We start from the raw sequence: 72,089 nt of genomic DNA on the forward strand, positions 1-72,089 counted from the left end.
AAAATGACCATGCAGACTGAAATCACACAAAACAATCTTAATAATCAATAGGAAAACTTATAATTGTTTCACGATCTTTAAAAAGTTTTTTCAAAACATTAAAACTTTTCTAGGAAAATGGAAATGAAAAAAGGTAAAGTAGTTATGTAGCACACTGTAATTTAAAGTATTAGAAATACTGAGAATTAAAGTGTTCTATTTCTTTGTAAGAAACTTATCAAAGGTATTTTGAACAGTACTCGCCTTATCAGGCAACAATGATACAGAGTGAGAATCTTTTCTAAGCTTTGCAGAATTATCATACTCATTTCTAAGTTTCAATCAGCTTTCAGTATTTTATCCTTTGAGCTTTTAATGTCATGAAATAGCTCTGAGAGTTTCTGTTTCTTTTTCACAATTCTGGGAAACTTCTTGATGTCATCTTCATTTCTGGGACATCTTCATTTCTTTCGTCACAACTACTTTCCTCATTTATGTCAAGAAGTTCACGTAAACCACAGTGTCAATATTCCCACAGTCGGCTATTTCTTCCATAATTTCACTTAAACTTGATTTGAATGTCACTTTTAGTTTCTTTGTTGTGCTTTCATCTTTGTTGGCCAAGTCCCTGTTTCAATTATCCATTTTTGTAAAATGTCACGTGGGTTTATCACTGAGCAACAAGGAGGAAGTACAACTAGACTTTGCTTTGTGCACAGGAACTGAGTAACAAGCAAAGTGGCTGATCACCAAGAGACTTCCAAAGAAGTGGCGTGACTGGTCACTGATCATGGTGAGCATCTATTATTATGTGGTGATTTGTGGACTAAAGAGCTGGCAGTACTTTATGCAAATCCAGTTAATATTTAACACACGTAATGTCATGTTATTTAACTAAACCATGGTAACTGAAGTTCATGTATATCAGAACCATGCAAAGCGAGGACTACTTGTATTTCTATTTGGAAACAGATAAAGCCATTTCTTGATACCCCAGTTCTAATTAGATGTCACCACTGTCAGTCATCTGACAAGCAGTGATCGGGCTATGTCCATGGAATATGACTATGGACAAACTTCTCTGTCCATACCGAAGAAGGGGGATGTCTTCAAATGAAACCTAATCAGAATAAAGCTGGAAAACCAGTGGAGGCTACATGTAATCACTTACTTAATATCATAAAGAGACTTTGTTGAAAAACCCTTTTGTCTAACTTCTGTGTACTGGAGTTTTGATTCTTTTACTCACTACCTTACTTAAACACAAACAGAAACAATTAATTGCCTTAGAACTGCTGAAGAAAGAGAGATCTCTCCTGCTCTCTGGCCAGGGACCTCTACAACACAACCCAAGTTAAGCCATATACAGTAAAAGCCCTCTCATTCCAGGATTTCAGAACCAATAATGAGTGGGGTGAATCAGAGACAAAGCAAAATAAGGTGTGAGAGTGTGTATACACAAATACTTTAGACATTTTATTTTGACTTAACACACAAAAATATGTTCATGTGTCAATCTTTTGAAATAGAGCTAATATGAGTCCACCAATTAGAGTCATCTTTTATAAATCATATCCTTAATGTATGTCTGCAATTTGCACAATCTCCAATTTTGAGGGTTTTTTAAAGTGATACAAAAATGCAAAAACTTGCAAGGCAACCTAAGTGCAAAATCTTCCCAGATGTTTACCAAATTCCTCCCAATCTCTTATAGCTGACCAACCCACACAAACTCAATAGCAAATTTTTTAGTTAACACTCCTAAGTCAGCATTCAACTTAGGTTTCAAACATATCATTCTTTTTGCAATAAATTTTCATCGGTTTATGTCGTTTTCATGAAATTACATAATTACAGTAATAAGAACAACTTGCCTAACAGCTTTGGGAACAAATCCAGCAACTCTTAGTAGCCTTACAACTCCACGAGTGTGAACACGGGCCCTCTGGGCTGCTGCATGCTGACAGGTAGTGGAGAATACCCATTAATCATGGAGGCTAATGAAGATAGCAGCTCCTATGTACACAAGCTACTTAGAAATCAATGAAGATATGCGGTGCCTACATTTTCTAATTCTTTTCTAGAAGACTCACCAGGTAAGGATGAAAGAATTTCTATATCTACTTGCTGGGTCTCTGGATTGTGGCTTAATATTTTTCCTTCCTTTCAAAAATAAAAGTCCAAGTCAAAAAACAACATGTAAAACATTATGAATACACTGAAAAACTACTGAATTGTACACTTTAAAATGGTTAAAATGGTGAATTTTGTTATGTGAATTTTATTTTAATTTCAATAAAAAAATTTTTTTTTAAATAAATCAGTATGTAGGGAAAATGAAATTCCCACACATCAAGCCAGTATTTCCCCTGGTCTAAATTTCTCCAGGGTCAGGAACCACACAACTAGGGCCAGCCCCTACAGCCCAAAGCCTGCTCATTATTCAAACTAGCCAATCCTAAACTGTTTCCCCAACCCTCCCCAGGAGACCCCAACAAAGGCTCTGGCCTAGGCTTTCTCCCCACTCCCACTTTGGCCTCCTGCCCACACCCAGGTGCTTTCCCCCACTGTGCTGCACGGCTTGCATTCCCCGTTCTTGGAAAATGTAAGCAACAAATTCCTCTTAATAGCACTGGCTTCTCCGTGCCATCTCTCAGTCACCTTCATAAATTAAAATCCCAAGGGTACAAATGCAACAGGGTCAGGGGCTACAGTCTCTGAAGAGATTAGACTTTTGAATAGGCTTAACGAGTAAAGCCAGTGATCAAGCCAGTAACAACAGTATTTGTGGTTAAAGCAAAAAAGTAGGGCCAATTTTCTCTCTCAAAATGGTTTTGAAAGCAATTCCAAAAAATTCTAAAACCACCAGGAAATAAAGTAAGCCAACAGTTTTCCAAGGTAATAACTATGATGGCCAACATCCATTTAATGTGAGTTTTTTAAAATTAGTATCATCTGGAATCACAATTGATATGTGGGACATATCAATTCCACATTTATATATATATCACAGGACTAAATTAGTTATTTATGGTAGGGTGATAAAACATCCTGGTTTGCCCAAGGTAGGTCCATTTATATTTCCTTCCTACATAATTATGAATTGAATATTAATCCTTTTCACTTACGAGTATTCTGATTTAGAGGATAAATTATATGATCACCTATATTAAGGGGCTCAGAAGATGAAAAATATAATAAAACACCAATTACCCAGCACCAACCCACCTAATCCCTTAGTGAACTGAATCTTCTTCTAGTCTGCTTTTAAGGAAAGGTTATTACCAAGATTTTAAAAGTTTTCCAAGATATCAACTTAGATTAAATCAGATTTCCTTTTACTTTACATTAACATTATTATTACCTTTAAAATGGACTTATAGTCTATACATTACATCAAAATATGAAAGTATGCGTTTTAACGAGATTTTCAACAAAATTCAGAACGGATGAAAAGAGAAGGAAACATGTGATTCTGTAATTCCACTGAGTCAAACTTTTACTGAACTATGATGAAGTTCAGATGCCAATATGATATCCCATACAGATATTAAGTGAATAAATTCCAAGGGTAATATTAGAGAATTATCTGTGGTTAACTGATAATCCAACAGAAACCGTATTAGACCATAATAACCAGTACTAATTCACAAATATATAAAATAGATTCCTATAATGAAAATAATCAAAGTTTTTTGGCTGAGAGCTGTTTATTATTTTCTTTCAAAGGTTAAGATCATGGGGGGAGGGGCACACAAATAAATTTGTGTGTCAAAGCTGATTAGGAAAAAATGACAGAAAAAAATTAAATTCATCATTCTCATTCTATAGTCTTTCCATATGTAAGGAAAATAACACTGAGAGACTTCACAGTGATACTGTTAACAGTTTATGTTTTGGGTTTTTTTTTTTCTACTTTATGCCATTATTTAGTCAAAAAAATCTACATTATCCATAATAGCAGTATTAAATGACTTCAGCTTCTTTAATATACTGATTATTTTTAAATAAAAAGCCTTACCTTGTAGTCAGAGACATCAGGAGAATAATCGGATGTTAGTTCCAAAAGCTAAAAAAGAAGAAAAAGTCCACAAATATGCAAGCCCTGTGGCTCCCCTCCCCTGCCTCTGAGAAAACATGCAGAGCCTGATCATGAACCTGTGGCAACACAGGGGTTCCGGTGGAAAAGGTTTCTTTGTTTTTGTTTTTCTTTGGTGGGGAAGGGTTGGTGATATGTATAGCCTTCTTTTAGTGTGGACTTGCTATGTTCCAGACACCAGCCTAAGCCATTTTTATTCATTCAGAAAACAATTACAGGGCACCTACTATATGCTAGGCACTAAAACACAAAAGAGATGATGCAGGTGTGTGTCTGCGTGCATGTATGTGCATGTGTAGTGCCAATGAGTAAGTTTATTTGGAGAGGGAATCATCTTTTTGTTGTAATTGTTGTTTTAAGTATACCTTAAATGCAATCTTTTCTCCAACTTGGGGGGCAGCTGCTAACAGCGGTAACAGGCTGTAGTCCTTGTGTCTCTCTACTGGATTCTGAAAAACAGTATTAGTCATGTGATTTTGTTACTGGTGGGAAAATGTGAATCCATGACATCAGCTCTAAACACAATACGTGGGAAAATGGATAGTGGAAAACTCTCAATAAGAACTACTTGCCTGGATAATTGTAGATGAGTTTGTTAGTGTTTCATTTAAATGCTGCTGCTTCAGATATTCAGCATTTTTATTTAAACCGTAGGGAACAGCAAGCCCTCGTCCTCGACCTCTCCCCCGCATGCCCCGACCCCTAGCTCCCTTCCAAGAAAGAAGGTCCTCTCCTCTACCCCAACCCCTTCCCAAACTGGTGGGGAGAGTCACATTGGGAGGAGGACCGGGCGCCTGTCTGCCACCATTTGAGTCGGAGTGCTTCCAACCGGTAGCGTTTGGAGTCTGCGATGATGGCCCTGGACCTGGACAACCTTTTCCTGCAAAGAGGCCTATTGCGCTTAAGAAACCCGCAGCCTGCTCTGGAGTGCTCTTTGACACCACAGGCTGGTCATCTGACTCTGAACTGGAGTCTGAACTAGAAGACGATGTTCTGGTTATCTTGTCCTCCATGGGGGTAGAGTTAAAGCCAGTTTTTGTAGCCGCTTTGTTTGCGATTGTGTTTTTCATAGAGGGTCCTTCCTTTGATAACGCAGTTGATATTTTCTCTGTGGAATTTCTGACCTCCACGATGACATTGCTAAGACCATCACTGGTTGATTCATGATCAGACTCAGACTCTGAGGAGGAACTGGGACTACCTTTTGTATGAATGTCCACACCACCTTTCCTTTTGGCTTTGACAAGGCTGTTTCTAGGAGGAGAAGCTTTGGGAGGACTACACTTCTGGACAATCCACTCTTTCACTGGCTGTGCTTTAGAAGACTTGGGATTCTTTGTCTGTTTTTTGTAGTCACATTTCTCCTTTTTCTTTGGTGCTTTTCTTTTGGTCTCTTCGTCATCATCATCTGCTATACCGTGTGTGGCTTTGTTTCTCCTCTTGTTTTTTTTCCTTGCATTCTGATTTGTGATAGGTTTTGGTTCTCCGTCCAAGACATTCTCATTATTGTTCTCTTGTCTCTTCCAATGTTTCTTTGAGTTTTTGTAACCTAGTTCGGTTTCTTCATCCTCCTCCAGCTTAAATGACCGCTTCTTTGCTTTTCTAGGTAAGAAATGAGTACCGTCACCATTACTGACTATTACAGGATTCTCAGCGACTTCTCTCTCTTCTAATTTAACTCTATCAAAAGAATAAGAGAGAAAACTAGAGTGAGTAACTATGTCTCCAGGATGTAGTTATATATACGGAGATGACTGCAAACTGTCACTGCCATCGATCAATGAAAAAATGTCAATCATTTAAGGATAAAAGACTCTTTTTGACAAAATGACTTATGTGGCATCACTTATGGTAAACTTTAAAATGACTAGTTTTATTTATTGAATACTTACTGCATCCCAAACATTTTTTATACATTGTCTCTAAGCACCACCATGAAGTAGGTAATTATCATTTTTTAAAAAATTACAAAATTACAGTTGAGAAAAGTTGCCCAAGATGTAGCAGAAATGGGATTCAAACCTCAGTCTAACTTCACAATCTTTCCACTCTATTACACTACCAACCCCAAGTTTCTATCTTTGTTTTTAAATGTGGGCTGCTTTTTTAAAAATCAGATTTTATTTTTATTTTGTTTAAATTTAGGAAAATATTGAACAATTTATGTTTTCTGGGGTAATGACAGTCATCGTAATTCCATGACGTTTCGTGATTATTAATTTTATGTGTCAACTAGGCCATGAAGCACACAGATATTTGGTTAAACATGGTTCTGGGTGCATCCTGCGAATATTTCTGGATGAGATTAACATTTGAATCAGTACACTGAGTAAAGCAGATCACCCTTCTCAAAGAGAGTCGGCCTCACTGAAGGCCTGAATAGAATAAAAGACTGAGCGAGGGAGAATTCACGCTCTCTGCCTAAGCGTCTCTGAGCTAAAACATGGGTCTTCTCCTGCCTTAGCACTCGGACTAGGACAAGAACTTACACTATCAATTCTCCTGGTTCTCAGGCCTTGGAACTTGGACTGGAACTATATCATTAGATCTCCCAAGTCTCCAGCTTGCTGACTGCAGATTGGGGACCTCTCAGCTCCCATAATCTCATGAGTGAGCCAACTCCTTATAATAAATCTCATACCTATATCTGTGTCTCTATCATTTCCAATTGCTTCCGTTTCTCTGGAGAATCCTAATTCAGACTCCATACAAAATTATTTCACTATGAGAAAGGAATTCTGTTACTCCATGAACTGTCAACAGCTAATTTTAATACATGTAGCCCGATGACAAAAAGCTGAGTGTCCCTGATGTCAAGCACATAGTGGGTGCTTAAAAATCCCACTAAAAACACACATTATACTTTCAATATATTTACATCCAGATATATATTTCATCAAGTTTTATTTAGTGACAGGGAAAGATATAGACAATCATATTTGAAAATAAAGTACAACTGGCGAATAAGAAGATATATTATACGCATTAATTTTTTTTAAGGTCTAGTAATCCTGTGGATTTATCTCAATGTGGTAGTTGAAAAAATCCTCAATTATCCTTCAGGATACAGAAATACACAGACACATATAAATCAAGGTAAAATAGAAGCTACAGATATCAGGAGTGGGATAAAGAAAGAAATAAAGCTCTGAAAGATCAGGGATTTAAATTACAAAAACACATTACTCTCGTCAGCATCAAGCAGCAAGGAAGTATTCCTTAAACTGGCAAAAGCTAGCTTGGCATCCTGTGAATCTAAGAACTGCTGGGGAACTTCCAACGCATCAGATTATTCCTTGTTATTCCTGATCAATGTTTTTACTTGTAGCAATATTCTGATTCAAGTTTCAACTCTGAGACAACCAACTAGGACTAAACTTTCCATGAACTTTGAAAATGGCTGCAAGACTTTCTGTTCAGTCACTGTGGTTTATTAAAATCACTGGAACGTGACGCATGCTGTATCAAGTATATGCAGGACCCCTGCCTTCTAGAGGAGCCTGCAGCTCTGCCGTGCTTTCAAAAGCAGCCCTTGGCATCATCTGACCCATTTTGAAGACAATGGTACGAAGGTATAATTTGTGATTGCTGCAACCCCACTATCTGCTCTTCCTGAAGAGAATAATTTCAGTTTTGGAACATATTAAGCTTGAGAGACAAAATGCCATCCAGAGAACCAGAAATGGTTCACCTGGATCTGCTTAATTACCATTCTCAACATCCTTCATTTCTCTACTTGGATCACAGACAACATATGTAGATGTCCTTTTACAGAGAGACGTGAATTATCTGTGTAATTAGTCATGAAAGAGATTTAATTCCAAGACATTTTTTAAAACAGACTTTCCACTGTTCATTCAAACTCTTGGTAGGACAAATTGGATAGTATTATCAAAACGCAAGGTATTCCCTTTAAATCTGCAATTTGTAGGATTCTATCATACAGAAATATAGACATGCCCATCTGCCCTGCCTGATATCCCCTACTCACTGTCTGCTAAGGCCAAATGGATGGTCTAGGTTCAAATCTGCCACTTTAATTAAACTTTAAAAATATTCTCTGTAAAAATGGGACTATTAATAATAATTATAGCATTCGAAGAGCTATATGTGTGTCTAGAGCAGTGCTGGGCTCAGAGCAAGAGCTATCCAAACATTAGCTCTAATTTTTATTAATCCAATGAATACTAGTCCTCTGAGGACAGAAGTTGGTGGGTTTTTAATGTCATGTCCCATCAAATGCAGGTGAAATTCAATATAGAGGGTGAAAGGATAGAACTGCACCCTCTTTGGGTCCCATCTGTTCCCTGAAGCCTCCCTCCTGTCTGACTGCTGCTGCATTATCACCTTCAGAGAGGTCAAGCTGCTTGTCCAAGGGCACACAGTTAATGAGCTAAGATTCGATTGCAGGGCCCTGAACTCTTAATCACTCTGCTCTCTTACCTTTCACACAATATTGAATAAAAGTAACTCATATATCACTGGCACTAATACAAACCTGTACAACTTTTCTGGAGACCAATTTAACCAAAGAGCACCTCTTCTAGGACTCTATCCTTCTGAATCACTGCCCAAGTACACAAAGAGACACAAGAACGTTCACCACAGCAGAATGTAATAGTGAAAAACAGAAAATAGCGGCCATGGTCCCAATGTTTGTGTCCTCCCAAAATTCACACATTGAAATCCTAACCCCCAATGTGATGGTGTTAGGAGATGGGGCCTTTGGGAGGTAATTAGATCACGAGAGTGGAACCCTCACAAATGGGATTGTTACTCATAAGACCCCACAGAGCTCCCTAGTTCCCTTTTACAACTTAAGGATACAGTGAGACAGTGTCATCTATGAACCAGAAAGTGAGCCCAAGTCTGCTGGCACCCTGATCTTGGACTCTCAACCTCTAGAACTGTGAGAAATAAATTTCTGTTGTTTATAAGCTACCCAGTTTACAGTATTTTGTTATAGCAGCTGAAACGAGCTAAGATAACAACCTAAAATGTCCATTAATAAGGGGCTGGTTAAATAAATTAATATGGTCATACAAAAGAACACTGTGTGGCACTTAAAAAGAATGATGTGTATCATATACCGTATACACCAAAATGAAAGTTACCCACACTGTTAGGTAAAAAAGTGAGGTGCAGGACATATATATATTACATGTGTATTGGAAAAGTATAAGTATATATGTTTGCATATGTGTGGAAAGGATTTGGAAAGGTATAACCTGAACTTAAATGAGGATATTTCTAGAAAATGAAGTATGGAAAAAGTATGTGAGAAGAGAAATAAGGAACTTTTTACCTTTAACTATTTTGAAGTATAATTTTTTTTAACAACAGGCTTTTTGTTTGTTTGTTTATAAATGAATGGAAGGAACTACAGATATTCCAGAATGAAAGCCGCCCAGGCCTAACTTCCATTGGTGTCTGTTTACCCATGGGCATTAGACAAACATGCTTCTCAGTATGAGAAAGAATAGCTCTCAGTATTTTATATCCTAAAATCCATGACCACACTGTGAAACAATATTTAGCATCAAGACACCTAGCTCTGGACAAGGATCAGCAGCTTTGACAGCAAGTATCTTCACTGGCACTCAAGGTTTCAGGAAACCAAACTGCTCTCCTCCTGATTCAGACACTGTCTTCTTAATTCCCACTGCCATCCCTCACAGCCATGTCAGAGGGGCTTGACTGGCTGTCCAAAGAGCTACTCCTGACAGCAATATAAAATGAGAACCGATCTCTAATATTTATTTGAGTAATAAATGCCACAGAACTTCAAAAGAATGGAGGAGGAAGGAACACACTTTGTTTCCTCACGAAATGACTCAATAGAAATCGCCGCTCCATCTAGTCATTCTCCAAAACCAGTTGCTATGGCCAGGCCTCTGTGAAGCTCTCTTCAGGGAATGTTATGGGCTAAACTGTGTCCCCTTCAAAATTGAAAGCCTAACCCCTAGTACCTCAGAATGTGATTAAAAGATAGGGCCTTTGAAGAGGCGATAAAATTAAGATGAAGCCATTAGAGTGAGCCTTAATCCAATCTGACTGGCATCTTTATAAGAGAAGAAATTTGGACACACAAAGAGACACCAGGAATGCCTGAACATAAAAGGACCGGTCGTGTGAGGGCACAATGAGAAAGGATCTATCTGCAAGCCAAGGAGTGAGACCTCAGAAAAAAAGAAACACACACACACACACACACACACATACACACAGAAAAAAAACCCCGAAATTTGCTAAAACCTCAATCTTAGACTTCTAGCCCCCAGAAATGTGAGAAATAAATTTGTTGTTTAAGCTACCCTATCTGTGGTATTTTGTTACAGCAGCCTCAGCCAACTAATAACAGGGGCTCCAAGTAAATGGGAGCACTTTCTCCTCCCAGGAAGAGCTGGAGACCCACCTTCAGGAGCTTACTGTCAGCAGCCTGGGAGCAGAGGAAATGAGCATCTGGGGGCTTAGGAGAATGGGCTGTGAGGAGAGGGCCACAACATACAAGTGTGAAAATGCCCCTCAAACCTCTTAAGTTATTTCTTAAGATTCCCACAACCTCGCTCCACCTTTCCTCATTAGACTTCTGTCAGGACTCCCAGCAATCCTAACAGAATCCTTTTGCTGGTCAGACTCATTTCTTTACCAAGTCAGGCTAGCTTTTGCCTCCACAACTAGCCCAGGCTATCCAATATTTCCTACCCGTCCTTCACGGTACTGATAAAATTCCCTGACTGTTTGTGTTCCATGATTATCTCTCCTTCTCAACCATCTTCAGCACTTAGCAGCAAAGCCCAGTATAATTATCCAGTTTAACTGCCTCTGGGGACATAAAACCACAAAAACATACAAAACTTTTCCAAACTCAATTTTTCCCGATGGTCTACCCCATTTACCACTGAAGCCAGCCACAGAGATAATTCTTGCCATATGAAACTGTGCAAATATTTGAAATATTTAGGAGGAATTCTGTGGGCTGTTGTGCTGTATTTATTTCTTATAATAGCTTTCATGGTTTGCTTTTGATATCGTTAAAGTCATTATAAATAGTATGATTCCCAGATGATTCATGAATTGAAGTATAACTACCAACAATTTAATTCATTAGCAGGAGATAGTTCAGAAAGTATAACTAGCAACAATTTAATTCATTAGCAGGAGATAGTTCAGAAAGTAAACAGGAGAGGATGCAGTCCTTACATGTATGATACTATTTAAATAGTCCCTGAATTGCAGAGAGAATGAAGATCTATTTCACAGTGAATAAAAAAGAGAAAAGAAAAAAAAATCTTTTTGAAATTTGGACTAGTTCAAATTGTCATTAGAAAAAGGTAACGTTATGAATAAATCATAGTGTTCCTGATTTTAAGAAAGAGAAAGATGCAGACAACTCAAAGATGGAATAATTGTTCCAAATTGAATTCCCTGATGTTCTGAAAAAATCTTATGAATCTGACAAGCTCTGGAGAAAGGAATAATCAACAAAGGACAAGCAAGAGAAAGTAGCCTGGTTCACAACTCCAGGATTTTTTCACTACAGCTGAAACTTTAAAAAGAAGCCGTGACTAAATCAGTCCAAGATATGAATCCGAACTGAATTGATCATCGTAACATTTTATTGAAACCAATCAATCACACGTGGGCAATTCATACCGCCATTGCTCCTCGATATTCATCTCAGTATCGTTTCTCTAAATTTCCAAAGCATATTTAAAACTATTTTGTTTCCCAATTCACGACCAAACACCTACTTAGGTGGACCACAAACTCCCCAGGTGAGACACAGAGTGACAGGCATAAGTCTCAGGGGATAAAGCCGGAATACAGAGGTTGGACAAGCTGCACTTTAAGAAGGAAACGTGAATGTTCGGGGGGCGAGGGCGGGGGTCTCCCGCACCTGACCCTGAGAGTCGCCAGCGGAGGGTCGGGTCTCAGGCACATTTGCATCATGGGTAGGTTAACACACTGCCAGGCTAAGTGAGCGCTTGCTAAATCAAGGCTGAGAGAAACACGGGTCCTGCCCGTACACCAGATCAGGGTTTTTCCAAGTTTATTGCACTAACCACCTGTATCAGAAGCATCTGGGGAAGGATACTCGTTACAATGAAGATTCCTGAGCCTCATACCCGACTAGACTAATCAGAATCGCAGGGGGTCATGAACGTGCAGGTTCGGAGTTCCGCCACCCCATCCCCACCACCCTCACTCATCCCCTGCCCATTCGCTACCTCCAGAAGGCTGAGGCGCCCCTGGGCGTGCGCAGGCGCGTCCCTGGCCCACCGCCCACCCCGCCACCCCCACGCCAGCCCCGCGCGCACCTGAGGCAATCGTTGTCCCGTACTAGGCGCGCGCTCTCGCCGGGGGGCAAGAGCCCCCCCTCTAAGTAGAGGCCGAGGAGGGCCCCAGAACTGAAGCCGAAGCGCTGGCGGATAAGACTAATGAGGTCTGTGACCACTCGGCATCTGTTCAAGTCGACCAGAAGCCAGAAGTCCGTGCAGTGCGGGGTGGCTGGCGGCGGGTAATCAAATTGAAGCCGTAGCCTAACAGTTTCGGAGGCTGCCATCTTGCTAGATCCTCAACGGAAGCCGAGAGACACCACAGTGCTACCGAGAGGTGTGCTCGGGCGGCCCGCCCCCTGGAGCCTTTTAACGTCTGCCACCTATTGGTGGCGAGTGGCTACTACAGGCTTCGTCATATCAGGAACGCGGAGCGGGATTGATTCAATTCAATTCTATTCACCCCAGGGCTAGGGAAGAAGATGTATAAATGAAATGTCTTTATTCTTTTCCTATTGAGCACTATGTAGGGTTCGAATTTAGGCAACTCTTTGGATGAACAAGCACTTCTTAGTGGTATATAAGACATTAGCTTATATATATAAAAGAATTACAAAAAACAGTAACTCCTAATACATTTAGTTGACAAAAGTTTTCATCATAAGGAGTTGCAAAAGATGTCATTCCTAATCTGTTGTAAATATTGACATTTAAAAAATTAGCCACTCCCTTAAATGTACCCGGTGGAATTTAAATACCTTAGCAGTTTAATACCTACTACCATCCACATTAAAATATAAAAATAAGCCCTCTCATTAACCTCTGGGTAAGTAAATCAAAAATTTTATATCATTCCAGTTTCCATTCCATTTCTCACAAAATATATTAACTCCTTCAGTTTTCATAACAAAGATATGAATTATAAATCCTTATTATTCCCATTTTGGAGATTGAAAAAAACAAAGTTCAGAAAGGTTAAATAACTTCCTCAAGATCACTAGCCCAGTAAGTGGTTGATACCTTGCAGTCAGTAGATACATTGAAAAAAAAATTTTTAAGTTTTATTTTTCCGTGACCCTAATGCTCTAGGTCTTCCAACTGCATTATCGTTGCTATTATTAGTCAAAATAGCACAAAATATCACACACTTTGGTACATAATTATTACACAGGGAAAAGAAAATGGACATGAAACATATCTATTAATAAAATAAATGGAGCTGTGTGTTTGTTTTTTAATTAATCCATGTATCTTTGGATAAATATTGCTAAGTAAGACAGGGCTCTACATCAATTCTGGACCCAGTTTTTGTTTCTATAGATGTAAAGTCCTGAGAAAATTTGTTCATTCACATAAGTAGATAAGAATGGAGGACATATTACTGGCAATGTCAGTCAATTCCTTAAAGTTACATGCTCAAATCACCTGGAAATCTTTCTTTAAAAATTATTTTCAGTACTCTGTCGGCCAAGAAATCAGTTAGGTTTAATAATATTGTAAACAAAGAATTGGGAAAAATCTGACTTTCAAAAAAGAGTGTTTACCCAGTCACTAGAGTTCTTCACTTTCTCAGTACCTGGGGAGGCCCTGTTAAGACTTACGTGATTATTATACCACTGACTCTTACATTTAGAGGTGGCTAGTTCATGGAGCTAAAATTAGATGAAACTGGGGTAAAAATGACAATTGCACAAAAATGGGGATTGTGATCAAAGGGCTATATATAAGTGAAGGATGGATAGGGAAATGAAAACTTGTGAACTAATATATAGATTTATTAGCAATTCAACCTAATAGTTGAAAGTGTTACCATAAGGCTCAGAAGGTCCACCTGCCTGCACACTCAAGCCAAATAAGATATGAGCAGGAGTATGCATCAAAGAAAGTAAAGGTTTATTTAAGAAGTTTGCACCAAGTATGGAGACACAGTCCATCTAGTGCTCTAGAAAACCTGGCTCCTGATCACCTCTAGTGGCTAGATTATATGAAAGAAAAATTGTTGATCATGATTACTATAGAAGCTGGGGCTGGGACCTCTACTGATTGGTCGGGGCTAAGGCAGGAAGCAATTGATCATAGCTTCAGATCTCGATGTCAGTCACGGCGTTGTTTGGTCAGTCCGTGGGGTCATTCTGGTTTGATGAGTCTGTAGCTGAACCGTAACTGAGGACAAGGCGTTATCTTTGTTCTATTAAAACCTTATCCTAGTTTGAGGTTTAGTTATTGTATCATGGTCATGGTTGTTAAATCCCGAAGCTTTATTCTTAAATGAATTTGATGCTGACCAGAACCTAATGTTCTAAGGGCTTAATGATTAAAAGGAGTGGACATACAGTATATGTACAGGTAGAAGGATCTGGAGGAAAGAATGGAAGAGAGTCATAGTTCTATCAGGCTAAAAAAAAGCTAGCTTGTATTAAAACAAAATGCATGCTGAAGAAATGAAGTTTATGTGCAGTTATGAAATGAATTATGTTTATAAATATACAATTGACTGAATTGAAAGAGCATATGAACATCTAAAAAAGTAGAATTAATCCCAATAAAATGAGGCTGCTTCCTCAAGTTCTGGACATTCGTGGATTTTACATATCAAGGATTGCTGTTATGTGCATTATTTGCAGTAGAATCCACTACATTTTCCCCTAAAGTTAATTTAAATTTAATAATATCCGGGAGAAACAAATAAACCAGTGAAGTAGGTGTCAGTGAAGCTATGTAGATGGGGCTAGGGGTGGGGAAGAGATGCATTTCTTTTGAGAGTACAGAAACAGGCACATGCTCAGGCAATCAGCTTTAGGAAGGCAAGTGAAAGAAAGAGATGTGGAACTTGGTTGTCTTAAAACCATTCATGCCAGTCTACCCTTCTAAAGTGTTTGAGTACTCTTCAAGATATGTTTACCCCCAGTCTGAAGACTGATGCTCTACAATATGGAAAGTTACCTAAGCAGTGGATGGTTTCTAAGTACTTACCTGGCTATTCTAGTTTCCTTCCCTAGAGGAAGGTAAAATACCACCAATTTCCCCTAGGTGGGGCCCTCCAGTGAGGACAAAAGATTACATCTGAACTATAAATCGAAGAGTTAGATCTCATCTAAGATCTAATCTTAGATCTATTCTGATTAAGTCAGATCTAATCTAACAGCCAAAGTGCTAACATTATTTTAATAAAGCTGGGTAGTAGGTACACAATTCTATGTGCTTGTCTGTATCTTGCAATATTAATGATTATAAAAATTTCTAGAAAGGATCTGTTTTTTGTCAAATGATGCTTTAGAGACCTCTAGTGGGTCAAAATGATGCTTTAGAGACCTCTAGTGGGTCATTTGGCAACATTTGTCTAAATTATAAAAGCAGGTACCTCTGTCCTAGCAATTCCATATCTAGGCATTTATCCTACAGACAAACTAACACATATGTGCAGACTCCTGATCAGTGTTTATTAAAACATTGTAATAGCAAGTGACGAGAAAGAAACAAAATGCCTATCAGTAGAGATTTAATTGAATAAATTAGTGTACATCCATACAATTGCTATTTAGAATTCCACTGCATGAATATATCATAATTTATTCAATTAAATCTTCATCAAGGTAGTTTGAAATACACTGCTATGGAAAGGTGCCTAGGATATAAGAGAAAAAGAAAAGAGCAGAGCAGTATATACTGTAGGCTTCTATTTGCTTTCTTTTCTTAATTAAACTTTTTAATATGAGTTCATTGTAGATGTACACTGTTCTGCAAGTTCAGGGTACTGAAGCTTGGAGTACATGGTTCTGGCAGCTGGAAGAACATGCAAGCAGCTGTGGGCAGATGCGACATGGCTTTATTCAGGCATAGCAAGACACAGCAAGGCACAGGCACAGCTCCAGTTCCCCCCTCCAGCCTGCACAGGCGGGGTTGTTCTTATAACAAGGTGCATAATAGTGGCTTAAAGCCAGGTGCTGTAATCAGTCACAATCTACAGGTTGTATAAGCCTCTGTATCTAAGGTTACATAGGATGCCATAGCTAAGGCTGCCCGGGAACTGCACGGCTTGCTGGAAGGGAGCCTGACTGCATCCATTTTCTTTGTCACTCCCCTCACCCAACAACATGCAGTTGTAGAAAATCATACAGAGAGATCCCAGGTGCCCTTTCTCCAATTTCCCCCAGTGATAACCAAGATATTGACACCAATATAGTCATAATACAGAACAAATCCATCATGACAACGATCTTTCTTATTGCTCTGTTATAACCACCCACAATGTTTTCTTTCCATCTCCATAATGTTGTCATTTGAAGAATGTTATATGTGTTAAAGAGAAAAACCACAGGCCCCAAATGGCATCACTGTGCTAAAAGCCCGTGATACCAAACCTAAATGTAATGTTTTGTTCAAGCACCGGTAAGGTAAACTGTCACATGGGCCCTCTCTAGCCACACCCCGTCCACCCACCCACCCATAGGAAAAAGAGGCAGTCAGCAAGATAAAAAGCCTTCTTGTTCTTTTCCCCCAATGAAAAGATGTCCTGGCCCAAAAATAATCTTTCCTTTTCTTTTCTTAATAGCTTCCTTGCCTCACCTTTCTTCCTATAAAAAACCTTCCATTCTTGTAGCACTGTGGTAGTTGCTGAGTGGGATGCTGCCTGATTCATGAGTCCTTTAATAAACCCAATTAGATCTCCAGCTTTACTCGATTGAATTTTGTTTTTTTCATAGACTTGGTGGCTGTGGAGGAACTGAGGTGAACTTCTGATGGCATTCAGGGACAACGGGAAACACAGGTGCGGCATGCGAGAACCCCATTTTGAGTTCACTTTCTTGCCACATCTGAGGGCCATTGGTAAGTTCCTCTTGGTTTGAGCTCTGCTCCAGTTGCATTCAAGCTCCCAACTAATTGACAGGTCAGCTTGATTTGGTAGATGGTTCTGCCTGAAGCCTAATTGAGCCAGCAAAATGTTCTGCCTGGAGCCAAGCCCCTATCCTTTTAATCTCCATTCCCAAGATGCAGTAACATCTTTGGGTTACTACCAAATTTTTGAGTGAAAACCCCAAGCCCTTGATTCTATTCCTAGATTCCATGCTGGGAACTGCTGGTGGTTAAGTCTGCGATTTTCTATTTGTTTGAGATCTTTCCCCAGATTCCACACTGGGCACTGATGGTGGCAGCTGCAGGTCTCCATTGTGCTTGGAATTGGTCTGCAGTTCTCACCTGTCAGGGTGTGCTGTGCAATCCTTTCCCCCAGTCTAAGGTTCCGCAGAAATTGGTGGTGGTGTGTACAGGGCCTTCTTTGAATCAGGGCACTGTACCGTCTCTTGTCTTCTTTGGTATAAATAAAGGCTAATCGCTAATGGGAACTTCAGAAGAAAATGCCACAAATAATGGTGGGTACAGGACGAGCATTTCAAGTTTGTTAAAGCTCCACATCTCAAGCTCCAAGAAACCCAAAGTTTAGTTAAAAGAGGTGGGATATTTCATATCCAAAGAATTTATGTTTAAATTCTTTGTTGCAGATATCTAACGAGACAGCAAAGTTTTACTAAAATCAACCTAGAATTATAATGGCCATTACGAAGAACGTTCCAATTAGATAAGATCATTTAAGAAGTGCATTTAAAAGCAAGGCCTCACAAATCAAACAGAGTGGAATACTTATTTTAATTGGCATACAGAAACATGCAAAAGACTTCAAGATTTCAAAATAGCTTTATTAAAAGACTCACTACATATCAGGGCGATCACTTTGTAAGTCATATAAATGTCTAATCACTATGTCGTACAACTGAAATTAATATATGTCAACAGTAAATTTAAAAAATAATAAAGACTCACTACAAAAGGCTAATAAAAAAATTAATCATAAGAAGTGCCTAAAACAAAAGATGATGGGACTAACATAACCCCTTCTGCTCACCTCTCTTCTTTAATTTGAGTACTCTAGTAATCCTTTCTGAATTATTTTCACACGACTGAAAACAAAAGCCTGCCAAGGTAATGGCCTTAGAGACACTTCCTTATCTATCTTCAGAGAAGGTCCCCTTAAGGACTCCTCCTAGAGTTGATGGAATTTCTGGTTAACTACTACATTATTCCCTTAAACGACCCAGGGGAAATTAAAATTAAAGTTAATGAAAAAAACCTTGCCAAATTCTAGTAAATATTGGAGGTACACACTCCACTTTAAATCTCACTCAGAACCTGCAACCAAATCCAGACCCATTGGTTATTGATGCTTTTTCTTCCAGAGATAACTATTGCTTTCTTTTTACATCCTAAGAACTTGGCTTGGTTTTCTGCTTGCCTGGGACATGCGAGCTGTTAGTTATTTTTCTTGGTTAGTCTTGTGAGTGACTCTGGATTTTGGGAAGATGTTATTGAACAGAAAGAGTTACTCCACCTGGTGCTAGCAGAGCCAAGCACTAAACACCAAAAATTGTAGTGGAGAGAGATTGGCTATTTTATTATGAATGGCACCACCCAGGAGAACAGGAAGCTAATGCTCAAAAGCTGGAACTCCCCAATGGTGTGTAGGTTACAGATTATAAGGGGCAAAATCACAAGACACTGTGGGGTGGGGTAGGAGGGTCAGTGTTGTGCTGGGAGCTGATTGGTCAGAGGTGAAGTGGGTAATAAATCATTTCTTCAGGTTTTCAGGACAGGTCGGAGGTCTGTTCTGATTTCCTTCTCTCAGATTTCACAGGGAAGTACCCAGGGGGGTCATTCCACTTTAGGACTCAAGAGCTGAAACATAACCTAGATTAAGATGTTATCTTTAGCCTGCCAGAGGTCCCGCTTATGACCATTAGTCAGGTCTGGGCTATTGTTTTCAGTTGCCTTAGGGGTTGTTGATTATGGGGGTGGTGGGGGGAGAAGCTAGGTATCTGAATACATATATTTAGAAACAGAGATGATTTCTAGAGCTAGGCTAAATTTAATCAATCATAAGGACCCTTGTTTCAAAGGTAGTAAACTTTGCACCCTGTTGGGTCCATGGGGTTGTTTATATTGCCAGAAATATCTACTATTTATCCCAGCTGAAACCTGTCAAGATATTTGAAAGGATTTAATAACTGTGATCAGAAATTTGGCCAAATTGGTAGCTGGTATTCAAAGCCTGACAATATTTTTTAGGCCTTCTCCCCTACCAAGGCTGCATGGGAAAGAAAAACATTCCCATGAGGGGAATGGGTGTGTCAGTCCTTTGAAATATTTTGGCAGCAACCAAATTCTTTGACGAATTAAAAACAACTGTCTTTGTTTTATAAATTTAGTCTTACAGGACCAGAGGTATGGCTCCAGAAACTATACAAAGTCCATCAATCCTTTTTACCAACTCCCAAACCTTCCTTATTTATCTCAAATGGCTTATAAAAGTTGGCCTTGAGAAACCAGTCCTTGGAGGAACTTGTGCTCCTTCCCTAGGACTTTGAGATATAAGTGTAATATGTACTTCAGGAGGGTAACTCTTATCAGGAGGAGAACAAAAGAAGGAAAGTTCATTTAAAATTTAGGTGAGGAGGCAGCTTCATAGTGTAGTGGTTAGCACGTCTGTTTTACATGCAAAAGGTTCACGCCCCAGGTGGAGCCACGGAGCCACAGGCCGGGACCCAGGTGCATGCTGCACAGGTGCACACCTTGAGTGTGTGGGAGGGGACACCTCACCTTCAGAGATCCATTTCTTGGGAGGAAACGGCAACATCGGTGGGTCGGGGGTGGAGGTGGTGGGAGGGGAATTAAAGAGCGGGAAAAAAAATTTAGGTAAATGAAAAATCATATGTATTCTTCACAAATATTGGTAACTATAATGCCTCTGTTTGCATCTGTCACTATGTCTCCATGTGTGCCTATATATGTATATTGTAGATATGTGATATTTTTATACTTCTGTGTGGTATTGTCAAGATTAATTTGTAAAAGAGTTCTATTTAACTGGGTTGAAGGTCAAGTGTTTGTAAAGATGCTATTTCAAAACTCTTAGAAACATAGAGACTAACCCAAATATTTTTTTCAAGTTCATGTGATCGAAGATAATCAATCGTTAGTAAATAAAAACTAGTTTAAGTTTGTTAGTTTAATTAAAGTGGACATATTCTTAGGGTTAGCAGTGTTAACCATAATGCTTTTATTCTACCTAAGTTAACTAAAAGTCAAATAAGTCTATGGCCATGCTACCCTGAACAAGCCCGATCCCTTCTTATCTCGGAAACTAAGCAGGGTCAGGCCTGGTTAGTACTTGGATAGGAGACCACCTAGGAAGACCAGGTGCTGTAGGCATAAAAAATAAAAAAATAAAGGATTGTAAATTGACAAGATCCTTGCAATCTGTGAGGTCAACCAAGCGTTGCCTCGCAAAAAAAAAAAAAAAAAAAAAATCAAATAAGTCATATTATCTGGGTCACAAAATTTGTCTGCAGGGAAAAACAACTTGTGATGATAACTGATTTGTATCTAATGTCTAATGAAGGTTTTATGGGTAATCAATCTAAACACAAATGTTAAGAACTAGTAAATTAAATAGATATAAGAGAAAAGGTTTTTAGGTGAACTTTTTAGCAATATTTTTGTTATGATGTGTGTAGTTAAAAATAATTTCCAAATCTTTTTGGTAACCTGAAATCTTAAAGTTTTGCTAAATTAAGTTAGAGGATAGAAAGTCATTAAATATCTAGATCATTTCCAAACAAGATAAAACACAGAAACATTAATTACTGAATACAGGTTTATCTACTTTTGGCTCCTTATTACAGAGGAACTAAAGATATTTGGGTCTATTAGGAAACATGTCTTGTGCCATGCTGAGAATTTTACTTTAAGAAAACACGATTCCAAAAATTAGAAAAAGTATTTATAAATTTGCCAAGTTACAGAATGCTAATTTATAAGCCAATTCATAATTGCTTCTTAGTTTTCACTAGAAATTAGGAAATTAAGGATTTTAATTAATATATGTAATTTAGCTACTAGAAATAATAAGGGAAATAACTCTGTATGTAAGGAAAATAGGATGTTTTTTGTTTAAAAAGGTATGAGGTATGGAGATACATTTTTGTTAAGGGAAATGAGAATTATTTTATCTAAACTAGAACTTCCGGTTATGAAGGACGAACTAAATGTATATAAAAAGTTGAAAAGAGAATTTTACCTTGTGTAGTGAAGTTGGCTAAAAAATTGAATTGTTATTATGAGTTTAAAAATAAGCTTTTATATCAATAGTGTACTTATGCTTAAGTAAACTAAAACTTGATTTTCTTCCACCTGCTAAAAGAACAAAGTTTTCTCTGACTATTGGTCTGTACCAGATAAGATATAGTGAAAAGTTTTCTGTCTGGAGAGTAAAGATTTTGAGTCTTATCAACTGTGCTTCACAATGATAGCTTGAAAGTGAGTTTTCTTAATGTTAAAGGAACTAAGTTTTGCTCAGAACTACATAATCTTCTGTATTTGCCTTTGAAGTATTATTTCATAATAATTTCTGATCCTAGTCAAGTGTCCAAACTTTTAATATTTTTGACGAACTTCCCAAAGTTAAATTTTTTTTTTTTAACAAAAGTCTTTTTGACCCCAAAATAACTTTGAAGTTTCCTAAAGGAAAATGTCTCTCTCTGTATGAAAAGCGATATGCTGAATTAATTAGGCTTATTTGATATGTTAAATTACACGGGAAGCATTGTCAAATGAGAAGCAACATTAAGCCTTCTTTATATGTATAGGTATATGTGTATGTATAGGTACATGTTATAAGTGTTCCAGAAAATGTGTGAAATTTCTGGACCGTAACCTTTGTGGCAGTTACCATTCTTGGGTCTATGAATGATTTAGATGGCTGGTATACAGCTGGCCAATACCTCTTGGGTTATCTAACTGTGTCCTTAACTATTCTAGAAAGGACCTACCAGGAGGCATTCACAATTCTCTTTGACAAATTTCCTACTTCCCTGGTTAGGAGTGAGTCCAAATGAGGCTATAATCAGAACCCTCTCCTTAACTGTTGAAGATATTGCAAGAATCTGCTGTTGAAGCAATAATTGCCCAATGAAAATCCTTAGACTCTGGCCAAAGTTGATCTTGACGGTAGAATAGCCCTTGATCATCTCTAGCTGAGCAAGTTGTCTGTGCTGTGGCCAACACCAACTACTGTACCTGGATTGACACTTCTGGGAAAGTTGAAGCTAAGTGACATAAAATCATTGATCAAGCCACTTGGCTTCAAAGGGTGACTCCAATGAGCTGTTTCTTATCAGTTTGGGTCTTGGAAACTATGGCTCTGAAATGTACTCCATATTGAGAATTTTCATGCTTAGAGTTATAATAATCTCCCTGGCTAGTCGTATTCTTTCAAAATCTTTAATGTATGTTTACAGCTGCTAATTACCAAATAAATGATCTCCTTAACACTAGAATGCTAGTTATAAAAAGAACAATGGGACTGATCAATTTAAGGATTATGAAAATGAAGTTGTGGCCTGTGAATATCACGGATATTAAATAAAACATCATGACCTGTGAAATCCCACAGAGGATCAGAAAAAGCCACAAGAACTACAGAGCAGAAGCTGACAGTGGCATTAGGGCTTAATTTTTGATCACTTGTGTCAGGCTGAGTTTGATCAAAACTGGGGAATTGTTTAAAAAACAGACATAATAGGCTCAAAATGAAGTCATTTGTCCCCAGACAGCAAACTAAGACCTAACTGTAGTTTTCAGCCTATTCCAGGAATGTGACCTTTAAATGGTCAATCTCAAATTTCCTGAGGCAATCAACATGACTAAACCCCTGCCATCCCTCTGTCTGGGCTACCCTCACTCCTAAGAATGATTTCTAGTTTATTTCCTTCTCTTACATGTTCCTGTCCTCACTCAGCTTTATCAAACACATTTGTATCTTGCCTCTTCCTTGGCCTGGGACTTGTTTATGAGTCTTAGACTGCTATCAGCCTATTTGAGTTTCGGCACAGTAGTTAGTTGCTGAGGTGATTAGCCCTGAAGAAGAGGAAGGACACCTTCATTGCACCAAAGTAACAAAATCGAGGCACACATATCTGGTCATGCGATTGTCTGCCCAACCCTCTTGCCTGGATTTATGTCATCTGCAATGAATCTTAAATTGCTAGCATGCCAGCAGTTGAGCTGAAGATCCTGCATTCTGATCTAAATTGAACCAAGTCACCTGATACTTTATCCTTCATCCATTCCTCCTTTACTTGTAGCTCCCTGTATATGCTAAGGCCTCTCAGACCCTGCACACAATAAAAGAATAATTTATCCCAAACTTGGAAAAAGGCAAAATGATGCCTGCTTGGCTTTCTGATATCACGGTGGAGCATTTCCCAACAAGCTTGTGTGGCTCTCAGATGATACTCTCAAATACAACTTTGGGGTCAGGATCTGTTTGGGCAACCATCCAGGACAGCCTGATCCTCAAGTTCACAGAGTTCACAGTTAGCAAGGAAGATAAAATTAAAATAAATAACCTCATAGATCATTATTTTAAAACAATTATGAGCATCAGGAAGGAGAAGTACAGGATGCAACTGAGGCCACTAAGAGGTCCTAGTCTTAACCTAGTCTACAATCTTAGACAAGGCTACCTTGTGAAAGGACATGTAAACTGACAGGTTCAATAGTAACTAGCCAGGTGCAGGGGGTAGAAAAATGTGAGAGAACATTCTATGCAGGCAGAACAGCGCATGTGAGTGCAGAGGGAACGTGATGTGAAGACAGCCGTGTAACGCCAAGGATCCCCGGCAAGCACCTGCACTGAGAAGTCACTGCAACGGCCTTTAACGAGCCCCAACTCATCTCCATCAGCTTTTCAAACTCTTCCTAAAATAAACATATAATTAGAAAAAATTAAATAATTTTTGCAAACAAATTTTTGGAATAAGTTCCCAATTTCTTCCAATCCTGTAGCCTCTCCTAAAGCTCTATTATATTTTTGATCTGCCCCCAAGAGGACAGGTTTACCTCACAGAAATGCAAGCAAGTTCAAAATGAAGCACAAGCATCACCTTTTAAGAAATGTTCTATAGCCATTTCCCTATGAGAGAAATTTCCATTGGCTCTTCAGCCTTGATTCTTTGGCTGGTCTTTCTCTCTGCACAGCCCCTATTCTTTTCATCTATCTCTATTCTTTCTTTCTAGGAGCAAAACAAATTCTCATACTGTGCAGTATAGTTTAGCAATTCTTTGTTACCTTAGCTGATGCCCTACCTTCTTGGCTCCCATCTAAGCTCAAGGAACCAATTAGTATTTTTCTCAAAGACCATTCCAATCCTTAAGAGGAACTTTGCTCTTAAGATAATAAGCTTTCACCTGGTTTCCAGATGTGTGTGTGTGTGTGTGTGTGTGTGTGTGTGTGTGTGTGTGTGTTCCCAGGATTATAAACTGTAATGAGAAAAGGGAAATTGTGTTTGCCCTAATGAAAGACCATCTAGAGTTGAAGACTAGATTATAATGCAGATTATTGGGCACTTAACAGCTTGTCACACTTACACCACACTTGTCAACGCTTATAACCACCATAAGTGATACATCATTTGATGATTCTTGTGTCACAAGAGCATTTTGGGGGTTCCCTAACTTCGTTAGCTTTTGCTTATATAGTCAAAGACTTCCACCCTGGAAATAATATTGGCTTAGAAAATAGATGGAATAATATGAGTTTTATGTGCATTATGGAATTTTATGCATTCTGGGATCACCCAAGTTAAGCTTAAACCAGAACCTGGTTGCATATTTCTTTTCTCTGGCCCAAATCTCAGTACCCTCTCTCTTCACCGCGGAACTTCTTATAAAAGCATCTGTCCATTTAGGAGGGGCAGGGCGAGAAGGATAGGGAGGGGGACAGGAAAGGGAGAGGCCTTGTCACATGTACTCTTTCTGTTTTGTTTTTTATCATGCGCACCTTTGAAACACAGTATTTAGAAGTAACCTGACCATTATACAGCCTCTGCATAGTCTTGTTTCCCAGCTCTGTGAGATGAGTCATTCAGTAAACTTTAAGATAAAAATGACCTTTAGACACACAAGAAAACATCTCTGCCATCCTTTCTCTCTCCTCCTCTTCCAAAACCTGCAATTCCCTCTTTAAAACGACTGTTGTAAAGTTAATATTAACAACACAGAATAATGCTGATGACGAATTATCAGGAGAAGGAAAAAATAGAACAAAAATTTTTATTATTATATTTTAAAAGATGACATAAAAGACTAGAGAACAAATATAACAAATGTCAACAATGGTTATGTAGGATCTAACATTTTATCTCAAATTTCCAAAATGTCCACAATATATGTAACCTTATAAACTGGCCCTCCAGTTTCAAGGACCAGCTGGTCCAAGCTTCATCTGATTTGGGGTAGGCTTTTTGTTGCAGAAGAGGAGATGGGCTGGGCAGAAAGGACGGTCTCCGTAGTTACTTCTCTGCTGTGTCTCCTTCTGGTCGCATAACCCAAGTCAAATAAATGCATAAAATGCCTCTTCCTCTTTGCCCCTTCCTTTAAACTGCGAAGAGCGACGTGGTGGGGCAGACAGAATATTCCCCGAGCACTGTTGTGTGGGTTCTGGTTGGCCCGCCCGGCAGAGGGCGCCCGGGACACCGCCAGTCTCCTCGCCCGCCCAGGCCCAGGCCCCGCCTCCGCCCCCGCCCCGGTTGCGTAAGGCCCCGCCCGCCGCCGTCACGTGGCGGGGTCCGGGGTCCAGCCTGTAGCTGATGCTGCAGCGCCGTATTCGTCATGGAGCTGGCGCCGCGAAACTGTCGGTTTCCGCCGCCGTTGCTGCTGCTGCTGCTGCTTCTGGGCCTGAGCACTGGTAAGTTCCGGCAAAAGATGTATCAGTGACCGGTGCCTCCTTCTCTCTCCAGGGATGAGAGTCTGTTAAGTGAGTTTGTGCTTTTTAAAGCAAATCTCTTTTCCCTTGTGTCTACCTCGCATAATTATATTGCTTTTGAACTTCACAGTTTTGTTTTGCTTTATTTTTAATACAAAGTGCATTTTCTGCCTTTTCTAGCTCTGGGTGGTCTGGTGCTCCTTTTTTCCCTAGGTAGAAGCAGTTGTGCAAAATGTATGATTTGGAGAAATTGCTGATCGATGAGGTTTACACGGTCTTAAGATGACCTCCCATTTCCTGCCATCTTTGGCTGCCAAATGGGCTTATGAGTTCCTCATATTTTGAGCTGAAACATGCGGCCCAAAAGACTCTGAAAAATCCTACCATGAATGGGATGTTCCATTGAAAGAAAGCCTTTTTCTCTCCACTTGATCAGAACAGACAAGATGTCTCCCCTCACCGAGGTCCTTCTTAGCAAAAACAAATTCATGTTTAATTGGATGACTTGCAAATTGATTTTCAGTTCTTTATTTCAGCAAAATGTCTACTGGTCTGAATCAAGTACTGAGAATTCGAACTGGCCACAAACTTGCCTTGTGATCTTAGGCGGGTTGATTAACTGCTGTTTTCTCTTGTGCAAAATGGGGAACATCTGGCCCTCCAGTTTGTGTCTGGGAAATGTTGTCAAATATTTGCCCCCCAAATTTTAACAGTGGTCACTGCCAGGGAATGGAGGAGTGCCAGGGGTTAGGTCAAAAAGGTCCCAAGCCTTATGTGTCATTTTCGAGTGGACTGAACTCTTGCGTTACTTGTATATTGAATCTTACAGACACATCTGTAATAATCTAGCCGTTGTGTTTTTCTCTTCAAGCTACTTTTTGGTGTTCTTAATCTTTGTCCTTATCAGTTACAAACAGCATTGTCTCCTCATCTACTCCCTTCTCTTCTTCTTGAGACCAGTTTTTGTTCTTTTACTTGCTGCAGGCACTTGAGGTTTATGAAAGGAGGAAGTAGAAAGCAGAAAACTCCAGTCACTAAGGATCAACCCTAAATCACCTTTTAACATTGGCCTTCTTTTCCCACAGAGTGGTATTTTAAAAAGAGATACTGTAACTTGAAACTCATTACTTTAGCAAAGGTGACATAGAAAATGTATTTAACCTGCCCTTTCCTGATACATATTTTGTAGGTGCTAGAAAAGTTAATTAAGGAAATTGGAGTTTGGGGATTAAAAGAGAAACACACACACACAGCTTCTTTTTTTTTTTTTCCCAAATTGCCTTCCACAAAAGTTGTACCGGTGTGCATTCTTGCCAGCAGTGCTGGATACAGAGAATATTTTGAGGGCTCCTTGATGGAGGAGGGTTGGGGGGATGGCAAAAAAGGGCAAAGGGATTAAGAAAGAGGAATAGATAGTTACAAAATAGACATGGAGATATAAAAGTGTAGCATAGGGAAAATAGTTAACGATGTTGTAATAAATATGTAAAAGGGAAGAGGGGTAGTAGATTTAGTGGAGTGATCACTTTGTGAGTTATATAGATCTCTAATCACTATGCTGTACAACTGAAACTAATATATTATTGTATGCCAACTATAATTGAAAACTCATTGAATTGTGCAATGTAAATACAAGCAACTAATTGTATATTCCAATAAAGCTAGAGAGAAAAAAAAACAATTTCTTTATAATTGTTTCCTCATCCAAAGGTCAGAAAAGCATTCAACTATATTTTCATATTTTTAATACTTAAATTTTAAAATTGAAATACTTGACCCACTTCAAATTTATTTTGGTTTATAGTATTGAGAGAGGACTTACATTTCTATTTTTTTCCCTTCAAAAAAGTTAACGGTTGCCCCAGCATAATACAGTGAATAATCTTGGCCCCAGTAATTTGTGATGCTTCTTTAATCATATATTAAATAAGATATAAAACCCAGCATGTTTCATTTTGAGATTTTTCTCTTCTCAAAAATGTAAATCTTTCTCTTTTTTAAAATAGAATTGTAAAAGTGTGTCATACTAATTGTTAAAAATCCAACCTTACAGGAAGAAGGTGTAGAGGAAAAAGTGGAAGTCTCCTATTAAGTTTGGTTTATTTTTTTTTTATAACTGAGATTTTTTTCCCCCTTATTTTCACAATATCTTGGAGTGAGTAAATTGCCTAAAATATAAACAAATCATCTCTAGCCTAGCATGGCCATCTCTATTGGGCTTGGAATTTACCTGGATGTTACATATTCTTCAGGAAAATCAAATTTTGCTACTCTTTCAGGAGCCATTGTCAACTGGCCCACAGAGGAGGGCAAGGAAGTATGGGATTATGTGACTGTCCGGAAGGATGCCCACATGTTCTGGTGGCTCTATTATGCCACCAACCCCTGCAAGAACTTCTCAGAACTGCCTCTGGTTATGTGGCTTCAGGTAAAAGTGGCTTTGCTGCCTGGCCAGGTTTGAGGCCAGGTTTTCCCCACTTAACATTTTGCTTGCTCCTAAGGGCTCACAGCTCTGACAGCAGTGGTAAAGGGCTGGTCCAGTCCAGCAGCCAGCCAGGCGTCTCTTAGGCGTGGGGGTTCAGCATCTCTTTTGAGGCAGGCAAAGGCAGTGTGTATACCAAGGAGGCCAAATCAGAGTGAGGGGTTCTAGCCTTTTGCTGTTTTGTTGTTGTGGTTGTTGTTTGTTTGCTTTTTGTTTGTTGAATCCAGGCAGTGACAGGAACCTTTACCTGAAGTTCCTGAAGACATTATTTGACTGTATGCTTACAGAAAATGTTTTGGAAGGTTCCAAAGCAAAGACTGAAGTACCCTGACCAGCCCTTCCTCTCCCTCTCTTCCCAGTCCTTCCCTAGACCCTAAGTTCTTGCCTCCAGAAAAACTGATCTTTTGAAAGGATCAGCATCTTGTATCTTAGTATTAAATGTTGGGCCCTGTCCTTCTCCCTAGATGTGTTTGCATTTTGATCTTGGGTTCCGCTTGTAGGAGGAAGGCATGGAAGGGTAAAAAGGTATTTGGAGGCAGGCAGAGGATCCTTCCTTGCATTCCTAAAATATCTGGGCAGAGATGGTCCACACCCACTTGGAAGACCAATCTCTAGGGAGGGATTGAGGAGCATGGTCTTGCTTCAGCCTCTGGAGATTGTTGACCTGGCCCAGCTGGGGCTCCAGGTTTGCTCATCAGTAAATAGGGCGCCCTGGTACTCACTTGGCATGGGATGTAGGTGTCACTTCCTGCAAAAATGTCAGTATTCATAAGCAGACTCTCTGAACCCCAGGCTTTGCCTCCGCATGCCCAGTCCATGCGGACTTTCTGGTGAGATAGAGGGAAGGTGAGCAGTTTGCCAGGAGGGGCCTCTCAGGATTATCAGGGCAGCTGCTTTGATGAGCTAAAAGTGAGATGCAGCCAAGGGTGAAGATATGAAAATGCCTCAGAAGAAGAACCCATACACATAGTCAGGGAACTTCTGTCCGCCCTGGGCAGCAAGGTTCTTGGGGAAAGCCCTGCAGTGGATAAGCCCAGGCCTGCCAGTGGGACACCTGGGTTCTCGATGCCACTTAGAAGTATGGCAAGACATTTCCCTTTTCTGGGCATTGGCTTTCTGGAGATTTTGCTATAACTTTTTATTAGTTAGCCGAACTTTTCCAGCCCCATGTGAAAGCCAAAGCAGAAGAAAGCAGAAGTGCTGAGACCTCTTGGTCACATGCTGCCCTCAGGTGCTATTTGGAGTTTTAGGAATACAGTTTGAAAACTACTGAATTCTAGAAGTTGCAGACCTTCTTTTTAGTTGATTGCAGAGCAGGATGGTTGTTTTATTTGAGTAAGTTGCCAACGTTTAAAAATCAGATGTAGCAACTTGGGGCCTGAACTCACTATCCCAAAGCTGAGTGGTGCTGGTCCCTTTCAGACAGGTCAGGGACTATAGGACAGAGGGGCGTCCTTCGCTGGCACCTGATTCCTCTACGGTGCATGGTCCAGTTTGTGACCTTTGATTAGGATAACTCTTTGAGCTGAGATGCTATTTCAAGGTTTTCAACTGGCCAACTAACCTGTTCTTCATTTCCCCAGAGGCCCAACGTAGAAGAAAAAAAGATTATGATTAAGGAAGAAATAATTACTACTTTAATTCAAAGGAGCTCTGTTTTAACAGCCTCCCGAGGAAACAAACACACTGACTTCTCTGGGCAAGTCTTTGAGAATCCAGGTCACGTGGCTGAGTAGAGTAGTGAGCTATTTTAGTTACACTTTCAAGCCATTTCAGCATGTTATTTGGCTCACTGACACATTTACCATATTTCAGAGTCACTAGATTGTCCCCAGCCATGACAGCACCCCATCCCAAAGTTCTAGAGAGAAAAAGATTGTGTAGTAGGTTGTTCTCAAATAGAACAGAATTATCCTCCAGCCAGCTTCTTGTTGCCCTTGGCTGGGAGTGGGGTGGTCATCTGCTGCCACAAATCGGAGTGGGGAAATGGGCAGTATCCTTTTATTGGAGGGCCTAGGCTTGTCTTCTCACCTCTGCTGATAATGCTGTCCTCATAGCCTGCTGGGCTCAGCAGGCCAACTAGGTTTTGTCCAGAAAAGCACTGGACCATCTTTTCCTCTGACCATCTCCTGAAGGACCTCCTCCCCTCTCAGCCGTCAGAACCCACAGAATCTCTTGCTTCTCACTTGTCCCTGGATGCTACAGTATCCAGTGCTGCCTGCCCTGGGACTTCTGCATTTGCTACATTGTATCCAGGGATCGACTTAAACTATTCCTCATTCTGGGTCCCTTGTTACTTAAGGACTCTGAGGAGAGTCTCTCACCTTCTGAAGAGAGAGTGGTGTGGTGGAGAGCCACAAGTCCCCAGATCCAGTCCTGGCAGAGCCCCTAATTTCCACATCCCTTCCCTGGGCCTATTGCTTATCTTTGAGGGAAGGGTGGGACAAGATGTTTTGAAGGTCCGTGAGCCCCACGGCAGGCCAGGGTTCAAGTTTGTAGAATCAGAAGTAGGAAAGTTCCCTCTGGGGGCTCTTAGCCCAGGTCTATTCCTTTCAGAAAGACTTCAGCAGTTGCCAGGGGGCTCAGTTAGTGCGGAAGTCCCTGGTTCACCAGATAAATTGTGCCTTAGTGCAGGGTTAAGGCTGCCATCACTAAATCGTAAATCACTTATAGTGAATATGGCCGTCATAATGACTCAGATTTAAACTTAACATTTTCTCTGGATTGATTTTTGTTTCTTTTCTATTCCACAGGGTGGTCCAGGTGGATCCAGCACTGGATTTGGAAACTTTGAGGAGATTGGGCCCCTTGACAGTGATCTCAAACCACGGAGAACCACCTGGGTACGGTGAGGGTGGCCCCTCCGAGGCTGAGCCCCGCTACGCTTTGCTTTTCCCCCGCGGTCTCTCTTGCCTTTGGTGCCCTTTATCTCCACTTGTCTGCAGAAACCTACTCTCGCGGACACCTTGTCACTACCCACATTTTAGCTGTCTGTGCACCTTGACCCCCTGTGGCCACAACCGCTCATCCTTTCCCTTCTCTCCTCCCTTCCTTCTCGACTTCTTCAAGACTTCAAGCCCCTTGTCCTCCGCCCTTTTGATGTCTCTCTGGTGTCTGTCTCTACCCCTCTTCTCCATTCCTAGCCGCGCTTTCTCCCCTAACCCCTCTCCGGTCAGCACCCGTACCCAGCACCCACCCGCTGGCCCCCTTTTCCCTTCTCCCTCTACAGCCCTGCCACATCCAACCTTGGGTCGGTTCCATCCTACTTGCTTGGCCCCTGCCCCTAGGCTGCCAAAGACTAGAGGGCAAAACCACGCTGTCAATAAGGTGGAGCTGTTGCGGGCTTTGCTCCAGGCTCGTGGCCACGCTTTGCTCCCCGCCTGACAGCAGTGCTGTGTCTGTTCTCCACTGTCCTCGGGGCTCCTGTTCCGGCCTTCCTCGCTCATTGGAAGCTAACCTGCCTCCCTGCCTCACCGAGAAAACAGAAGCCATCACTCATCCTCGCCGATAAATGTGTTTACCTTTCCGCCCCGCTTACTATCTTCCTGCACGTCTCAAAACAACAAGTGAGGCTCCTCCCTGCTGAGGTCACTTTCCCCAAGACCGCTTCAGCGGCTAGTACCGTCTTTATATCTCTACGTCCTTTCTAGTCTGTCTTTTCCCTGGGGGTGCAAATATACACAGGTCTTTCCCAACTGAAAAACAAATTCTCCTTCAACTACACGAGTCTCTCCAGCTACTACTCCCCTTTCTTACAAGAATGATTTGTATTTCCTGTTGCTGACATTCACCCAGAGCCAATCATCCTGAGTGCTGCAGCATTGATCCTGAGAGCCGGGGGCTAAAGGTGGACGACAGTGGGTGCTAGACAACCTAGCGCATTAACCCTCGGGTGCAGTGCATGTATTATTTTATCTGTGGCCAAGACAAGTTTGGGAAGCACTGCTCTAAATCACTGCAGTCACTCCCTATCACTCGATTAAAGCTCTTATCCCCGAGAGTATGCTGGCTTCCCAATTCTAAGTCCTTTGGGTCCTTCTTGGCGTTTATTTTCATTGGACTTCTTTGCAGCACTGTTGGCCATACCCGTGTCTTAGATGTTGCTATTTCCCAGCACTCTGTCCTTGGTAACTCTCACTTCTCTGTGTTTTTCGGGCAGCCCCGTCTTCCCAAACTCCTCTAATGACAATGTAGAAGGTATTGACTCCCCAGTCAGTATCTCTAGCTGAGGACTTTCTCTTTTGCCCCAGAACTATTTCGCTACTTGCCTCTTGGATATCTCCATGTGGATATCCCTCATGCATATTTGACAAACCGTGTGCATTATTCTGTGTCCTATACCAGATCCTCTATTCTCCAGCAAAACCAGCCAACTTCCTGGTTCCCCTGTCATGGTAAATGGTACCTCCATCCACTCAGGTGCCCGAGGTGCCTGACCAGAAACCAGAGAACCACCCTCATCTTTCCCTGCTTCCCACCTACCTCATCCAATCACTCTTACCTAAAAACGAATTCTGAAAAACAGCCTTATTGAAATATGATTCATATACTATACAATGGACCCGTTTAAAGTGTACAATTCAATGGCTTTTAGTATATTTAGTTTTACAATCAATTTCAGAACATTCTCATTACCCTTCCTCCCTAAAAACGTCATACCCCTTAGCCATTACCCTCCAAACCTTCCTCAGGCAACCGCTAATCTACCTTCTGTCTATGTAGATTTGCCTATTTGGGACATTTTATAACAATGGAATCATACAATATGTGGCCTTTGGTATTTCACTTAGCATAATGTTCACTAGGTTCATCCAGGTAGCACTTTTTATATCCAGGTAGCACTCCATTCCTTTTTAAGGCTGAGTAATATTCCATTGTATGGATCTACCACATTTTGTGTATTCATTCATCTGCTGATGGACGCTCGGATTGTTTCTGCCTTTTTGCTATTGTGAATAGTGCAGGGAACATATGGTGTACATGTATTTGAGCTCTTATATACAATTTTGGGGGAGTATATACCTGAGTGGAATTGCTGGGTCATATGGTAGTGCTATGTTTAATACTCAAATGTTAATATTCTTCATTCCTTTTCTATCCCCACTAGTGGCTGCTTTCAAAACGTCCCCCACCTCCATCCACTTTCCACATGCTGCTTGAGTGAAATGCTCCAATGCAAGTCACTCCTCAGTTTAACATCTTTCAGTTACCCCAAAAGATCAGATCCAGATTCTGGGGCATAAGCTGGCATCTGCTTAACCTCCAGCCACGTCTCCCAACATCTATCCATGTGCATTCTACCTTCAGGCCTTTGCAAGGGCAGTTTCCTTGGCTCAAACTTCATTCCTTCGGCCACCCATTCACACCAAGCTCATCGTATTCACATGTACTATTCTTTGAGACAATGCAGGATTACCTCTTCCTTAAGGTCACCTCAAATCCTTTGATTCTCTTGTCTGTCTCCATACCGGTCTTCCTTAAGTGCATTTTACTTACTCTTGCCTTAAGGTCTTTGCACTTGCTGTTCCTTCAGCCTGGAACATTCCTGTGCTTACTTCCGACTGAAGTATCACTTTTCATTTCCAGTAGCAGAGTGCCCCACTGGCTTGTCCCCAAGCCTCCCAGAACTAAGAGGGTAATATGACTGGGGCAGGAGCCTGAATGAGGAGTGAGGAGACCCGGATCTTAGTCCTGATGCTGCCGTTACATGTCCAACTTTGTGACCTGGACAAATCCTGGGCCCTTTCTGGGCTTTCATTTCCTGATTAGTAAAGGATCTGGCTGGATTGTGTCATCACTAAAGATCCTTCTAGATGTAAAATTCTCTAACTCTAAGCCTCTTTGGAGAAAGTATTAGAATAAATTCTTTTCTTGTGTTCAGGGAAGCCAGGCCAATGTAGAAACTGAATTCGTCTTGAAGAAAACTGACGTGCAGTATTCAGATCTTGGATGTACTCTCACCGCTCAGATTGACACTGCATGGTTCTACCTGCACTAACATATTACATTTAGTACATCTGTACCAGGTGGAAAGTGATGGCTTAGATGCTCTAATCCCCACATATATGTTCATCTTTCCTTCTTGCCTTTTCTTTTGTTTGCTGAAGTAGTCTTTGTTCCTGTCCCTTATTTTTAAAATCCCTTTCGGCAACAGGATCATAAGCACATGGATATCCTCACGTGTGGTTTTTGTTGAGCTCATACAAGATGATCAAAAGATAATTGGTGACTGACTGACCATAACATTTGATTTTCCTCTGTGGAATATAGCTCCAGTCTGCGAGTCTCCTGTTTGTGGATAACCCTGTGGGCACTGGGTTCAGTTATGTGGACAAGGATGACGCATATGCCAAAGACCTTGCTACTGTGGCATCAGACATGATGGTTCTCCTGAAGACCTTTTTTGATTGCCACAAAGAATTCCAGGTGAGCAAAGACTCAGGGATAGCTAAGCAAGGAGCTAGCAGTAGTAACACTGCATCCACCAGAATAACTTCTATAAGAGTTCAGTGGCCAGCTGATTTCAGAGAAAACTTTTTACTCCCAAGATTAGGTTGTGGACTTTTGTTTATGTCATTTAAGTGGTTCTTGGCTTGAAAGAATAACTGGGAGCTAGTATTCCAATCAGACATAATAATCAGATATGGGGAGGAGAAAAGACAAAGAACAGCAGATTTACCTGGCCATTACATGCAGTAGAAATTTGAAATTAATTTGTGTGGCATTCAGGATATTTAGTTCTTTGTAAATTCCTTTTCTTGCTAGACGATTCCATTCTACATTTTCTCAGAGTCCTACGGAGGAAAAATGGCTGCTGGCATTGCTCTAGAACTCCATAAGGTAAGAAGAAAGATGACTTTGTTGTTTGGGTTTCAAACAGAAACTGATTATGTTACTTTTTATACTCACTTGATATTGACTATACTTTGCATAGGGCCTTAAACATGTAGAGTAAGAGCAAGTCTATAGTAATAAGCATGAAAAGTTTCAAAAAGAACAGTGAAGGTTACCCTACCAGATATCAAATAAGGTATAAAGCTACAGTGAGTAATAAGATGGCATTTCACATCATTGGGAGAACAGATAGAATATTTAATTAATGGTATGGAGACAAATGGCTATCACTTTGGAAAATGAAAAAGTTGAATTCTTGCCTTGCATGAAATATCAATTCTAGATAAATTAAAAATCTAAACATAAAAATCAAAAGTATAAAAGAACCTGAATATATAGGAAAAAATGTTTATAATCTTGGGTAGGAAAGCTTTCTTTTATAAGATGAAACACCCAAAAGCCAAAAAGAGTAAGTTTGACATATTTAGACCACACACAAATTTAAAACTTCTTAGAGTTCCGTTAACAATTTCAAAAGATATAAATAGATATCCTTTGAAATTATATATACTATACATATACAAATATATATATACAAATGTATGATAGAAAAAAGTATTAACATCAATAAATTAATAAAAATTGGACAATATCCTAGTAGAAAATTAGCAAAAAATATGGAGAAGCTATTTATAGAAGACATGCAGTCTGTGAACATATGAAAAATGTTCAATATTTATTAGTCATTCAAATATATAAAATTTGAAAATATTTAAAAGATTGGTAACACCCAGTTTTGGTAAGAAGTGAGGAAAATAAGTACTCTCATGCACTTTTGGTAGAAATGGAAATTGGTAAATCATTTTAAAAGGGCAATTTGGCAGTATCTATCAATTTGTAAAGCGTATATGACTTTTGACCCAATAATTTCACTTTCAGGAATCTGTCCTATGGGAATACTTATACATATGTGTGTGTCAGAGGATGTTTATAATGTTCATAAATTGAAAACGTTACTTATAATGTTCATAAATTGAAAACGCTCGATGGCTATTCCTAAAGGATTCCTTAAATAAAATAGGTGTATCTTTCCACGACGGAACACTTTGCACCCATCAGAAAAATGGATAGGTCGATATATGTGCACATGTGTATATATATATGCTTGCAAAAGCAAAGCAAGGGGTTGGAAGGATACATAGCACGTTAACTGTGGTTAACTAGTGAGTGAGAGGGTGTAAGTGGGGCCAAGGTGAAAGGTTTTCCACATTTTCTCTTTCTGTGTTTAAATTTTTTACAGTGAGCTTGTATAGGTTTTCTTTTTTTAATATTTATTAATTCTTATGTTAAAAATGAACTTTTAAATAAGCAGCATGTGTGCACAATAGAAAATTAGAAAATGCGGCAAGCACAAATTGAAAAATTAAAATCTTACCTTCTCACCAGAGATTGCCACTGTTAACACCTTGGTGTATAACCTTCGAATCTTGTTCTGTACTTTTATGAATAAATAATTGTTTAGCCAATATGAGATCATGTTATACATAATGTTTACAGTGTGCTTTCTTCAATCGCTAGCACTCATCTTCCCATTTCAGTAAACTTTCATCTCAAATATTCAGGCTTCTTTGATGATCCCAACATGTCCTTTATAGTCGATTTGTCTAATTCCTAATCCAGATCCTTGAATTACATCTGGCTGTGATGTCCCCAAAGTCTGTTTTCATCTAGCACAGTCCCTTTTTTTGTAAAGAAACCAGACTATTTACCTTGCAGAATGTCCCATTTTCTGGGTTTGTCTGGTAACATCTTCATGGTGTTATTTATGTTTGTTCCTCTCTTTACTGTGTTTTCCACAAAATTGGAGGTTATGTCTAAAGGCCTTATGCATTCAAGGTAAAAGTGTTGGATAGAATATATCATAATAGGTCAGGTTTCAGGAAACTATGGCTCATAAGTCAAATCTTAGCCTACCACCTGTTTGTCCATGATCCATGAGCTAAGACTGGTTTTTACATTTTCAAGTAGCGGTGGAGGTGGTGGTGGTGGTGGGGATTAAAAGAAGAATTAAAAGAAGAATGACATATGAATATTAAAGAAATCCCAGATTTCAATGTCCACAAAGTTTTATAACAACTCTCATTTATTTACATATTGCCTCTGGCTGCTTTAGTAACACAGTGGCAAGCTTGCATAATTGCAACAGACCATTTGGTCTACAAAGCATAAAATGTTTACTATCTGGCCCTTCATAGAAAAAAACTGCCAACCTCTAATATAGGTAATGTTGTGCACATCACTTTGCTTCCAATTAGAAGGCACATAATGTCTAAACCTAGTCTGTTCCCTCCATTGAACTCCTATGCCCTCCCCCTGGAGAAAAAGTTATTTGAGTGGTGTTATTTTCACACCTTATGGATGTCCAGTTCTTAATCCGTCTTTCACCTAATGGCTTCACCATCAATTTTTAATTCTCACATAAGTCAGTGATTTCATTAGTGGTTTCGAAATGATGTTTTTCCTCTATCGTTTTGCTCACATCTATTAGCGGATATTCTTCTATAACATGGAATTTTTCCCTCATCGTCTGGAACTATTGAGTTAACTTGATATAAGTTCCTAATGGAAAAGCCAGATAAATGCATAATTCTTTCTTTTTAATTATCAGTGTTCAAAGTCAAGATAGATCTCTGAATAGCTATACATTCACATAATTCAAAATTCAAAAAATGCGAAAGGTACATTGTAACAAGTCTCTCTTGCCTCTGTCCCCCTACCCTAAGGGAACCTCTGTTATTAGTTTCTTCTGTATCTTTTTACAGGCATGAAATAGTGATATTTACAGGCATGAAATAGTGATATTTCATGCCTGTAAAAGTCAATTCATATATATTATTTTTCCCATTTTTATACAAATGATAGTATATATTACATACTATTCTATATGTCTCTTTTTAAATTTAACAGTATATCTTGGAGGTCTTTTCATATCAGGCCATAAAAAGCATTCTCATTGTTTTTTTAAGTTGTATCATGTACTGGTAGAAATCACCATAATTCATTTAGACCATCCTATGATATTCAGATTATTTCTAATTTTCTATGACTATATTACTGTTAAATGAAAAAAAGGAACAGAGGGACATGAGCTCCTAGTCCTAAGACATGATCGCATCCTTGAGGACCTCCTGAGGAGTCCTCCCAGCCCTTCAGTGACTGTGGAGTGGACAGTGAGGATTGTACCCAAGGAGCTTGCTGAGCACCTTGAGAAATCGGACCTTGGGGCGGGGGGAGGGGTGGCAGTGTCCCTTCTAACAAAGATAGGGGTTGCACCAGACACATCCTGCCCACACCTTTGTGAAAACAGTAGAGAGAAACTCAGCAGTCCTACTCTTTGCAAATAGCAGGAAAGCTACACTTTGCAAATGGCAGGAAAGAGTTACTCTTGCTCTCTGGTTGGTATCTGAGGTCTTCAGAGACCCCCGGGAATCATGGGAAAGGTGGGCAGTTTTCTGTGCTCAGGAAAGGCAGTGTATAAAGGCTGGGCTCCCTCCTACCCAGGAAGGGATGGAGGCCCTGGGTCTCCTTGACAAGGATGTTTCTTGGCTCCTCCCCTTTCAGGCCATTCAGCAAGGGAGCATCAAGTGCAACTTTTCTGGGGTTGCTTTGGGTGACTCCTGGATCTCCCCTGTTGGTAAGTACAGAATTTTCAGATATTTCTCTCCTTCCTTTTCCCATCCTTCTCTGGGACTTTGAGCTATGTTATCCTGATCAAAGAACAAGGCAATGGAATTTTCTGGGTCCTTGGAGAAGTTAACACTGAAAGTTTTTGCCCCTGGGCCATCCAAGATATTTGGGGATGAGAACTCATTTACACAGCACCTACCTTGGGCTACTATGAGCCCACCCGAATTCTCTTATTTGATTTTCATAACAAAAGAATCAAATTTTACAGTCGAATACATTCTAAAGACTCACAGAGGTGATAGAATTTACCCTCTGACATACAGAATGAATGAGCTGGTCAGCATTCAAACCCAAGTCTGTCTGTCGTCTTGTCCTCTCCACCACCCGGATGCTAGCATGAGCATTTGGGATGAAATTCCCATCTGTTGCTCATGTCGATGACGAGACAGGGTTACCATCAGGTCCTGCAACTCTAGAGGTTCACAGTTTCATAATCTGAGCACCCTTGTTGGGAGTACAGATACAAGTTGTTTACGTTGCAGACATCCGGGGTGTGGTTTCAGATATCTGAAATAGTCATCTTGGTGGGGTTAACTCTAACACCGGATTCTAAATCTCAGCACTATTGACATTTTGACTCATGTAATCCTTTGTTGTGGGGTGCTGTCCTATGCATTGTAGAATGTTGGCAGCATCTCTGCCCTTGAGATGCCAGTATTTCCATACCAGGATGACAACCAAAAATATCTCAAGACATTACCAAATGCCCTCCAGGGGATGATATCACCCCCAGCTGAGAACTACTGCTCTGACCTAACAAAAGGTGACCTTTCCCAGAGAAAAGCAAACTGTAAAGTTAGAAATCAGAAGTGCAGTTGGCTGTGGAGGAAGGAAGGGGAATAAGCTGGAATGTGGGACGTGAGGGAACTTTCCAGGCTCTCTGTGCTTTATAGCTTGATTGAAGTGATCATTATATGGGTATAAATGTATTTATCAAAACTCTTCTAATCTACTTTTATGACTTGCGATGTGTGATTATGCCTCAGTTTTTAAAAATACAATTTGTAAAAAGTAATATTTCCCCCCTACAAGAGAGGGATTTGGCTTGTTACCGAGCCAGGTTCCCTAATGATTTCAGGATATGCTGCTGCTACTTGGATGGTTGTTTCTTGCCCTCATTCTTGGCATCTCCAGGGTAGGACTGAAATGGCATAACTGAGAGCTCTGAGTCATCATTGAGAGAAGGGGTGCTACTTGTTTGTCCTTCCTGGATGGACTTCCTAGGACATCGTAAAGCTGCAGATGGCTTGATCAGAGGCGTGAGGATCCAGCAGGTTTCTAGCTAGATGCCTCACTCGGAATTATAGCACTGGCCTTCACACTTCCTCCTGGGGCCTCATCACAGGTTCATAACAACAATAAGCACTTTGCATGTGTTAACTTCATTTACTCTTACAACAGCTCTATGGGATGGGTGTCGTGATTGTCCCGATTTTAGAGATGGTGTAACTGAGACTCAGAGGTTAAGCAGTTTTTTTAGAGTCACACAGCCAAAGCCAGGACTCACATCCGGGCAGCAGGCATGGAAATCCATGCACTTAACCATTATACTACACTGCCTCCAGAAGACCAGTAAGTTTAAGCTCATGACTTTGTATATGCTATTCATCTGGTCCAAATCTTTTTCACTTTACCATGACCCACTTCCCCTGTGAATCGTCCTACCTAGATCTCACTCTCTCCTTCCAGATCCACTTTAAGTATCACTCCTCCATCCCAGAAGTACTCCCTCTTCGAGGGAGAAATGCTGTTAATTTTCATGAACGATTATAATTTCTTGCTAGGTAGTAGGTATAGTGTTAGGTGCGAGGAAAGATATACAGACATGTTCCATGTCTTCTAGAAAATCTACACAGTTCAATATGGTAGCCATAGCCACATGTGACTATTTAAATTTAAATTAAAATGCGATAAAGTTTTCAATCTTTCAGTTGCATGCTCCACATTTCAAGTGCCCAGTCATCACATGTGGCTACTGACTATTGTTTTGGACCACACAGATATAGAACATTTCCATCATTGCAGAAAGTTCTTTCAGTCATCTCAGGTCTACGTCAGAGGTCGGTAGCCTACGACCTACAGGTCAAGTCTACCTTGCCATGCAGCTTTGGTAAATAAGTTTTTTATTGGGGCACAGTCACGCCCATTTATTTGCATATTGTTCAGAGGCTGCAATGAAGTTGAGTAGTTGCGACAGAGACTGGCTGGCCTGCAAAGCCAAGAATATTATTTATCCCTTTACAGAGAAAAGTTTGTCAATCCCTGGTCTAGAGCAAGCAGGGAACGGGATTCATTGGAGAACTGCAGACAATTCTGTATTTCCAGAAACTAAAGCATTGGCTTACAGGTTAACTGGAGAGGTAAAAGGGTAACTAGGTCCAAGAGGGCCTGGTATGCCTGCATTTCTCAGGGTGTACTCGAGAATACCAGTACAATGAAGTGCTATACAAAGGGCTCCATGGTCAAATAAGTTTTGGAAGTGCCGAACACTAGCCTGGCCTCCTCGGGGTTTTACAGGCACATCAGAGGCTCTGAGAAGTCCTGCAGTAAAGAACGTGTCATATTTTGCATAACCCCAAAGATATTTCACCAAAGCATTTTTTTTTCCTTTAAATACCTCATATCCTGTAGAACTGAGGCTATTTGAAATACTTCGAGATGCTTGGCTTTACCTCTGAAGGCTTTTAAGCAGAGGACTGATATATTCAGATATACTTTAAAACTTGTGATCCTTGTTCCTTCGTTGGCTGGCACATTTCTCAATGGCACTAGCCTAACCTAGCGTCGTGGTATTGTGAACTTGCCTAAACCTAGCCCAACTGTTCTCTTTGAGGGAAGGCATTATCTTACACATATTTATGTCTTATAAAGCTCCTGACTGGCTTCAAGCCTTTAGTAAATTCTCAATATATTTGTGGAATAAAATTGATTGGCAGTATAGCCACAGACACTTGAATTACATAATCATTAGTGTTCTTCCTTAATTAGCTCCTTGGCAGAAGCTAGTGTCCCCAATTTGGAGGAGCAAGCAGGAAGCAGAGCAGAAATGTGAGGGCGGGGAAGTATTTTAAGCTGTCAAAAAGCCTCGAAGTCTGCAGATAAGAGCCTCTGCTGCGCAAGCACAGCCTGCCTGGGGAGATGCCACCACTGGCTGTGGCTCACTTACTGGGCCAATATCAGGCCAAATTAACACACCATTAGCTCTGAGTCAACATACGGGCCCCCACACCCTCATCCCACCTCTCAGCCACTGAGATATCAGCTTGTTTCCCGCATAGCAACTGGTGAGTGAAGGAGCCTTCCAGTCTAAAGCTACTGGGTTTCTTGCCTCTGTCTCTTTCTGCTTTGGGAGGGAGGCCAGTTAGGTTTTTCTTTGGGAGGACAGAGCCATGACAGACTTATTTTGTGTCTATGTGGTTTCCTTTAGATTCAGTGCTCTCCTGGGGACCATACCTGTACAGCGTGGTAAGTATGTGGGACCTCACCTCTGCACCCCTCTGTGGTCAGCAATCCAGCTGACCTCTTCTAGCTCTGTCCTCAGGAAGGACAGAGCTAGCTGAGTGACACAGTTGACACTGCTCCTTATGGACTCTTGTTCCATGTCAAGTTGGAGACCCTAAGCAACAGCTGGCCTCAGGACAAATTTAAAGAAACATCAGCATAGTTAGCCCATTTCTCTAGGTACAAAAAACAGTTTTTTAAATCCCCCTCCCCAACATTTTGTTAGAAAAAATTTCAAATATGCAGAAAAGTTGAAAGATCTCTGTGAACACCCACATATCCACCATCTAGACTGTTAATATTTCTTTCATGATAAATATGTGACTTGTAATAAGATGCTTTTGTATATAAATTCCCCTTTCTGCTTCTCATTCTTTCTGTTAGCCATCCCTAACTGTAGCAATGCCAGATTTGTGTTTCTAAGCAAAGCGGGCCTTTGTTCTTGGTTTGCATTCCAGTCTCTTCTTGATGACCAAGGTCTGGCAGAGGTGTCTCAGGTTGCAGAGGAAGTCTTGGATGCTGTAAATAAGGGGCTCTACAAAGAGGCCACCCAGCTGTGGGGGCAAGCAGAAGTTATCATTGAACAGGTAATGGGGCATGCTCAGAGGCCAGCCCAGTTGGTTGGCTTTTTCCCACGGATGATGGGCCCCTGGTTGGTGGTGTCAGGATCGGGGGCGTCTATCCTGAGACTCCCCCAATACCATACTAAATGATAAATCTGACCGGTCTGAGCAGTGACGGGGTCAGAAAGCCACCCAGGCCTGCTAGACTTGCTTGTTCCTTGACTGAATATGGATTCTATTAGGAACAGTATACCTTGTAAAGGCACGTGTTTGTTTTCCTGGCAAGCAGCATTCTGCCCGTAGTGAGCCAGAGGGAAAAATGCACTGGCTGAGGACCCAGGTGTGTGGGACCCTCTGCAGCTCTTTGTTCCTGTAAACACACGGGCCTGTGATTTTCTCCTGTAGCATCTGAGCTCCACTCATGTGATCTGCTCACTACCCCCAGGAGACAGGCTTGTCACAGCTGGTCTCTGAGCCTGCAGAGCTGATTTTCTTTCTGGTCTGTGCAGATTTACAAAGATAAAGCTGTTCTTGGATAAAATGGAGGGCCGAGTGTCTTTCTGTTTTGCAACTTTGATAATGGACAAATAACACAAACAGCCAAATATTCTTCTATATTTCAGAACACAGATGGGGTAAACTTCTATAACATCCTAACTAAAAATGCTCCCATGTCGCCAATGAAATCGAGCCTGGAATTCACCCAGAGCCACCTAGGTAAGTGAACCTTGAAATTGCCAAACCATATATCAGCCCGTGTGAGATGAAACCAATTTCTTTTAAAAGCTTAATTTTATTTATTTTTGTACTAAAAGTATAGTTGACATACAATATTGTTAGTTTCAGTTATATAACACAGTGATTCAACATTTGTGTACCTTACAAAGTGATCACCACAATAAGTCTAGTAACCATGTCACTGGATTAAAAAGCTTTATTGATGTATAACTTACATACAAGAAAATTCACCCATTTTAAGGGTATACTTCGATGGTTTTTAACACATTCACAGAGTTGTATAATCATCACCACAATCCAGTGCTAGAACATTTCTGTCAGCCCAGAAAGATCCCCACTTGTCTGTGCAGTTGATTTTCACGCCCTCTCCCAGCCCCAGGTGACACTGATCTGCTTCCTGTGTCCTTAGCTTTGCCTTTTCAGAAGATTTCATAGAAGCAGGTTGTCTTTGAAACATCTGGCTTCTTTCACGTAGCATAATGTTTCTGAAGTTTGAAAACCAGCTTCTGCGCACCAGATTACAATGCCAGTCCCCCTGCAGGCTGGACTCAATTGTCTTTCAGTCGACCCAGCTTTACTGCAGGTGTCAAACCCTGGCACCCTCTCTGTGGAAGAGGCATGTGAAGGTATCAGGAGTCCTCTAGATCCCACTTCTCAGCTGATTTTTTGAGGGTCATGCTGGATCTTCTCAGTGGCCCCCACAGTACATAAAATGCAGCAATTAAAACTAGTAAATCCCCTCCATTTTCAACGTGTTTCTGACGGTTTCCATCTGGGGTGAATCGAGGTGATGGTTCTCATTTCCCAGCCGAAAGCATCCCTCTTATGCACAGCCTCCCCAGCAGCTTGGGAAAGATGTCCTCTTGGTGTCACCTCTACTCCTTTGACTCACTGTGTACCAGTTTGTTTTAGGTCATCTTTACCATCGCCACGTGAGACACCTAAATCAAGACTCCTTAAGTCAGCTCATGAACGGTCCCATCAGAAAGAAGCTCGGAATTATTCCTGAGGATTGCTCCTGGGGAGGTAACACGTGACCTAATTAAGTGCCGTTTGTAGAGTTGGGAGGCGAAGAGAGGTGCAAATTCACAAGCCTCAATTTGTAGAATTAGGGTTTTGTTGGTGGCGATAGTACATTGCAGTTAGAACAGCATTATCTACATTTTACAGATGAGCAAACAAATATAAAGACATCAAAAAACATGCCAAATTTGGTTCAAAATGAGGGGTTGGTTGGGAGAGAATGGAAACGATTGGTTACGAGTGGATAACTGTTGAAGCCAGGTGTGGGTACATAAGGATCATCGTAATCTTCTCTTTACTTTTGTATGTGATTGAAGTTTCCCATAATAACAAATTGAGATTTAAAAAAGCCATGCCGAGGCCATAGGTAGTTGCAGGTTTGATCAGTTCTCTCTGGCTGGCTTCCCTAGGCTTCCTGATTGTGGATGTGGTCCAGGCGTCTACTGTATTCTGGCCTTAAGACCACAGTGAGGAAAGACTGGGGTCCTAAGATACTAAGGCCAGGTAGAAACTAGAAACTTTAGATAAATCCCCGTTTAGTCCTATAGAGAAGCCACGAGCAAATGGAACACCCGAGCTTCTGGAGGGGAAACGCTCCAAGCTGAAGAAGTTTTTGTATATGTCCAAGATACCCTGAAGTTATATGATCTGGAGGTCTTTCTAGGATGGCCCCTTGACAGATGCTGAGAGGCTAAGACTTGGCTCTGACCTTGGCTTCCTCAGGGGACACGGGCCATCCTCCAAAGACTCAGCCTAGACCTGGAGTCTTCATTTCTACCCTCACCCCTTAGAGTTTTCTAGAAATGAAGAAAAAAAAAAAGTTCATTAGATCAAATCAAAAAGAATGCAGTATCAGAGCTGCAAGGGATGAGAACAGCTTTGGGGAGCTGTCGTCGAGCCGAGAAGAAAAAGATGTGAACGTCACGGGAGGCCAGGTCCCACTCAAGCTCCTGAGAGCACGTGTTTTCAGCTCAGCTCCCTCATTTGATCTTTACGATGGTGTTTTCCAGTCCCAGCTTCTCTGGTGATAGCAACCCACCCTCCCTGCCCAGTGTGGCTGGACTGGCCAGGTGACTACATTTTTGCACATGATGACTAACAGAGAAAACTCTTTGGCTTCAGACATGTCTATGTATGGTCTGGAAAGATCAAAGTGTCCTTAGCTGGTACCCCCAGTGTCCTGCATTTCAGTTTGTAGTTAAGCTTACATACTTTGGAGTCAGTCAGGCTGTGTTCATATCCTAGCATGCCCCTGACTAGCTATTTCACCCTAGGCATGTTTCTTAGCCTGTCTGAGTCTCATTTTCTTTAACCATTGCATAAGTTAAGACTCCTTACCAACCACGGTAGGTGAGGAAGAAGACATGGGATGTTGCTTGTAAAGTGTTTACTTAGCACAGTGACTGGCAAATAAAAATAAATGGTAGCTGCTATTGTTCTTGTTGTTCAGCGTTATGATGGTGGTGACCATCAGGAATCCAGCAGATGCCGTACTGACCATCTCTTCTCTTGCCTGGGGGCCAGTCCTCCACATGGCTTTACTGAGGGCGAGCTCTGAATTGGTCTGGGTCTGATTTGGTCTATCACGAGGGTAGCCCCACTTGTTCAGAACTTAGAATTTGGCCCTGGGGTCACTCAGGAAAGGAGGAAGACGAATATTGACTCAAAAGTACAGGTTGTTCCCTCCAAGGACCAGCCTAACGAATATCTTCCAAGCCTCCCTTGTTTCCCTGGGCACTGGCCTTCTCTAGGTTTCAATTCCTCATTAAAAATGCCATCGCTCTAATCAGCAATGCACTTGAGTGAATCGAGCTCGTGTGCTGTTTGTACTTCCCCTCTGTATGACCTGCTGAGGGCACAGATATCCGGGCTGGTTGGGCCCTGTTGGTGAAGCATCCATGCGCGCAGTCTTTGTTAGGTGCCACACAGTGGTTACGTGTGACTGCCGGAGCCCAGGATGCTCTGGGCTGAAAGGGGCCTCTTGTTCTGGCAGAACCCAAGCTGCTACCTCTTCTTTCTCATGTGCAGGCCAGGCTAAGAATGTCTTCCTGAACATGGAGGGAGACTTCATGAAGCCCGTCATCAGCATTGTGGACGAGTTGCTGGAAGCCGGGGTCAACGTGACCGTGTATAATGGACAGCTTGATCTCATTGTGGACACCATGGGTAGGAGCCCACTCTGAGGAGCACGTGGAGGCAGTGTCATGGGTTGAGCTAAAAGGGAACTGGCCTGGGATATGTCAGTCTTGGGTTTGTGACATTGAAATGCCGGGAAGAAGGCTATTTCCTATTGTATCCATACACCCTTGACCTTGACTTTTTCAAAAGGGTAGGGCTGCCTAAGGCTGTGACCTCTCGGAGAAACCTGGGCCCATCCAGCTTTTGAGGCCTTTAAGTATAATTAAATACCCACCCCCACCATAAAAAGAAAAAAGAAGACATTTTTTGGCCATTGGACAAATGGACTATTTAATTGAGGGACAACCTTGTTTGGGGGAAGTGACCCAGTAGATGGTAAGCACTGTAAGGTGAATTAAGACTAACTGCCTCTGCCTGAAAAACAAACAAACAAAAAAAAAAACTAAACCCTAATGACTGTAAACCTGGGAACCCAGGGGAAATGGTCTCTATGGATTTGTGGGGTCCCTGTCACACTGGCCGTCACCATGGGCCCACTCCTGGTTTCATTACGGCCAGGTGGAGGCGCAGAGGCAGGTTCTTAGAATGGGCAGGCAATGAAGGCACATAGTCTGGTGGGTGCAGTGTGTCTCTCAGAGTCAGCAGGAATGAATATTTTTGTGACTTGTAAGCCGAGGGCACTAAGGACAACATGAGAACATTCTGCGTTTCTTCCATAAACTGCCTGGGTGGTCCCTGCTGCCGTCTTTGAACCCTGAGACTTCTCAGGCTCCCTTAGAGTTCTGTCACTTCCAGAGCTCCCTGCTTTCCTTCCTGCAGAGCATGTGACCGTGAGAGAGCCAGAGGCAGAGAGTAGTCAGGCTTCACAGCTGTTAGGTTTCTACCGGTCGGACTGGCTATCACTGGGGCCTTGCTAGAAATGCAGAATCTCAGGTGCCATCCAGACCTACCAAATCAGAGTTTGCATTTTTACAAGGTTGGGTTTTATGCACATTATACTTTGAGAGACGCCAAGTGATAGCACCTAGATTTTTGTTTCTACTCCACCTATTTGGTTAATGCCAGTCCCTCTTCTTTGTCCCTCTTGCCAGGTCAGGAGGCTTGGGTGCGGAAACTGAAGTGGACAGAACTGCCCAAATTCAATCAGCTGAAGTGGAAGCCCCTGTACAGTGAGGCTAAATCTTCCGAAACGTCTGCTTTTGTCAAACGCCATGAGAACCTGGCTTTCTACTGGATTCTCAGAGCTGGACACATGGTGAGAGAGAGTCAGCTTTTTTCCCCAGACTTTATATCTGAGAGAAGCCACCGGCAGTCGATTCTGTGCGGCGGCACTGCCTGGATTGGTCTTAAACAAAGTGCTTTGAGCTTGAGAGTGTTTCAAGTTCTCTAACAAGTTCTGCCATTTGCACTGCATTCCTTTGAGTCTAGAAATTCTCATTTAAAAAAGTAAATCCTTCTGAGAGAGTTAAGAGCTGGGCTTTCTGTCTTTTACTCTTTAGTTTAAATGAATTTAATGTTAACTCTCCTCTTAACACTTTGTCCTGAAGACATCATTTGTCCCAGGGGAATAAGGGAGAAATCGTCTTGACATTTTCAGGGAGTGAAAACCAAAGCCTGGTACTCTGTAAAACCGAGTCGCCAGTGCACGGTACGTGGCGGGGAAGGTAGGTGCCTTCTTGCAGTGGTGGCTGCAGAATCTGTTTGGAAGAAGCTTTGTATACAAAGGTGGATGGTGAGGCTGTCACACTACTGCACTTGCAAAGTGAGCCCACCATTTTCCTTTAGGCTGTATGTTGGTTACGTGGCTTTCTGTGGGCCAAAGAAGAGGCTGGAGGCCTGAAGATACTGTACACGCACACACATGTGAAGGCATACGCACTCACTTGCCAAGGAGCCAAGGGGAGGCATGCCGAGAGGCAGAAGTGCCCGAGTGCTTCCCTCATGGCCATGCTTTGGTCCCGTCACTTACACACTAGGTCACTCTTCTTCACAGGATTGTGGTTTCCTGTGCGGCATTAGTTGAGAGGGGCATTAAGGTGCCCTCTGGCCTGCCCTCCCCCCTTGGCTCCAGTGTGCCCAGGGCAGAATCTCTGTAGAGAAAGGGCTGAGGGACAGCCATCTGGCTGGAATGTGGGCCTAGGAGTCTGGTCTTCAAGCTCTGTAGGCACAGCAAGCACATAGTGTGTTGACTCGGATGGCTGAGGATGTGTTGAGAGATTTGTGGCGGGGAGTCCCCTTCCCACAAGCTGCTCCTCAAGGGCAGTAGTGGTTTCCAATGGGTCAGTTTTGCCCCCGGGGTGCTTTGGCAATGTCTGGAGACATTTTTGGTTGTCACATTTTAGAGGAGGGTACAACTGGTATCTAGTGGGTAGAGGCCAGGAACCCTGCTGGACATCCCTCTGTACAGGACAGCCCCCACAACAAAGAACTGTACAGCCCCAAATGTCAGTGGTGTCAAGGTTGAAAAATCCTGATACAGAGGACAGAGAGCTGAGGTATCTGGTAGACTTGGTCTCATAGTATTTATTAAGTATCTGACCACAGACAACATATTCTTAAATCTCTGACCCTTAGTTTGTTCTTAAAAATGTCCCAGAAGCGAAGATACCAAAAGCTTTAAGAAAAACCGAAGTTTCCCTGTGCTTTCCTTTATTCGTTGAACAAACTTTTGAGTGTCTTGTGACTGCTCGTCCCCGTGCCAGGTATACTGGAAGTTCACAGGTGGATGGTGCACCGCTTCTCTCCTCAGGGTGCTCACAGGCCAGGGGGGCAGACAGGCAAAGAGACTCTAATGATGTGGAATGAGAAATGCTAAGGTAGGGGTTGGCCCAGGGAAGGGGGCCGGACCCAGGCCTGGGGGTCTGGAAGACCGGCCCCTCGACGATGGGCAGGAGTTAACTAGATAAAGAGGGAAGGGTGTGCAAGCAAGGACAGCAGCATGTGCGGGTCCAGAGGGGTCTTTAGACAACTGAGGCCTCGGGAAGGACCCCAGGGAAAGACGAGGCCAGGGAGGGAGACTTTGCACAGCACCTTAAGGACCTCAGGCCTATCCTGAAAACAATGGGGTACCGTTGAGAGGTTTTAAGCAAAGGAGTGAAATTGCTAGATTTGTATAAGAAATGACATTCTAGAAGCAGAGGGCATGGGACAAAAGTGGGGCAGAGAGCCCATCTAAGAGGATTTTATGGCAACCCAGAAGGGAGAGAAGTGCAGGAATTTGATAAGTTGTCAGAAGGGAGAATTGGCAGGACTTGGTAACTGTTTACCCATAGAAAAGCCAGGTGGGATATCCTTAAGGCAACTGAATATATGCATATAGGTGAATCTGGAGTCAAATATTTGTCCTTGAGAGACAGATTTAGGAGTCAAATGTGGAAAAGGCCAGTCAGGGTACACCGGTATTTAAGAGATATGAGACAAAAGAAGCACCCACAAATGACACTTGAGAAAGAAGTGGCCAGAAAAGTAGGAAGGAGACCAGGGACATGTGGCATCCCCAAAGCAGAAAGGAGCCAGTGATGTCAAATGCTGCTGACAACTCAGGTGAAGGACTGAAGTGTAAGCAATGACTTGGGTGCACTGATATTGTCGGTAATGTGGCAAGCATTTTCAGTGAATGGCAGGCTCAAAAGCCAGCATGGAAAGGTTGGGGCAAATGAATGAAGCAGTGAGGGAGAAGAGACAACTTCCTTTAAGAAACCAGAAGGAAGTCGTAGCCCAACCTTTTCAGAAACTTGATCTGAACAGAAAATGAACAAGGCAGCAAGACGCGGGGTTACAAGGGTACTTTGTCATGGCTCTGAGTATCTGAGTACCTTCAGCATTGAGCTCATTGTATCTTAGAACACGATGCTATTTATTAGTAGAGCGTGGTCCCTGCAGAGACAGGTAGGAGGAGAAGGAAAAAGGAGCTAACCATTCGCCCACTTGCTTGCAGCCCATTTCCTCTTGGTTTGTTACAGAAAGAACAAAAGATCAGTTGGGGGCAGGCTTAAAATAGCTCTTGGAGACTGTTATTAAATCATCCCCCAACCACTTCCCTTTTGGTTGATTAAATGTCATTTTGGTAAACCCCACCCACCACGCCTTGCTTGGCAGGACGGTCAGGGACAGTCGTGTGCCGTAGAGAATTGTGGAGCCATGGAATTTCAGAACCTGGAGCCATTTGCTCTCTCCCTAGTCTTCTTAGAGTAGAAACTAGGGCTTCTGCCCCTTCCCCTTTTGATGGTGGTGGGAAGGAGAATTTTTACAGGAATTATTCAAAAACTTAAAAACAAAACAAAGTTGAATAACAATACAAAAATGGGGATGCCATCCAAACAAAGGGCCTTGTTTGTTTGTATTTGTTTACAGCTTTTTTGTTAGGTTCCCTGTCTGGCTGTCTTTCTCTGCCATTCTCAGTATTGGGGTCTCCTAAGCAGAGAATCCTGTAAAGTATTTAGAATTTTCCCTCTTCCTTGAATAGGCTGGGTCCTAGTACCATAATAGGCATAACCCTTATAAAGAAATCAACAGATCAGCCCCAAATGGAGAAGGTTCTTTCCTAAACCCCAACTTCTCCAGTCCCCTGCCACTCAACAGAAGAGCTTTTGTCCCTCACGGTGGTCATTTCACAAAAACGACCCTCTCTTTAAGGGCTGCACCCCGGTGCAGCTGTGCTCCCAGGCTGATGTCACAGAGCAGGCACTCTTCTGGGAGTGAGGTTTCAGGACGTCACCCCTGAACCCAGCCCCAGGAACAGGCAAGAGCACTAACTCGGATATTGCTTGGTTCTAGGTTCCTTCTGACCAAGGGGACATAGCTCTGAAGATGATGCGACTGGTGACTCAGCAAGAATAGGATGGACTGGGCTGGAGGTGAGCCACTTGGCCTCAGGGCACAGAAGCTGAAGCGAACACCCTGAAGCTATAGGAAGTACCATTCTCTCCTTGAATCTGACTTGGGCTATGGTCTTGAAGGTTCCTGCTAGCTACCGCAGAGAACAAACTCACTGCTTCTGTGACAACTTGGAAATTATTTCTGCTTCTGAAAAAAAAATCTAAGATTTTTTTAAATGGCTTTGTTTAATCAAAATGAAGGTATTGAACTATGCTAAGTTTTTTTATTTCAAAAGTAAATTATGTGATTTATAGAAAAAAGATACAAACAAAGAACAAAATAAACACACATATACTTCTCGGGAATATGCACTGCTATCTAGTGTACATCTTTGACAATCGTTTTTTGCTATATATACATATATATTTTTTGCAAAAATGGAATCATTACTATTATTTTACTGCCTTCTTTGTTTACATATCAGTATGTCCGAAACACCTTTTTATGTCAATAAATGTTCTTCTATAACATTTTTAATGGCTGCTGAGAATTCCATTTTATGGATGTACTATAATTTATGTACCAAATCTGGGAAAATTGGAAAGCCACATGCAAAAGAATGAAACTAGACTGCTATCACCATACAACAAAATTAACTTAAACTGGATCAAAGACCTAAATTTGAGACCTGAAACAATAAATCGCATAGAAGAAAACACAGGTACTAAACTCATGGACCTTGGATTTAGGGAAGATGTTATGAATTCAACCTCAAAGGCAAGGAAAGTAAAAGCAAGAATAAATGAATGGGACTATATCAAACTAAAGAAAAGCTTCTGCACAGCAAAAGAAACCACCAACAAGACAAAGAGGCAACCAACTGGTTGGGAGAAGATATTTGCAAGCAACACTTCTGATAAGGGGCTAATCTCCAAAATATACAAAGAACTCATAGAACTCAACAACAATAACAACAACAAAACAATCCAATTAAAGAATGGGCAGAGGACCTGAGCAGACACTTCTCTCAAGAAGATATCCAAACAGCCAACAGACATATGAAAAGACACTCAACTTCACTAGCTATTAGGGAAATGCATGTCAAAACCACAAAGAGATACCACCTCACACCTGTTAGAATGGCTCTCATCAGCAGGACAAGTAATAACAAGTGTTGGAGAGGTTGTGGGGGAAAAGGAACCCTCATACACTGCTGGTGGGAATGTAAATTGCTACAGCCACTATGGAAAACAGTGCAGAGGTTCCTCAAAAAATTAAGAATAGAATTACCATATGACCTTCTGGGTATCTACCCCACCAAATGTGAAAACATTTATTCATAAAGATATATGCACCCCGATGTTCATTGCAGCATTATTCACAGTGGCCCAGATATGGAAACAACCAAAGTGTCCATAAATAAATGATTAGATAAAGAAGGTGTGGTGCGTATATACAATAGAATACTACTCAGCCATAAGAAAGGATGAAATGCTGCTGCCTCTTGCGGCCACATGGATGGATCTTGAGATAATCATGCTAAATGAAATATGTCAGGAAAAGTTGAGAACCATATGATTTCACTCATATAAAACAAAGCAATAAACGAACAAGACAGACTCATAGACACAGACAACAGTTTAGTGGTTACCAGAGGGAAAGTGGGTAGGAAGGAGGTAGATAAGGATAAAGGGGGTCAAATATATGATGATGGAAGGAAATTTAACTTGGTGGTGAGCATACAATGCAATATACACATGACGTATTATTGAAATGTACACTTGAAACCTATATAATTTAATTAGCCAATGTCACCCCGATAAATTTAACAATTTATGTTACGACTACCCAGTTGTTTCTTGTAAGCAATTTCTAGTTTGTCGCTTTTTTAAAAATTTATTTTAATTAGTTTCAAGTATACAGTACATTGTTTAGACATCTATATAGTTCGTAAAACTATTCCAATTGCTCCCTCCCTCCCCTGACCCTCCACCTAACCAACATGTTAATGCTAATTGCATTCCCTATGCTGTGCTCCCCATCCCCATGACCATCCATCAGCTACCAATTTGTACTTCTTTAACCCTTCACCCCATTCTCCCAGCCGCCCCAACTCCCCTCCCCTCTGTCAGCAGATTGTCCACTACATTTGTGAGTCTGTTTTTGGTTAGTTTGTTCTTTTTATTCCTCAGGTTCCGCATATAAGTGAAATCATATAGTGTTTATCTTGCTGTCTGACTTAAATACCTTCTAGGTCCATCAAAGCAATATCTTTTTCTATCCCCTTCCTTTTAGTCTGTGAGTGTCTTATTCTGAAGTGAGTCTCTTTTAGGCAACATGTAGAGGTCTTGTTTTCCTTTTCATTTATCCAACTATTTATATATATATATTTTTTCACTGTATCTTTAGTTGGAGCACTTAATTCTTTTTCATTTGAGGTATTTATTGATAGTAGTGTAGTTGTTACCATTCTTTATTCCTGTTTTTGATACATGTTTTTTCTTCTTAAAAAAGTCCCTCCAACATTTCCTGTAATACTAGCTTGGTGGTGATAAATTCTTTTAGCTTATTTTTGTCTGGAAAGGTCTTTATCTGCCCTTCAACTCTAAACGATAGTTTTGCTGGATAAAATATCCTTGGTTGTAGATCCTGGGTCTTCATCAAGTCGAATATTTTTTGCCAAGCCCTTCTGTCCTGCATAGTTTCTTTTGAGAAATCAACTGCCAGTCTTATGGGTGTTCCCTTATAAGTCACTATCTGTTTTTCTCTTGCTGCTTTTAATATTCTTCCTTTGTATTTAATCTTTAGCATTTTAATTATGTGCCTTGGTGTTTGCCTCTTTGGACCCCTGAGTTTTGGAATTCTCTGAGCTTCCTGGGGTTTTATGTACATTTCCTTCACTAGGTTAGGGAAGTTTCCCATCATTATTTTTTCAAACAGCTGTTCAACATCTTGATTTTCTTCAGTTATACTGATCAGACCGATATTTGGATCTTTAATAGTGTCCCATATCCTCCTTAAATTATTTTTATAGTCTTGGCATCTTTTTTCTTGCCATTCTGATTGAGTGTCCTTGGCTTTTCCATTCTCTAGATAGGGCATTTGATTCTTTATTCGCTTTGTTTATTCCTTTGTTTATTCCATTTAATATACTCCTCATCTCAGATAATGTGTTCTTTGTGTCAGACTGATTCCCTTTTATAATTTCCATTTCTATTTTTATGTGTTTTTTTTATCTCTTTGTTGAAGTTCTCACTGAATTTATTATCTACACTTCCCCAAAGTTCATTGAGCATCTTTATAATGAGTGTTTCGAACTCTGCATCTGTTAGATTACTTGACTCCATTATATCTGGATCTCTGTTCTGTTCTCTCATATGGTTTCTGCTTCTTTGTCTTCCCATTTTGGCTGCCTTTCCGTGTCTGTTTCTATGTATTAAGCAAAGCTCATAAGTCTCATGGTCTTATTAGTGTGGGCACAGTCCTGAGTTTGGCTGCAGGCCAAACTTAGCCCAAGCTTCTACCCTTCCGGGGCCACCTGTTAAGATTCAGCAAGCAATCCACACACGCTGTGCTTATAGTTGCCTCAAGAGGCCACAGCAGAAACTAAGGCCAGCTGCCTCTAGTGTGAGTCTAGGCCCTGCTCAGCGAGGAGCACCTGACTCGCTGAAGATATACCTGGATGTGGCTTAGGTGGAGCTGCGAGTTGGGGGAGGCGGGGTTTCAAGGAATCCTCTGGGTGGAGCGACCTCTTATCCAGTTTGATGATGTCATGGCTATGGCTGCGCTGTGTCCACGCACTGGGTGGCGGAGGGCTCAATGGGGAACAATGGATACCTCTGGCATGTCTGTACAGAGTGAGCCTCCCCTCAGCCCTCACTCCAACAACATCTCCCTATACGTCCCTGGTGCCTCCTGCGCACAGCTGAATCTGCACTGGTGCTCAGAGCGAGCAGGTCCATCACTGTGAAAATCCGCTCGCTGATGCAGCCCCTTTTAGAGGCATCTGCTGCTGCCACAGCCTCTGTCTCATTCAGCTGCTCAAGACCGGCCAGCCCTGCGTCCTTGCCCTGTCCTACCTTCTGCCATTGCAGGGTGCTTTCTTGGATTTCTCCCTATTTGTGTGGCTTGTTCATCTAGATCCCAGGCGATTTTTCCTTGCTGTTGCTCCTTGTTTCCGTCACAACTTTGGTTTGGTCACCAGAGGAATGGACAGAGCCTCCATCATCTATGCCATTTTTTTCCCCTCAGTTTGTTGCTATTATAAACAGTGCTCTCGTGACTTACCCCAATAGTTATTTATATTGGCATGCACATCCTTATTATTACAATAAATTCCTAAAGTCATAATTGTTCAGTCAAAGGATTGCAACATTTCTTTAAAATTAAAATGATGAGTTTGAGAACTTTAAGTTTTAATTTGTGGCTCAAAGTCTGCATAAAGAATCTGATGGCTTCTATGACAACCCTGAAATAACTACCTCCAATAGTTGTGCAGCTGAGATTCTCAAAATCAAAGTCAATTCCTGCAGAATGTGGAGAAAGAGTTAATAGCAGGTTATAGCTACATGACCAGCCCCTTTGAACCTGAGACTAAAATAGACTTCCTCAGGCGGAGGCACTGCACACTTTCCCTGTGGTTCGCCGTTGGACTGAGAGCATCCCATGTGCCCTTGGACAAGGAAGAACACAAGAGGCCCGTGTTGGAGCCCTCTGGATTCCAGCAGTGCTGCTTCTGCCAGGTATCCTTTGCTGGAAACATTTTTAGCTCTAACTAGTTAACTAAGTCTTGTGAATCCTTATGGCATTGAATTACAACACAGATCGAGTTCCCAGCCTCACAGGGTCTCTTTTGTTAGAAGTTAGGGGTATTGGTTGGAAAGAAATGCAAGTTGGAACATGAGGGTGGGTCATTTGGACAGATTCCAATGAAGCTAGGAACCTCAAACTTTTTTTGCCTCTAGAGGCAGCCCTTCCATCCCTGCCTAAGGAGGTTAATCTTCTCTTTCCCTAAGATCCTGAAACCAATTCCCAGACTCACCCAAGACCCCTCTTCCTGCAATATTACAGTCTCTCAACCCACACCCATGCCTTCATGGGGGAATTCCCTATGATCAGTTGACTGAGGAAGAACAGTTTCAATCTTGGCTTACAGATACTCTGCATGAGCTGCAGGCACCACCTGAAAGTGGACAGCACAGCACTAAAGCCCATCTCTGAGACAGCCCGAAAAACGGTGGTGAAGGGGAACCCTCCCGGTGGATAGAACTTGGAGGAGTGCACCTGTTTGTTCATTTTTGCCTGGAAGGAGAAATGGCCAGAAGAAAGGGTGGGAAGGGGACATGCCTGGAGAGGGAGGGCATGGAGGCTCCAGGCTCCTCCCATAGCTTGCTTTATACATCTCTTCCATGTAACTGGTCCTGAGTTGTATGTATGCATTACATTTGTTAAAAAAATATATATATATATTTGTTTAAAAAAATATATATATATATATATATTTTTTCAGCCGAGTAAACTTGAAGATCTAATTGGCTTTATTAAGCAACTCATGAATCCAGCAGCATCTCATCTAGCAACTAGAAGAGTGCTCTGAGGGGTTGGGCAAAATGGAAGGATGTTTATAGGCAGAAGGAGGGTGGGGCAAGATGATATTAGCAAAAGAAAAGAAAGGATTGTTTCAGTCCAGGACATCCTGTGGGGCTAAGGAAACAACAAGGGTTTTATCTTGTAACTTACCTTACTAATGCTAATTGGGAGGTTTCAGATCTGTTAGGGGACATGTTCTTGGTTTGCTCTTGTGGGGGCAAATGACTCCATTTGGAGATTGTTATTTCTTTTATTTTACCATAGTAAAGCAGTTAATATTAAGTAAAGCACTTTCCTGAGTTGTTCTAATTAACTGACCTTGGAGAGTGGTTTGTGGGAACCCCAGAATTTGCAGCCAAGTTGGGCAAAAGTGTGGGTACCTTAGTCACACCCATTTGCGATTGGTCTCTGAAGTAAGCGCAGACTTGTGAGACAGGCTTTAAACTTGTGGAGTCTGACACTAACTCTGAGTAGTTAATGTCAGAATTTAATTGAATTGTAGGGCACCTAATTGGTGTTGAAGAATTGGAGAACTGGTTGTTGTTGTGGAAAACCCACACACATTTGATATCAGAAGCACTGTGAGTAAAAACAGCTCTTTATGTCAGAACACGTGGGATTTTCTAAAATGGTCCTTGCTCACCAAAACATGTGGTTTGGGCAGATTAAAAATGAAAGGGTAGGGGATAAGGAACCTTTAATTCCTGGGTAGCTACATGGTCACCCATGGTAAGGAGCAGCAGCTGTGTTAAGATAAGTTATTAACGGTAAAAAACTACCAACTCCCAAGGGAGTTGGCTTACTGGATGCATAAGAAATGCAAATGAATAAGAAAAAAATACACAATCCCTTGGTTATTGTTTTCTGTAACAGCTAAAATGAAATTAAAAGAGAATTCTGGGTCAGACCTTGATGCTGAACCAAGCTCAGATTCCTATCAATCAGAGCTTCAGTTGCTAGCCTCAAAGCTGTCCCCAAAAGGAAGGATTCTGCAGGAACAACAGAGTAACTCTAATATCTGTTGTTACCAAACAGGTGGTCCATATCGAGGAAGGGCAAAACCAAGAAACTATGGAAACCAAGGGCTACAGTGTGAAAGATCTGTGTCATTTTATGGATTGTGGTATCGTCAGCTTCCTAAAGAACTTTTAGGTTCTGCTAAAATGGATCATGAAAGCCAATAATGTGGGGGCAGTGTCTTTGGTTTTGAATGCTACAGAATGGAAAAGCATGTTTGGGTTGATGGGTAGGAAAATCACAGACAGCTGTTGTTAAAGAGAAAACCACAAGCCTCAAATGGAGTCACCCATACTAAAGCCCATGACATTGAACTTAGGCTTCATACCTGACCTAATTCCAGTTTCAACCCTTTTCAGGAATGTAATCTTAATTAGTCAGTCTGTAATCTTCTGGTCAAGACCAATGAGGTCATCTGTTAGGAGGCCCTCTGCACCCTCCCCTGCAAAGGAATCTGGTAATATGCCTGATAAAACCCCCACATTCTCCTAAGGGAAAGTAACCTTGCCTGAAACAATTTTTTTTCCTTTTGCTAATAACTTTCTTGCCCTGCCCAGTTTCTGCCTATAAAAGCCTTCCATATTATACGGCTTTTTTGAAGCACCTCTACTTGCTAGATAGGATGCTGCTTGATTCATGAATCGCTCAATAAAGTCAATCAGACCTCCAAATTATTCAGCTGAATTATTTCTTTAATAACTGTACACAAGGTCTAGACACCTAGCAGGTTATTCCCAAGGAAACAGCCAGGCTGGTGGACTGATGAAAGCCCCTGTAAGGTCTGTTTATCTGAGAAGGGAGACTATCTGATTCCCTATAAATGCCAATGAACACCCCACATGAAGTAGCTGATATGCCTCATATGCAAGTCACGTAGGACTGGCTTTTTGATAACCAAGATTGTCATCCACTGAATATGTCTGTTTCCCAAGCCATGGTAAATGCTGTGGTTAAGGGGTCCCCTTTTTTATGGGTATCCTATATAACTGCTGCAAAACCAGCAATAATACCAGAAGCTTTATTGAATTTGCTGTCTTAGCTTCCCCTCATGGGTTTTATATATGCTAATAAAAACAGATTAATTATCAAGAAAATGAGGAGAGGCAGAGGGGAAGGTCAAAGAACTCATCCCAGCAGGGTGGCAATCTTTAGAAATGAGATCAATAAAATGACATTGACAGGACTGAAATAAAGATTTTAATACAGCACCATTGAAGGTTGGGTGGACGAAAGGACCGCCTTGTTAGGCCCCAAACAAGTATGCTCTATTTACTTCAGTTTGGAGAAATTTTTTAGAATTTAAAAAGCTGGCAGACAAACTGCCCTGGAACAAATTGGGGCAATAGCTAGGCAGTTCACCAAGATATTTTTCTTTTCTTCCTTCCTTCCTTCCTTCCTTCCTTCCTTCCTTCCTTCCTTTAAATTTTTTTTTTTAGGCGACACAACCCTTGGTTGACCTCACAGATTGCAAGGACCTTATCAGCTTACAATCCCTTATTTTTTAGGCCTACAGCGCCTGGTCTTCCTAGGTGGTCTCCCATCTAAGTATTAACCAGGGCTGACCCTGCTTAGCTTCCAAGATCAGACGGGATCGGGCTTGTTCAGGGTGGCATGGTAAAGACTGTTAAAGTAACTAGATTAGGCTCAAGAGGGAGTCGCTCATGCTAAAACCCATGTCGGCAAACGAAAACTAAATTTAATACTAAATTTCTATGCTGGGCTCTCCCAGAAAAGAAAGGTCTGAGTTAATCAATCAGTGCTTGCCTACTCAGCCCAAGACACCTGTCCCATCTCTCAGACTTCCTTTCACTCCATATGAGGAACGTGACTCTGCCTTAACCAATCAGCAAATGCCCAGTATAACTTCCTTGTTCCTGCCCACTTCTGCCTATAAAATCTCATGCCTTGTACAGCTCTCTGGAGCTCCTATATATCTGCTAGATTGGATGCTCCCCAATCCATGAATCTCTGAATAAAGCCAATAAGATCTTTAAAATTCGCTCCATTGAATTTTGTTCTTTAACAAGACTGACAAAAAGGCCAGGGTCCCTAGGCTCATCCCCTTCCGGGGGACCCACCACCTTATGTACTTGAGTGGGTAAAATGATGGTGGGAGTGAAGAAAAAAAGTTCCTTGACATGGGAGCCCCTTGCACTGTGGTATCAAAAGTCATTAGTGAAGCCCTGATATAGGCTTCAATTAGGAGAGAATATAGAAATGTAAGGATTGATAAGATTAAGATAGAGGCCGGGATGAAAATTGGAAGGTTTAAACAAGCTTTACGTAGAGAGGTTGTGTCTCTTTTACTTGAATGTTTTGTGGAAATGGATCTCATGTCTGATTGGGGAATAGCTTCCCATCTACAGTTAGGAATGTAAGGATTAATGGGATTATAATGAAAAGTTAGATGAAAATTCATATATTCGAAGTGGTTGCATCTCTTTTTACCTGAATGATTATGGGGATGGACATGGTGCCTGACTAGGGAACCACTTCTGGAAAACAAAGCATGTAACTCTAACCTTCAAGGAATATTAATTGGACATGCTAAATGGGAATCAATAAGATTGCCTGAGTCCAAACAGTATGGAGTGGAAGCTGGAGTGCTTAAATGGACAAATTTTTTGTGTAATAGCTGTATGTGGGGCACAGATTGGGACTTAATATCAAAAGCCTGTGAGCATCTCCCAATGCTGACTAATGGGACTTTTGTCTAGCTGACTAATGGGACTTTTGTCTAGAGAAGTCTCACTTGATGGGCAATTACTAGCTTGCTGTCGAACATGAATTAAGACTGCCTCTGTGACTGAAGGACATAAAATAATCTTGAAACCTGAAATGCCTATGCTGTCTTGGATGATGTTGGAAAAACTCACTCTTGGGGAGGGCAATGCCCAGAAGAGTTCCATAATAAAATAGAAATGGTTGATACAGGATCATGCCACCTGGTTGATACAGGAATGCAAGGGTGATATAGTAACAAGCAGGGAGCCTCTTTTCCCCTAGGACTGACTTTGGAACTGTGTGAGGAGCCGCCACATTCTGCTATCACATGGACAGTGCCCTATAAACAGTTCTCAACTGACCTACAAAGAGCTGCTTGGCTTATGGATGGCAGTTCCAAGGTGAATGGACAACATCCTGTTGAAAGGCCACCATTCTGATCCAAAAAGGTTGTAGAGGAGGGGAAAAATTTTCCCCCCTACCTTTCTAAGTTATTATTGGCTGCTCTAACAATTAAATTGACAGGAAACAGAAGGAAAATCAAATTTAATTTTGTATGTACATACAAAGCTCTCATAGGTATGGGACCTCTGGAAATGCCCAAACCAGGCGGCTTTTATACTTTTTAGACAAAGAAACCATAAATTTGTGAGGAACTGACAAGATAATGAAACTTAAGCTTGAGTCTTTAATTAATGAAGAATCTAAGCAGAGTTTGTTTACACAGCCTTCTGGGCCCTTTAGCAATAAGAATGTCTCCCTACCTCCCCATGCAGGGAAGGCACCTTTCACAGGAAAGATTTATTTCCTACTTTTAAAGAGAAAAAAGATAGTCAGAGTGTCCTTAAATTTGTTCAGGGTGCAATGTGCCATTTAGAGATCCTTCCCTGGCTGCTAGGTATGACCATCTCTGACCAATGAGAGGTAAGGAGAAGGAGCTGGACAGGAGTTCCAGGAAACTTTATACAAAGGGATAAAATAAACCTGTGTGTATTTTTGTCTTTCCCCCATCTTCCTGCCTGGGCCATGAACTTGAGGCTAGAGGCAGAGCATCTATCTTGTTATATAAGGCAAGGGAATATGAGAATGAAAGCTACATGTGAGGATGGTGGAGAAAAAAAGTCTAGGGTCCCTAAGAACTTGATGACATTGTAGAGCTGCTATGCCAGCCCCAGATCATGTATTTTTAGTCTTACTAAAAAATAAGCCCCCATTTGGTTAAGCTAGTTTAATTACTTTTTCTGTTATACGTAATCAAATGCAATCATGATAGTGATGGTTGAACCCAAGGGCTTTAATGAAATTACCCAGAGACGGTCTAGACTGTGAGAAGACAGAAGAGCCTAGGAAGAATCCTATGGGAACTCGTAATACTTAATGGCCAGGTGAAGGAGGCTGACTGCAAGAGACTTAGAGAAGAAGGGAAGAAATCTGAAACCAATGTTTAGGAATAAATGCTTGGAAGAATCTCCAAGGCTAGGAAGCAGAAGGGTTTAAAGAAACAGCTCTGCAGCCAGATTACAGGGATTCTATCCTGGCTCAGGTAGCTGTGGGCAAGTGGCTTAACTGATCTGTGCCTCAACTTCCTCCTTGTAAAGTGGAGATAATAATAGGGTTGCGATGACTAAAAGCAAAGGGTATACAGTTAATCCCTCAACCAGCATTAGCTGTTATTATTGTTAATCATTCCACAGAAAAAAAAAGTTTTGTTTTGTTTTGTTGTTTGTAAAGCTACTCCTTTGGGAAACCTGAAAATGGTGTTGTCCTCCATGGGATTATCTGACATTAGTCATCAGACAGACCTAAGCAAAGACGGTTCTCTCCAAAGTATTACGGAGTTCCTCCTCCAAGCTGGCCAGGCTGGCCCTGGAGTTGTGCAGTTGGCAAAAAGTTTTCCATTTAAGAAGCATTTAGAAGTTTTTGCTAAATCTATTCCACATGTAAAGACTATGTTGGGTGATGGTAGGATACAAAGATGCATGCAATATAGGGTGTGCACACGTGTGCATGCATATGAGAGAGAGAGACAGAGACAGAGAGACAGAGATAGAGACAGAGAGAGACAGAGACAGAGATAGAAAGAGAGAGAAAGCACACTCACGTGCAAAGCACCGGGAGCCCTCTGAGACACCAACAGCAACTACTCCCCTCTTGTTTCCGCTGGGCTTAACCCAAGGCAGATGTGAACTTGAACTTGAGAAGGCACCTTGTGAAGCCTAAGAATGAAGTAAACTTGGCAAAAGGCAGAGTCAAGAGATAGAAAAAGAGTCCCAGCGCAATGACATGGTTAAGCCCTGTGTCAAATTGTCAAATAACATCTGAGGGTGTGCTGGCTGGAAATTCCTGCTCGGCTATCGCCCATGGGAACATAGGTTATCGCCCATGGGAACATAACATTCTAACAAGTTTTCTGCTTCTGTACCCCCGCTTGTACAACCTACCTGTGGGTTGACAGTTAGTAAATAGAAGAAAAATAGACCTTTGTGTTAAGACAGAATGAGGAATGAGATTTAGGGCTTAAAAACCCTGTACCTCTACATTTCGGGACTGCTTAATTTGGGGTCTGCGTACCCCTGGCAGACCCAGCTGGCTGAATAAAGAATGTGTTTCCTATAACTCACTGGTTTCTGGTGGTCCGTATGTCTTTTGGGGGCTGGCGGCTACAACAAAGGGAGAAGTATTCTCTGACTTTGCATTTCTGGAATCCAATAAATTGCTTAAACCAGTCTAAGGTAAGTTTTCCTTCACATGCAACTTGAACAGCCCTATACGACGCAAATGATAACTAATTAACATTTACCTCCTGCCTTAAAAATTACTAATTGCTTCGTTCTCGGTGTTAATGCTTAATTAAATAAACTGTTGAAGTTGCACTGCTAGCCAGCTTCAGAAACTGGAGTAAATCCTAGGTACCTTTTTTTTTCTCCTTTAAATTATATTATGGAAAATTTCAAACAAATACAAAAGTAGAAATAATAGTATAATAAACCCACTTCACTCCAACAATTGTAAACCCATGAACAAACTTATTTCACCTATTCTCCCACCAGCCTCTGAAAACTGATTAATTTAAAGCATATCTCTTGCTTCATTTCATCTGTAAATACTTCAGTATGGATCTCTAAAAGATAAAGTGTTTTTTAAAAAATTTAAAACTATTTATGATGGAGGATTTTGAACATATACAGAAGTAGAATGATATAATGAACCCCTAGATACACAACACCCAGCCTCCAAAACCACCGACCATGGCCAGTCCTTCCTCAGCCACACCTTATGTACTTTCTCTGCTCCCATATTATTTTGAAGCAAATCCCAGAGATCACATTACCCACACATTTCTGCATGATTCTTTATAAGATAAAGACACACAAAATAAATTTAGAATAAATGTGATCTGCGTCCCTACACCAATTAAACAAGAAATTCCTTAATAGCATAAAATATCCAGAGCCCAAGTAACTCTGCAAAGCTGCTTTCTCCAATTCAAAGTCCAGGGATGGGGTATATGATTAGTGTGCCTAGATCACAGACTTCATTGTATCTCCCAAAGAGCAGAGAGAGGGAAAAGTCTAGTCCCCTTTAGACCCTGAGACTCCTACTGCAAAGGATTCCCCCTGCTCCTGGAGAGTCAAAACAGGTGACTTTCCACTGCAAGTGGCATTTAATAGTGATACAGAAGAGAAAAAGCCATTGGGGTTTTGTTTTTAGTGTTTGTTTGTTCATTTGTTTTTCTCTCTCCACAGGTTAGTTGTAACTGTACTACAAGTTTATATCCCTATATTTTTATTTAACAGAGTAAGCAATTATCTAGGTTACGTGGACATTTGTAAACATAATTTTTAACAGATGCATAATATTCCATAAAGGACATATTTCATAGTTCATTTGATCAATCCCCCATATTTTGGCATTCTGATTCTATTGTTCGTGATTACAGATAACTGTGTAATGAACACTGTTTTGTTTTAAACTTTTTCTTCTGTATTTAGCATTATTTAATTAATGCACTACCAAAAGCAAAATTACTGGTAAAGAGTATGAACATTATAAAGAGTGGGGCATTTTTAATACTGATTTAACACCAACTCACATTGTTATACAGTAATCTCAAGAGGCATTTCAAAATTCTCAAGATAAAATTGATAAGCCCTAGAGAGTATGGCACAGAAATAGAATTTTTAACTGGGCATACAGCCATCCAGAAAAAAAGGACTACATTTCCCAGCCACCCTTGTAGCTAAGTGTTATCATGTGACTAAGTTTTGACCAATGATAATAAGTGTCTCCCCCATCTCCGTTCAGCAGCTGAACACATTCCCCAATGGGTGACTTTGCCTTTTTTTTTCCCTACTTTATTTCATTTAACCAGCTAGAATGTGGATGCCACCATTTAGGGTAATGAGCACGAGAATCAAAGCATAAACATGGAGGGAGCTAGAGAGAAACTAGAAGAAGCCAGGGTCCCTGAAAACTTTGAAGAGTGGAGCCACCATTCCACTTTTCCACCACTTCAAGATCAAATACTATCTCAAGCCACTGGCGGTGCATGTTTTCTACCATGTACAGCCAAATCTAACTAAAAACAGTGTGATTTTAGAAACTGGGAATGGCATTGTTATACTCTTTTTCATAAACGAAGAGAAGTTGAGAATTACTGCCATGGGGAGAAGCATTTCAAATGTACTTTGAGATCTTGTTATTATGTTTGGCTTCTTAATTGTTCCTGACCCTAACACGAAATAAAACTTCAGTGTCTGAAGCAGGAAATTCCAAATAAAACTCTAGAGTTCGTGACATCTAACTTCCAGTGTAGTTGCCTCAAGTGTAAAGGCAAAGAAGGGAGTTGCCTCAAGTGTAAAGGCAAAGAAGGGGCAGCGAAAAGTTTTCCTAGCTTATCTTGTTTCCAAAGATGCCTACTGTAAGAACTATTAAAAGGCCCTCTTGAGAGAATTGCAACCAAAAATAAAGTGGCATTTGGCATCTCTCTGGAACACATCTAACTCTGCTCTGAGAAGGATAACCTGTTTTAATTTGCTAACTCAAGTCAGACTCTGAGGAAAAAAACCACTGAGAAAATATTTTAAAATAAAAATGCTAATCTAAAAAGGAAAAGTAAAATTCCACGTCAAAAGAGAGCACTGTTAGACTATACTTTGAATACAGTAAATCAAGTCTGGTGAAAACACAGATGCTTTGGGGCTCAGATTTATAATATGTTAGGATTGGGGAATCATTTTTTGTTGTTGTTCCTCCAAAAAGGTGGCCACGTAGAAGGGAGTCCAATATTTTGCTGTGATGTTTACAAGAAATCCTGGTACTTGATCTTTCCTGCCATTAAATTTGTCAGCAGTCAAAATCAGGGTCAGACTCAAAAGCAAAAAGCTGATTCCAGGTGACTTTCTCCAGAATTAAATAGCATCATCAATGATACAGCTTAATTTGATGTCCTCCGATGTACAGAACTCTCCCTGGACCAGATCCTCCCTTTCACCCTTCTCTCTGTCAAACCTGGTGTCATGGGTCTGACCAGTTTCTACACGATTCCCCTTTTCCCCCTAACTCACGCTAGATTGAAGCTTCAGGTGCTTGCAGTCATCTTCGAGGTTGCTGAAGAGAGGCCATCTAGTTTGTGATTACACATGGCAAGATGTTAACCCGAGCCAGCTTCCTCCTGCTGGTCTGCACACCTTAGGACTACTCCAGTCAGTTCCTGTTCACCTGGGCAAAGCAAACAAAGGTAAATGTTATTTTCCACAAAGCCTAACAGAGCTGGCAAATCCACTTCAAATGAAATCGTATAGTGCATCTCAAAGCCAATGTGATTAAAAATAAACTTGTAACTATCCCTCAGCCATCCTATTATTAAAATAAATAATTAACCTTCAGCAGGTCACATTATCTATTTATATGTGCACTTGAGGAGATTTCTGATGTTATAAGTCTTTTTCAGATTAGCTATTATACCTTTAGTGTAAAGGAGATGATGGTAGAACTTGGCAATGAAATCTATACCCTCACGGGGGAAAAAATGTTCTGCATTTAACTTTAATTGGTGATGGATTTTAACATTATATTCTAGTGTGCTCCACCAGGGTAACAGCTTATTATTACCTTGTGCCTTTTCTTTAAAAGCCACCTGCCTGCTGCCACAGCGCCCAGAAGGGTGCCTTTGTTCCTTGCTTACTTTCGCTTTAAGAGTTGTTAGCATTTCAGCTGGTAAAGTTCCAGGTGCCCTCTGGATTAATTGGCACGAAGTAAGAGTTTTCCAATTTGGAAAAGAAAGAGCCTGTTCTCCAGGGAAGGCTCTTCAAGGTAATTGCTTTCTCAGAGATTTCAGCCACCACCTTTGGCAGCCTTCACCAGAGACAAATGCCTCTCGCTGTTAGGAGGAGCTAGAAACTCACAGATGGAAAAATAGCTGCTTAGGACAGACTCGCTGAGACCTTTGAAACTGGTGACCTTTCAAAAGGGAAGAAGTCAGGGAAAGGCCAGTGCGGGCAAGAGCAGCTGAACCCTCCCGCACTGGACAGGCACAGCGGCTCTGGCTAGCTGTTGCCATTGTCTTCCTTTTTCTAAAGAGCTTCGGCAGAGGGGTGCGTTGGAAGAGGAAGCTAACGTGTTAACCCGGGTTTCAAGCAGGGGGAGAATGACATTTATTTGCAATAAACACTTTACCAGACCACCTGAGCTAGAGGGAGGGCTGGATATGAAATGATGGAGGCTAACCTGGGCAAGGCTCCAAGAGGAGTTTGTGAGTGTGGTGTCTGTGTCTGGGTGCGAGTGGGAAAGAGTGAGAGGAAAAGACACAGAGAAGAGGGAATTCCTTTGGGCCACTACCTGCCAAAGGAGAGTGGGGGGTGGGGTGTGGGGGGGGGTGGGGGGAAAGAGAGGGAGGCTGGGCAAATCGGCGGCTGCCTGGAAAGAAGCATTGAAGAATGAAATGGAATTGTTGTTTTCTGTGAGTTGTGGGCTGTAGATTTCCTCCCAGCTCTACTTTGAAATCTTCACTACTGTTGTGAGTGTGGGTGAATATATTCTTTCTGGGAAAACTGAGGAGGTGCCGAGTTCTGTGGTCTATTGACATTGGTGTGAAAAAGAGACAACAGTGCTAGGCACAGGAGATAGGAAAGCCCTGGCTGGGCTGTGGTACTTTTGTTCTTCTGTGTGTTCACATCACCTTGAGGGCTTCGAGCCTCCTCCTCTCCACAATCCTGGAAAATGGCAGAAAGGAGACGATAGCCAAAGTTGTTTTGGAGATGGAGAGGAGGAGGCTCGAAGCCCTCAAGGTGATGTGAATTAACACTGCCCGACTCCAAAGCTTATGCTTTAGTTATCAGGACAGTCCTGTCCCTCCTCTTGCCCCTGGGTAAGGGTTTAGAACTATTGGGATTAGTGCCACAGAACTGCTGGCCCTGTCCCAGGTAGGAGGAGCAGAGCATGGGGCATAAATGCACGGCCTTTGGAGTCATACTCTCTGAGTTTGAATCCTAGCTCTGCCATTTACTAGCTGTGTGACCTTGGACAAGTTATTCAGAATCTCTGGACCTCAATCTCCTCATCTGCAAAAGTAAGACAATCATAGTACCTTCTTTATAAGTTATTACTGTAGGGGAAGTAAATGAGATTATATACATAAGAATTTTAGCACAATGCAATAAACATGAGTTGTTATTTTCATTAATTTGTAACAACACAGGACCACGCCATGAAGTTCAGCAATGCCGACGCTATCCTTCTATCTTTCTGATCCACAGAATGAGTTCAGGCTCTGGAGCCAAACATCCTCGTTCCAAACCCAGCTCTGCCCCTCTAGGCAAATTACTTAACCTCGCTGTGAAAGAGGCGAAAAACACCTCACCTACAGTGCGGGGTTGTTGGGAAGGTGAACGAACATGAAAAGAACCTGGGCGAGTCCCGTGCATCTGGTTCGATCAGGAAACGGTCCAGTGCCTCCCTGCCTTATTCTGCTTACTACACACACATCCTAAACTGCTCTGGGGGCTCCTAGGACATCAAACTTTCCCCACATTCAGTTAAGTTTAGCTGAGGTTAGACTCACTTGATTTGTTCCCTCTGTGTTGTCTGGGATCTTAGCTGGCCTCTCATACCATCTTGCTGGTAGGTTGGCTGAAATATGACTGGGTCGTTTCAGCGATACAGGATATTTTGAGAATTACTGGGAAACCTAAATTGACTAAGATGGAATAAACTAAGTCAAACACATTTATTCTGAGCCAAACGTTTTTTTTTCCTCCAGCTTTGGGCTTCCCCTCCCCCACTCCCAGGGACCACCCCAAAGACTTTGCCATTGAATGCCACCATTTATAATGTTTACTTCTCCTAGGATGCCAAGCCCCATTATAGCCCCTCCAGGAGGCTTGATTTCCCTTGGTGTGTTGTTGGGGCTAAGACGTTTTGTTTGGCTGTCAAAAGAAAGAGTGACCATGGACAGTTAGTGGACTTGGGAGCATAGATATACTTATATATGTGGATAAAGAGGCTTTGAAAATGCCCTAGAAGAATACATCTGAAGGCTAAGGGTGGCTCTTGAAATGTGGGGTAACACGGTTTTACATTTTTAAACTATATTTTCTAATCTTTTCTACAATAACAAGTTATGCCTTTTGCAATAGGGGAAAAAATAATTGATAAGATAAAAAGTGATATTCTTAGCTAGAAAATTCATCCAGCAGACGCTTACTAAGCCTGTCCTGTGTCCAGCACTGAGCTTGGCACTGGATGAACAAAAGTGATAAGATTGCGCTCAAACAGCAACAAACTGAGGGAAACCATCACTAAACAAATAACTCCATCATGACAAACTGGGATGCATGCAACAAGAGATAGGACCTGGGTGCCGTGGTTGGGAGTCATGGGAAGAGGCTGTGTGGGTGATGGAACCTAATTTAGAAGGCAGTTAGCAGGTGATGTTTAGGCTCAGGCCTGAAGGAGGAAAAACAGCCTGCAATGAAAAGAATGGGCAAAGAGAGTTCTAGACGCGGGAAGTGCCTGCAGGAGGGATGGTTGAAGACAAGAGAGAGCATGACACAGGGCAGGGAGTATTGGGGAGTAGAGATGAGATTCTAGAGGGGGCAGGGGCCAGCTCACTAGAGCCTCTAAGCCTTGATAAAAAGTTTGGCCTTTATTCTAAATGCAGGAGGAAGCCAGTTAGGAGGCCCTTGAAAGAGAAGAGGCTGGGCAGTGCCATGGCAATGGAAAGACATGGATGAATTTAAGGCATTTTTCGAAGGGAGAATAAATAGAAAAAAAACATGGGGTTGGATTGGAGGTGGGGGATAAGAGAGAGGGAGGTGCCACAGACGGCTTCACATTTTAGCTTGGAATTCTTTATCAAAGTGAGGTAGACTGTGGGAGGAACAGGTTTGGACATGTTAAGTTTCAGCTGTCTGGGTGTATTAAATGGGTGGCATGCAGAGGCGGCTCAGCCCTCTGATGTGATGCAGTTCGATGCGAACCAAAGAGGCGATCCACCAAGTTGCTTCGGCAATAACTTAACAGCTTTATACAGCTTCAGTTCCTTACTTATAGAACTGTTAAGGATCTAAAAGAAACATGTAGAATTTTGAGTTGCACTTTATTTTTTTTTGATGACAGTATGTGCTGTGGTGGCATTTGGTAGTTTGGGGTTTCATAAACATAATGAGTGCTCATAGATGTCAAAGCTTTACTATAGATAGAATAGACAATATTGAACTAATTTCCAATAAAACTTTATGGAAAATATAAAGTGCTAGTTGGTATGTAGTCTGTGAATAGACAATAGTTATCCTTTATCTAGTATTTACTATGTATTTTGCATTAGGTTATACACTCTCTAAACAGCCCACATTTTTTATCATCAATATTACATGTAAGGAAAAATAATCTCCGAAAGATTAAGTAAGTAACTTGCTCAGGGTCACAGAGCTAACGAGGGGCAGAGTCTATATGTCTGGGCTGACTAGAAAGCTTGGGCCTCTATGAGGCAGATGTCCTTGGCTACAGAATGGGTTATCTGGAAAGCAAAGGTCAGGATGGGGTTGAGGATGGAAAGGTTTACTGGGGCGTGACATTCATGGACAGACAAGATCCCAGTGCAGACCTGTCAAAGTCTCTGCCAGCCCAACCTGGAATCCTGAAGCAACGACTGCCCATTAGAGTGTCCTGTGTTGGGCAGAGATGGCGAGGTCCTTGCACTGCTACCTCAGCTCAACCACTGGCTGGGGAGAGCACTCCAAAAAGAGCAGGATCTCAGCTTGCAAGCTGGGCTGATCCCCAAAGGCTGTAGATTAACTGTGCTCCTTGTATCCGGGCAGGAGTCCTTCATTAAACGGGGATCTGAACAGTGCATCTCTTTGCCTGCCACGTGCTCTAAAAATTGCCAGCACTCCTTTTACCCAAGAAAAGGCAGTGCTTTGGTAATCCGTTGCTGTGTAACAAATTGTCTCAAAATGTAGTAGCGTAAAATAAAAAGTATTTGTTATCTCACAGTTTCTGTGGGTCAAGCATCTAGGCATGATTTAGCTGGGAGCCTATGGCTGAAGGTCTTCCGTGAGGTTGTAGTCAAGCTGTGGCTGAGGCTGCAGACTCATCTGAAGGCACAGCTGGAGAGGGAATACACTTCCAAGCTCACTTACGTGGTGGTTGGCAGGCCTTGGTCCTGCATCACCTGGGCCTCTCCACCGGGCTACTTCATGACACACCAGCTGACTTCCATCAGGGTGAGCAACCCAAAAGACTG

At 41.5% G+C, this 72,089-nt stretch overlaps 2 protein-coding genes and 2 pseudogenes across 4 annotated transcripts in view; 2 read left to right on the forward strand and 2 right to left on the reverse strand.

The window, feature by feature from the left end:
• The window catches only part of COIL (coilin), a 15,710-nt gene extending 3,007 nt beyond the window's left edge, over positions 1–12,703 (reverse strand). The window contains exons 1-5 of one of the 3 annotated variants that reach the window (XM_039885715.1): positions 12,400–12,703; positions 4,651–5,680; positions 4,444–4,527; positions 4,001–4,048; positions 2,073–2,142 (exon numbers count right to left, since the gene is read on the reverse strand). In XM_039885715.1, coding sequence (XP_039741649.1) covers positions 2,073–2,142; positions 4,001–4,048; positions 4,444–4,527; positions 4,651–5,680; positions 12,400–12,644 — 1,477 coding nt within the window. In that variant the 5' untranslated portion in view covers positions 12,645–12,703. Of the gene's footprint in view, positions 1–2,072; positions 2,143–2,163; positions 3,068–4,000; positions 4,049–4,443; positions 4,528–4,650; positions 5,759–12,399 lie in introns of those variants that run through there. The other 2 variants (XM_039885714.1, XM_039885716.1) reach the window with 2 other exon arrangements.
• Positions 12,704–20,497: 7,794 nt separating this feature from the next.
• On the forward strand, positions 20,498–20,616 carry LOC120621208 (uncharacterized; annotated as a pseudogene).
• Positions 20,617–26,003: 5,387 nt separating this feature from the next.
• SCPEP1 (serine carboxypeptidase 1) lies at positions 26,004–52,552 on the forward strand. Its single transcript, XM_039885717.1, has 13 exons — positions 26,004–26,152; positions 28,450–28,598; positions 31,406–31,495; positions 34,923–35,078; positions 35,418–35,492; positions 39,108–39,180; positions 42,661–42,698; positions 43,193–43,321; positions 43,921–44,014; positions 44,948–45,061; positions 47,087–47,224; positions 48,289–48,452; positions 51,974–52,552. The coding sequence occupies exons 1-13, from the start codon at positions 26,077–26,079 to the stop codon at positions 52,034–52,036; spliced, it is 1,359 nt and encodes a 452-aa protein (XP_039741651.1). The 5' UTR covers positions 26,004–26,076; the 3' UTR covers positions 52,037–52,552.
• Positions 52,553–60,125: 7,573 nt separating this feature from the next.
• LOC120621305 (uncharacterized) lies at positions 60,126–60,243 on the reverse strand (annotated as a pseudogene).
• Between the last annotated feature and the right edge of the window lie 11,846 nt (positions 60,244–72,089).

The sequence above is a fragment of the Pteropus medius genome, unplaced genomic scaffold (genome assembly GCF_902729225.1).
Source record: "Pteropus medius unplaced genomic scaffold, Ma_sr-lr_union100, whole genome shotgun sequence".
NCBI classification, from domain to species: domain Eukaryota; kingdom Metazoa; phylum Chordata; class Mammalia; order Chiroptera; family Pteropodidae; genus Pteropus; species Pteropus medius.

Excerpts from the sequence above, each read along its gene's own strand:
- SCPEP1 (XM_039885717.1), top strand. The coding sequence starts at position 26,077 with ATGGAGCTGGCGCCGCGAAACTGTCGGTTTCCGCCGCCGTTGCTGCTG. Across the intron at positions 31,496-34,922 it reads AACCACGGAGAACCACCTGG|CTCCAGTCTGCGAGTCTCCT; the intron begins GTACGGTGAGGG and ends TGTGGAATATAG. Across the intron at positions 35,493-39,107 it reads TTGCTCTAGAACTCCATAAG|GCCATTCAGCAAGGGAGCAT; the intron begins GTAAGAAGAAAG and ends CTCCCCTTTCAG.